The 70779-nt window shown below is 43.6% G+C and overlaps 2 protein-coding genes and 1 non-coding gene across 9 annotated transcripts; 1 reads left to right on the forward strand and 2 right to left on the reverse strand.

The window, feature by feature from the left end:
• Positions 1-4725: 4725 nt before the first annotated feature.
• On the reverse strand, positions 4726-33988 carry Tia1 (TIA1 cytotoxic granule associated RNA binding protein). 7 transcript variants are annotated; one of them, XM_051154851.1, is made up of 13 exons: positions 33699-33987; positions 25224-25320; positions 22293-22391; positions 18927-18981; positions 18726-18758; positions 17405-17492; positions 12955-13030; positions 11944-12052; positions 11477-11572; positions 11278-11362; positions 9789-9912; positions 8723-8868; positions 4726-5245 (listed from the first exon to the last, which is right to left on the reverse strand). In XM_051154851.1, exons 1-13 carry the CDS (start codon positions 33722-33724, stop codon positions 5119-5121), a joined length of 1161 nt encoding a protein of 386 aa, XP_051010808.1. In that variant the 5' UTR covers positions 33725-33987; the 3' UTR covers positions 4726-5118. The 7 variants fall into 7 exon arrangements, 3 of the variants coding, with proteins under 3 accessions (XP_051010808.1, XP_051010809.1, XP_051010807.1); XM_051154852.1 differs by lacking the exon at positions 18726-18758; XR_007831599.1 differs by lacking the exons at positions 4726-5245; positions 8723-8868; positions 9789-9912 and having other exon boundaries at positions 11317-11362; positions 11812-12052; positions 33699-33986.
• A 276-nt stretch (positions 33989-34264) lies between these two features.
• On the reverse strand, positions 34265-34335 carry Trnag-ccc (transfer RNA glycine (anticodon CCC)). Its single transcript has one exon. It is a non-coding gene; the product is annotated as a tRNA-Gly (tRNA).
• Positions 34336-42263: 7928 nt separating this feature from the next.
• On the forward strand, positions 42264-53363 carry Pcyox1 (prenylcysteine oxidase 1). Its single transcript, XM_051154853.1, has 6 exons — positions 42264-42403; positions 43263-43469; positions 44929-45103; positions 49125-49336; positions 49674-49826; positions 52285-53363. The coding sequence occupies exons 1-6, from the start codon at positions 42292-42294 to the stop codon at positions 52941-52943; spliced, it is 1518 nt and encodes a 505-aa protein (XP_051010810.1). The 5' UTR covers positions 42264-42291; the 3' UTR covers positions 52944-53363.
• The last annotated feature ends 17416 nt before the right edge of the window (positions 53364-70779 follow it).

Below are 70779 nucleotides of genomic sequence, written 5' to 3' on the forward strand. Positions count from 1 at the left end.
CGGTTCTACACAGCCCTGGCTATCCTGGACTCACTTTGTAGACTAGCCTCAAACTCACAGAGGTCCACCTGCCTCTAACTCCTGAGTGCTGGGATTAAAGGCCACCACGCCCGGCTGTTAAGTCAACTTTCAAATAGGAATAAATACTCAGTAGTGAAGAGCACTTGTAGAAAGATGCATGAAAGCAAGGCAGCACAGCAAAACCTACCTAGACGGTCCCTGAAGAAAAGCCCCCAACAAACACATGCCACAAAGGCTAGGATGCAGCTCACTTTGTACGGTCTTTGTTTAGCATGCACAGTGTGCCTGCCTTTGATCCATAGGGCAGGGCATGGAGATCTCCGTGAGGGCTGAAGGACATTTCTCTGCTTTTTGAGAAACCCATGGAAAGATGTTTTTCTAGTAACAGTATATACAAAGTATACTGCAAGTATAAGAACAAGGCTGTAATTCCTTCCAAAACAAATTCTTAAAAAAAACAAAACAAAACAAAACAAAAACCAAACCAAACCAAAATAAATAAATAAACCCAAAACCAAGCAACCAAATAAACAAAAAACCCAACCAACAACAAAAGTCTGAACAGAGACTCAAATGCTGATTCTCCTGACTCAGCTTCTTGACTGCTAGGATTACAGGTATGCAACACCATGCCTAGCTTTTAATACCCATTTCTTTTCTCCCTTACCCCCAAATTTTATGTGAATAGGTGTTTTGGCTGCATGCATACCTACACACCATCTGCATGCCCTGCAGAGGTCAAAAAGAGGGCGTTGGATTCCCTGAAAACCACCATATGGATGTTAGTTTGAACCAAGGTCCCTTGGAAGAGCAGCCAGTGCTCTTAACCACTGAGTCATCTCTCCAGCCCCCCCCCAACCCTCCCCTGATAGAAACATAATTTAAAACCTAACAACAACAAAAAAAGAAAAACAGTTTATGTGCATGTATATGTGGCTATGCATACATATGTGCAGGTATATATGTGCCCATGGAGTCCAGATCTAGAATTCATGGCCATTCTCCTGCCTCAAGTTCCTGAGTGCTGTGGTTACAGGCATCTCCTACTACGCCTGGCTAAAAAGCAGATGACCTTTACCATAAAGTCACATGACTAAAGTCTCAAAGCAAAAAAAAAAAAAAAAAAAAAAAAAAAAAAAAGTCCTGCTCAGCTGCAATGCCTTCATTTCATTAAGAAAGAAAGCTTTCCCGCTGTGGTGGTGCACGTCTTTAATCCCAGCACTGGGGAGGCAGAGGCAGGTAGATCTCAGTGAGTTCAAGGCCAGTCTGGTGTACAAAGCCAGTCCAGGACAGCCAAGGCTACCCAGAGAAACCTTGTCTCAAAAAAACCAAAGAAGACCAAACACTCAAGGTCGTAGAGGATGCTTGTCAAACCCTAAAAATACCAGTCAGGCTACATACAGTGACTGGAATAGCTCTCTGCATCAGTCTGAATGAGATTGGTCCCTGTAGGCTCACACATTTGGCTGTTTGGTTTCGTTGATTAACTGCTTAGGAATAGGTGTGGTCTTATTGGAGGCGTGACTTTGGGAATGGGTTGTAAGGTTGAAAAGGCCCTTTACCTGTCACTGTCTGCTCCAGCACCATGCCTGCCTGCCGCCACTCTTAGCTATAATAATAATAAATTTAATCCTCTATAAGCGAGCTCCAATGAAATGTTTTGTGTTATAAGTTGCCTTGGTCATGGTGTCTTTTCACAGCAGTAGAACAGTAATTAAGCCAGGCCTTTAATCCCAGCACTCAAAAGCAGAGGTAGGCAGATCTCTGAGTTCCAACTAAGCCAGAGCTATATACTGAGACCCTGTCTCAAAAACAAAAACAAAAACAAACCAGAAAAGACGCCAGCTGTGGTGGCTGTGGTGGCACATGCCTTTAATCCCAGCACCTGGGAGGCAGAAGCAGGCAGATCTCTGTGAGTTTGAGGCCAGCCTGGTCTACATAGAGAGTCCAGGACAGGCAGAGCAGTTACACAGAAACCCTGTCTCAAAAAATCAAAAACCAGACTAACCAACCAACCAAACAAACAAACAAAAGTGAAGTTAGGAAGAAGGCTCCATGGTTGAGAGCATGTAATGTTCTTAAATAATTCAATTCCTAGCACCAACGTGAAGCAGCTCCCAACCACCTGCATCTCCGCTCCAGGAACTCAACACCCTCTCTTCTGCATCCACCAGCACATGTACCCACAAGCACACACATATATGATACATATGATATTAAGTTGAGAGCTCTCTACTTCCAGCAAGTGCATTCCAGAGATCAAACTCAGGCCATTAGGCTTGGTGGCAGTCACCCTTACCTGCTAAGCCAGGTCACTAGGCCAATAAATAATAGTTTTTAGAAATCATCACTCATTTAAAAGGTTTGCTTTAAAAATTTTCCTATGAACACTTTTTGTTTCTCTAACTGAACTATATAATCTCAGCAGCACGTGGTAGATGGATGGGAACTCCAGCACAAATCTAAAAGGTGAGCACAGGGTTAACAAAAGAGAAGGAAAATCTGGACAGTGAGCCTTATTTTCAACAGGAAGACCAAACTCACACAGACCAAGGTTTCTGGGATAAGGTGCAAGAACTCTTAAGAAACACCTCAGTGAGTGTTAACAACATGAGCACACCAGGAAAAAAATACCTCACACACAATAACCACTACAAAAAAGATCCCACAGGTCATAGAAAACATAAAGGAATTTTAATATCCAAACAGTCAGGATAAAGAATACTGGCTCCATGACCCATTGAGAGTCACTCAGGTTCTTTACAGTACCAGAGAGTAAAACCCAAATGCATATTGCAAAAAATTTCATTTTTAAAAAACCTTCATTTCCTTACCTGATACTTATACCAGGATGAAGTGTTTTAGGTTGAGAAAGGATGTAAATGATTCAACATTGAAATTTAAACCAACACCAGTTACATTCCTAAAATGTCAGTCTTTTATCAGGAACACAGCACTACTAATTGCTCAACAGCAAAATCAACGTGAATTTTAAGATATGTGTAATAAGAACATGCTGTGAATTAAAGTCTTTAGTACTAGAAAGAGGCAAAAGAAGAAACTACACTGTTGCACAAAGTAACTTGTGCCCAAAAGATCCTCCAGCCTAAAGTTGCAAAAGAAGTAAAATTCTTAAACAGAGAAAAATACTGAGGATGCCAGAATAGAAACAAATCCAGAGAAAACTAAAATAGCTCCCTGATGTAGGCTTCTGTTTGTTTGTTTTTCATTTCTAGTATTTCATTTAAGCTGCTTTTATTGCCTGTCCTGATCTGTAGAAGTTTACAAAGAAATAAAATTTCCAAATATTTAAAAAATTTATTCATCTTTCATAAAGCAAATTTCAATGTATTAGTACTTAAAGATACACAGTGACTTACTGAAACATTAGCACAACTGCATAGAACTGAGCTCCAGAGAAGTACACATTTTCAAGTTGTCTTCCTGGGCTGTTTTACAAGGGACTGGCTTAGAAAACAGGTTAGAGTCATGTGCTCCTACCTGGAAGATACAGGCCAGGAAATGCTTCCAATTCCACAGGCCTAAGTAAAATGCTGGGAGCTCTCTGCAGGTCTCAAAACCCACAATTCACAGGGGCTCCTTCCTCTCTGTTGTCAAGGAGGAGGTTATGGTCATCACTGAAACCAAACCAAACCAAGAGACTCTGAAATATACTAGAAACCCCAAGGCTAGAGTAATGCCAGCAAAGAGCAAACCTAAAAACAATAATGTGGGAGCTCCAAGATATCGGGTACCAAAGAACCAAAGCCGTGCCTATGCTGAGGAACCTCTTCCTCAAAGGCTATTTAAGGAGGTAGGATTTTTAAGAGTTTTATTTGTTCATATTTTGGCCTCTGAATATTTAAAAAATGTTTTGCCCACCTGGTCCTTCAGGCTAGTTTTGGAGTTCTTAATGAATCCCAAGCCTGACAGAGGAATATTCTACAGTTTCACAGCTATCGTTTATACATATTAAAGTGGATTTACTTTTTTAAAGCAAATCTAACTAGAAAACATCAAATTAATATATTCCTTTACATACATCTTTGTGTCTCGAAATTCTTGAAAAGCAAGAGCAGATGAGTTTGAATCAAAGACTACCAAAGTATGTATGTGATATTCACATGCAAACGTAAAGCCTTTCTCACGTCTACACTTCATGACACCTTTAAGAATGAAATGACAAAGTTTGCTAACTGCAAAATATTACTTGCTGAAATATCTTAGAAAACAATACATGTAAACGTAGACGTTGACACATGAAACTGATGTTTGTGAGGACTTAATCACATTGCAGATTCTCTTTAGTAACAAGTTTCTTGTCTTTCTAGTTCCTAGTACATGGCAAAGTTTATCACAGAAGATAAAAATTCTTTTAAACAAATTCAACAGGGAATTCTTGAGGCACCTTCTCATATAAAAACAAGATGAATGCAATTATCAGTCCATCTGAGAAAAGTTTTCAATCTAAGTGAACATCATTTTTTTTCATTTAAGAATATTTTACAGAATTTTCATAAGGCAGGACAAATTTATGAAAAATGTAAATACAAAATGATATAAACTAATAATTTACATTTAAAAATTCCAAAGGGATAACAGTGGAGATGGTACAGCTCACACAATGCCTACTTTTAAAACCTAACACAGATTGTGCATAAGCTGAAAGTCATAAAGAACTTCTAGACTTTGCACAAGTTTGGCTTTTCTTTTTACATCTATATTACATGTTTTAAAAATCAGGAATGCAAACTAAAACTGCACGCTACTTTAGTGGAAAAAAGTTCAACATTGTGCAATTTTTCTGCCTCTTATTTTTTTTAAAGTGGCAGCAACCCCTGCATTTGTCTTTGAAACAAGGATCTGAGAAACCTTATCAAAAAGGATAATAAAGGCAAAAATTGGCAGACATCCACTATCTTATTTCTTTTTAAAACTGTGGATGAAAAGTAATTTCATGATTAAAAAATGAATCTTTTAAATAAATACATTGTATCTGGCATTTGTACTGACTGATCTGATAAATCTTTACGTAAACAACAGCTTTCCTACCCTCCCTGTGGCTTCAAGCCACGGCTTCCATTCTGTGGTCTCTTTTCACTGGGTTTCATACCCGGCCACTCGATATCCAGCAGGCTGATTAGGCAGCATATTGCCATTCTGCCCTTGAGGTGGCGGCACACTGTAATTAGGTCCCATCCATGGTGGAGAAGACTGGGTCTGACTGTTAGAAAAAGCAAAAGAAGCAGAGGGGAGGGGAATCCATTGTTAAAACAGTGTCAGGCCAAGAGTGAGTAACACATGCACAAACACATACTTTTTCTATTTCATTTGTTAAGACAGGGTTTCTCTGTGTAGCCTTGGCTGTCCTGGAACTCACTTTGTAGACCAGGCTGTCATTGAACTCAGAGATACACCTGCCTTTGCCTACTGGGATTAAAGGCGTGTACCACCATGGCCAGCCTGGATATTTTTCTAGAAAAGTTTTCTAGAAATCACAGCCAAGAAAATACTTATTATCTATAAACATTCATTCCTTTGAACTTAGAAGCTCACTCCACTTAGGCTAGATGCACATTGAAGAAGCCACTCCCTTTGTTTGCAGTACTCAGGCAGCAGAGGCGGGTAGGTCTTTGTGAGTTTAAGGCCGCCTGGTCTACATACAGAGTTCCAGAACAGCCAGGGCTACACAGAGAAATCCTGTCTCAAAATAACAAAACAAAACACAAAAACTCAAGGAAAACTAGAAAGTAGTTTTTAAAAAGTATTTCTTAGCCAGGTGTGGTGGCGCATACCTTTAATCCCAGCACTCGGGAAGCAGAGGCAGGTGGATCACTGTGAATTCTAGGCTAGCCTGGTCTCCAAAGGGAGTCCCACGGCTACACAGAGAAGCACTGTCTCAACAAAACAAAAACAACAACAAAAAAAGTGTTTCTTTTTTTTTTTTGCTTTTTCAAGATAGTGTAGCCTTGACTCGCTTTGTATAAAAAAAGCATTTCTTAAGGGTTTACTTACTCTTTATTAAGATTTACTTTTATGGGGGCTGGAGAGATGGCTTAGTGGTTAGGAGCACTATCTGCTATTCCAAAGGACCTGGGTTCAATTCCCAGCACCTACATCACAGCTCACAACTGTCTGTACCTCCAGTTCCAAGGCATCTGACACCTACATACCAATAAAACTAAGTAAAAAAAAAAAATGTACTTTTATGTACTTGAGTTTTTGCCTGCATGTTTGTAGGTGCAAAGGGGTACTGGATCTCCTGGAACTAGAGCTACAGATGGCTGAGAGCTTGAGAATTGAAGTCTGGTCCTGTGCAGAAACAGCATGTGATCTTAACTGTTAGCCATCATCCCAGCTCCAGCTCCTTTACACAATATTTTAAATCTGAAACATACACATATCTTTCTTCTTTTCTTTTTTTTAAAAAGGGTCTAGGTAGCCTGAGCTGGCCTGAAATGTAGACCAGGCTTGCCTCCAAATTATATAGCTACACCAGTCTCTGCTTCCCAAGTGGGATTAAAGGTATGTGCCACCTTGATTGCCCTACAGTATATCTTGATATAATATACTTATAATCCTAGTTTATTTTTTAGAAATGTAAATAAAATGGTACCATTTAGGGTATATAAGGCCTATGACATAACAATGTATAAATAAACTTTTTTATAAAGGAAAAAAGAAGCCCAATGAATGTATCAAAGCACTTGTACTGCTCCTTCATTTCATCGACTCACAGGGAAGACCAGGGCCTGAGCAAAGTTCAGGGACATGTAAGCACGGACAGAGCTGCACTGGCAAACACCAGAAAAACAGGAGGAAGAGGATGGGCTAATGCCAGAGTTCTGTGTCATCACAGACAAATGTCATCTGTGAGTCATTGGTTATCTTGGGAATGAGGAACCAAACTTGCTGTTCAAATGCCCTTGATAAATTGGGCAGCTACAAGTAACACTGGCAAATATTGGGAGGCTATCCAATAGCCTATATGGTGCAAGTGAAGGACCACAAAGTTTGGGGAAAGTTAAGTGTAGTGGATGTAAACATGCTTTTGTTTTGATCCCAAGTGTGGGATGGGGAACAGACTTGTGAGAGAGCAGGTGATGGTTATCCACTTAGAAGTCCAACCACTTCATGGAGGAGCGTGGCTTTTGCCAGCTGAAAGACATCCTAATACAGACTCTGAGAAGAGATAAATATATGAACCCAAAACAAGAGGCTGAGGCTTTCTGTGTCTTGGTATTGTTTGGCTGTTCACCGCTCCACTTGGAGAGGCTCCTAGAGAAGGCTCCAGGTTCCAGTTGCTGTTCCAGGTTCCAGCAGCCACTTTGGTGGAATTGCTGGTCTGCTGAAATCCTGCCGATTACGCCAGGGGAATCGCTCCCAGGAACCGAATACAACAAGGTCTACTTCTCCTGTTCCCCTAAATCTCCTTTCTCTCCTATCTAGGGTAGGCAGGTTGGAAGGAAGGTATAAGCATTTGAAGAACCCCAAATAAAGTAGGTTTGGGAAAGGTGAAGCCTGCAGGAAAGCACCTGGGGCAGCCTTTCATCTTAGAGGGCACACTCTTTGGCAGAGGAGCAGATGTACCAAGAGAAAGGGAAGTTTTTAGACAGCTAGTACCTATGTGGCAAGAGTTGCTCTCCATGGGTAAAGAATGTATACCCAGGGACTGCAAAAGTTGACTCAAGGGTTAAGGGCACTTGTTGCTCTTGTAGAGGACCCAGGTTCAATTCCCAATAACCATGTGGTGGCTCACAACTATCTCTTACTCCATACCGTCTCCTGACCACTGTAGGCACCAGGTGATAAACATACAGGCAAGAGACTCACAAATATAAAACACATATGTATATCTGGGATGTAATGAATAAATAAATAAACTAATTTTAAAAACGTGTATTCAAGATAAGGAACTACAGTCATATGAAAGGCTTAGACACTATCAAGTATTTTTCACTAGAAAGTTGACTAAGTTGGGTGTGGTGTTGAACTCCTATAACTGGGAAGCAAAAACAGTAGAATTAAAGTTCAAGGCCAGCATTGGCTTCATCTGTCTCAGAAAACAAAACATAGGAACTGGACAGATGGCTCACTGGGTCAAGGTATTTGCCACTAAGATGGACAACCTGAGTTCGATCCCCAGGACGCATATGGTAGAATAAAGAACTCCCCCCCCAAGTTTTCCCCATGAGTACACAGTGGTACATGTGCCACACAAATAAATAAAATGTAATATTTTCAGGCAAAAGTTTACCTTAGAGCCGGGCGTGGTGGCGCACGCCTTTAATCCCAGCACTCGGGAGGCAGAGGCAGGCGGATCGCTGTGAGTTCGAGGCCAGCCTGGTCTACAAAGTGAGTCCAGGATGGCCAAGGCTACACAGAGAAACCCTGTCTCGAAAAACCAAAAAAAAAAAAAAGTTTACCTTAGTGTGTGTGTGTGTGTTCATCATGCTTAAGTTAAGACTGGGACCACAGGATTTACTCAGTACTTAAAAGTTTCTTTCTGAAGTTTTTCCAAGGTTAAGAAAGGCAAAGAGAACTGGGCTTGGTGGCACACGCCTGTAATCCCAGCACTCAAGAGGAGAGGCAGGCGGATCTCTTTGGGTCCTAGGACAGCCAGGGCTCTGTTACACAGAGAAACCTTGTTTTTTCGGGAAAAAAGAAATAGGGAAAGAAAAGAAGGAGTAAATGTGCTTACTTGAATCCCTGCTGGCTCCACGGCTGGCCATACAGTCCATAGGCAGGTACCTGCCAACCATTAGGCACATACTGGCCAATCTGTTGCGCATTTCCGTACCACTGGCCCCACTGGCCATAAGCTGGTGGATATCCAATTTGATTTTGCTATCAATTAAAATTACAGATAAGTTAGTATTACTTGAAGTTCTTTGTATATACAGTCTTAATACACCACACAGCCAAAGAACAGGGCCATTACCACAACTGGAATAATAGGACAGGCCTGGGAGAATGAGGCTCAGTGGTAGAATAAGTGCTTACTAAATCTATGTGAGGTCTGGATTTCAATCCCCAGCATCTCTCTCTCTCTCTCTCTCTCTCTCTCTCTCTCTCTCTCTCTCTCTCTCTCTCTCACACACACACACACACACACACACTCACAGAAAGACCACTGAAAAAGTACCACCATACTGCTGTAACTATATGGTGCTTTAAATAGCAGTCTTTGTAAGGCTCAGGCAAAAGGCTAACGATAAAGACTGAACTTGGTACTCCTAACTGTAGAGGACTGTTTCCTCTAGAGTAGGAACGTTAGACATCTGTATGTGTGGCTTAGGGTTTTCCTCACTGGCTCCTCTATGCGCCATTTATAACACCCTCATAGAAATCACTGAGTTTGGATGACTAGAGTGGCCTACAGAAAAAAAAAAAAAGCAGCAATACAAAAGCGTACATATATTTCTATATTTATTTTTTGTTCAGTAGGATCAAGCATGCTTTGAGTTCTCCAAATCAATGTGAATATATCGATCAAGTATTAAGAAAAGATTTAATACCCTCTTAGGTTTGGTGGAGCATTTTAAAATCCACTGTGTGAGCATGAGTCAACTGAGGCGGTTACACTCATCATGTCACCACTGCAATCCGTGACACACCACTCCGGAACTATAATACATGTAGGAAGAGCCCTTATATACTATGACGTGAGCTAGGAACTCATTAACAAGCTTCATCAACACGCTTCATTTTAAAGCAACCTCATTACTAGCCCAGCAATTCCATCCCAAGGTCAAGGACCCTCTCACCTGTTGCACAGGATTTATCATATCAAGAGTCTCTTTGCCCCAATAGCACTTCACCACATGCCCTTCAATGGTAGTACCGTTAACAGAAACAATTGCATGTGCTGCACTTTCATGGGCATTGAACCTATTGAAAACAATATTAAGAATCACCAATATAAATTATTTTAAGTATTTATGAACACAAACTATTTTTAAAATGAAAAATAAATAAGCCGGGTGTGGTGGCACACGCCTTTAATCCCAGCACTCGGGAGGCAGAGGCAGGCGGATTGCTGTGAGTTCGAGGCCAGCCTGGTCTACAAAGTGAGTCCAGGATGGCCAAGGCTACACAGAGAAACCCTGTCTCGAAAAAAACAAAAAAGAAAAATAGAAATAGAAATAAAAAAAAATAAATAAATTTGAACATTTGGGGAGGGGTAAGAAAAGCAAAGCAAGTATGAAAAAAAAAAAAAAAAAACCAACAAAAAACAGGATTCTAAGCACATCTTTAATCCCAGCACTCGGGAAACAGAGGCAGGTGAACCCTGTCTGGGGGGGGGGGGGGGGTGGGGGCGGGGGATTCTGAAATAATCCCCACTTACCAACAAAAAAAAAGTGGCATATTTTCTTTGCTATGTTTTTCAAAGATCTTACAGCTGTGGAGATTTTTCTTTTTCATCCTTTTTAAAAATTTTTTAAAAAGACAGGGTCTCAAGCTGGGCATGGTGGTCCCAGCACTCAGTGAGGCAGAGACAGGCAGATCTCTGTGAGTTCAAGGCCAGCTTGGTCTACCAAGCAAGTCCAGGATAGTCAAGACAGAGAAACCCTGTCTTTGAAAACAAAACAAAAGACGGGGCCTCATGCAGTCCAGGCTGACCTTGAACTTCTGATCATCAATGACTCAAATGCTAAGATTATAGATCTGCGCCCCCAAACCTAGTATAGGAAATACATTAATGGAGGGCATGCTTTGTTGGTATTGGTCTGGAAAGAGGGAGTTACAAAATGTATCAGTATGTAGCCCTATCCCAGCACTTGCAAGATAGAGGCAGGTGGTGCTATGTGAGTTCGAGGCCATCCAGGGCAGCACAGTGTGATCTTGTCAATAAAGAGTGAATAATAAAAATGAGCACACAGCTATATATACACTAAAGACATTTCTGTCTCTGGCTTCAGTGTATCCAAGTAAATACATTTGAGCTGGGTCTCAAATGATCAAGCCAAAACAAATTCTTAAGAAAACCACTATACAGAGCTGAAGAGATGGCTCAGAGGTTAAGAGCACTGTCTGTTCTTCTAAAGGTCCTGAGTTCAATTCCCAGCAACCACATGGTAGCTCACAACCATCTAGAATGAGATCTGGTGCCCTCTTCTGCTGTGTAGTTACACATGCTGGCAGAATACTGTACAAACAAATAAACAAATAAATATTTAAAAGAAAGAAAACCACTATACTAAATGTTCAAAATTATTTCTGAAGAAAAAAAGCATTGAAAGAAACTACTCATACCGAACAAATGAATATCCTTTATCTGGGAAGACTCGAATTTCCATTATTTGTCCAAATGGAGAAAAAGTCTGACGCATTAGCTGTTCTGTTAAAAAACAAAAACAAAGAACATAAAGATTTCACACTATTAAAAACCTATAAATATGAAACTTTTCAGATTAAGCTAGATTCAAGGTACCACACAAGTAAACTCCCATACCTGTCAGTCCTGATGTCACCCCTCCACAGTATACAGTGCAGTTGCTAGGGCTAGACTGACTTACAACCTCATCATATGACAGCTGTTTGGTGTTTGCTGGGGAGAGAGAACATTTTCTATCTTCAAATCATTACCCGTATTTAGAAGGTTTAACCCATTACTACACTGCTACAATGGCAGTTTTCCTCAATCAAAATTCCTATAAAACACATTACATTTTAGTTTAGGATTAAGCCTCCCACAAAATACATAAACATTACTCCATATGCTCTACTTAACAGGAGACTTGACATTAGAGATAATTATTGAAAATCACAAAAATGAAAACTAAGTACATTTTCAACAGTAGTCTTGATCTGCTTCTCATCTATTTCTGCATTAAGTCTCCGGGAACAGCTCTAACATTTAAAATCTAGTGTATTTTCTCTCCACAATTCCACATTGCTTCTCTTCTCCAATGCACCTACACTCATATGTACTCTTTGGAGCTGGAGGCTTTCGGGTTGCCCAGTTAGTTCTGATTTGTCTTCCACCAAGCCACTGGCCACCCATCTGCTGAATGGCATTTTCTGCATCCTGTTCCGCATATTAGAGACAACAAAGAAGCTGCAATTAGTTGACATTACAAACAACTCATAGCAATAAGGAAAACGTGATGCTTTTTGCAGATTTTAAAAAATGAAAATGCCTTAGGAAACACAAATCTAACAGCTTTCCAAAATTGTAACATTGCTTTTAAGTTCCATTTCCTGGAGAATAGGTCTGGGGAATGCTAAAAAAGGGTAAGGATACATAGGGGCAGCAGTATACAGCTCTCTCAGTTTTGGTGATAGCAGCAACTACAAATTGTCCAAAGTATCTTGACAAAATGTTTTGGGCTATTTTGGTTGTAAGCATTTTTACTTTGCTTAGTTTGAAACAATATCAGTATTTTGCATGTGTTGGTGCTAAGTGACTAAATAATGAAACAGAATAGAAGAGACTGTTTTCATTTTTCCTTTTTTATTTTTTTGTTTTTTTTGAGACAGGTTTCTCTGTGTAGCCTTAGCTGTCCGAACTTGCTTTGTAGACCAGGCTGGCCTCAAAATCACAGGGATCTACCTGCCTCTGCCTCTCGAGTGCTGGGATCACAGGCATGCGCCACCGCGCCCAGCTTTTTTACAAGACTGTTTTCTAGTGAAGATGTTTATTATCAGTAAACTAAATTCACAGTAAATAAAAAGACTGAAACAAGGCAGTGGTGGCACACGCCTTTAATCCAAGCACTTGGGAGGCAGAGGCAGACAGATCTCTAAGTTTGAGGCCAGCCTGGTCTACAGAGCAAGCTCCAGGACAGCTAGAGCTGTTACATCAAGAAACCCTGTCTTGAAAAACAACAACAAACCCCAAAAAACAACAAACAAAAAACCAAAACAAAACAAGCTGAGCATGGTCCTCCTTCTCTACAGCACTTTATATGCACTTCTGATTGTTCTCACCCATTTGTTGAAAAAGGAGACAAAGCCATATCCCTTAGACTTTCCTGTAGCCATGTCCTTTACCACTCGGGCATCTCTGAAACAGAATCCACCAGAAACTGAGTTTTATAAACTGTCCTCTGGGCATTAAAATGAGAGCCAAATACAATTCATTTTTATATTTCACCTTCACTAACAGTAAACCATTAATATAAATTCACCTTTTATTCTATAAAACTTATTTATTGGCTAATGAGGGTTAATTTTATAGACATGCAAATCAATAATGTCTTAAATATAAGTCTATAATATAAAGAAAGTTTCTCACTTCAAAATGTCTTATGAACATCTAAATATTAAGCATGGTGAAAGCAGATGTTCCCATGAATTGCTTAGTAATTAAAAGGTACTTAGGTACAATACATAGGCTTTCTTTAACCATGCAACTTATAATTTGCTATTTGGTGGCTATGCTACCTAATCATTCAAAAAATTAAAATACAAAACTGAGAACTAAAGGATTAAAAAGCTGTATATTCCCTAAGCTAATTACTTCATTTCTCAGATGAATATATAACCCCATTCTGGGCTAGGGTAAATTTTGAGAATTTGACATTTTCAGAAGTGCTAAATCATTGAAGAATACACAAACACATTTTACTTTTACACTATATAAGAAAAGGTTTTATACTGAATTTCATAACAGCATTCATATTAAGATTGATTGGAAACTACAAGATATGAAACAAAGTTTTAAAAAGTCAAAAAGTAAAAAAGCACGCCAACATTTATCCACTGTGAACCGTAGCTTGTAGTTAGCCAGGGCAATTCTGTCCATTCTTCAGAGACACTCTGCAAAATAACCAGAGCCCTATTATTTGAGATTGAGTAAAAACCCAGCCACGATAGCTAAAACTCCATACCTCAAAAAACTGGACTCAAATTGTGCTTCACAGGCAATCTATTTTTAATTAGCCAGGCATGTCACAATGCTTGTTCTCTCGAGACACATGAACAAAACAGGCATGTTTACAACAAGAACCCACGTCAGAAAGCCATGCAATGTGATTGTAAGTACACACAAGCATATTTTAGATCAGTTTAGAAGTGATTTATTAAGTACAATCAAAACGGCAGATTCTGATGACTAGGGAAAGCTACTGTAAGTCACTTCACAGTAACTATTATCTACATGGCACACATGCATTTAATTTGGCAGTTGATTTATTTCAATATCAAAATTTGCTATATGGCCCTCCTCAAGAAACAGGAGGGGTTTAAGCTATATAAATTAGGAAAAATACTATTTTCACATTAACTATTCAATAGACCACCATTTACCCCACACCTTCTATAAATCAAACATGGTGTAAACCACCTAGAGACATCTACTATAAAAACCCATAAACATAGATATGAGACTATTTCTTTTAAGTCAAGAAACAACATAAACAAAAATAAAAATGTTATGTTTGGTTTTTTGTTTTTGTTTTTGTTTTTTTTTTTCGAGACAGGGTTTCTCTGTGTAGCCTTGGCTGTCCTGGACTCACTTTGTAGACCAGGCTGGCCTCGAACTCACAGCGATCCGCCTGCCTCTGCCTCCCGAGTGCTGGGATTAAAGGCGTGCGCCTGGCTATGTTATGTTTGTTTTGCCAAATAGTTCTTTAAAACTTAGGAAAGCTAACTTCCTGTATAAGCTAACATTCAAACACACATTACCTCAACAAAAGAGCCTGTTCAATAAAAAAAATTAATATGCTAACAATTATGGGCCCATAAGAAAATCCAAATACTGGAACTGGGGAGATCGCTCTGTAGACAACATGCTATCATACAATGAAAGGACCCAGTTCAGATCTCCAGCATCCACATAAATGCCAGGACAGTATGGCAGCTCACTTGTAATTTCAGTGCTTGGGAAGCAGAGACAGGGGACACTCGAGGTAAGGGGGTTGGACTAGTAGAACTGGTGAGCTTTAGGTTCTAGTGGAAAACTGTGCTTCAAAGTATTAGGTGCAAAGTGATGGACGAAGACACTTGATGTTAACCTTTTATCTACATACACAAATACACCCACACACAAATGAAAACACATACACATATACAAACAAAAAAAATCTATACTAAAATATGATGTTGTCATATTTAACAAAAAATAGGCTAGTTTTTAATGACAAAGTGATGAAACTGTTAAATCTCAGGGTTATTTAACTTCACCATTTTTAAACCTGTTGGGATTAAAGGCGTAATCCACCACACCCTATGAACTTTTTGAAGATCTTTTGTTCTAATAATTCTGGTGGAGACTCTTTCTAAAAGTATTTGCTAAGAAATCGTATTCGTTTGTTCATTCATTCATCCATCCTTCCTTCCTTTCTGTTTGTTTTATTTTGTATTTTTGAGACTGGGTTTCTTCTGTGTGGCCTTGGCTGTCCTGGAACTTGCTCTGCACATCACGGTGGCCTCGAACTCAAGAGATCCACCTGCCTCTGCCTCCTGAGTGCTGGGATTAAACGAGTATGCCACCCTCTCTGGCTTTTTCTTTCCTTCCTTCTTTCCTTCTTATTCTTCTTTTTTTTTTTTCCGAGACAGGGTTTCTCTGTACAGCCTTGGCTGTCCTGGACTCACTTTGTAGACCAGGCTGGCCTCCATCTCAAGAGATCCGCCTGCCTCTGCCTCCTGAGTGCTGGGATTAAAGGTGTGTACCACCACCTCTGGCTTTATTTTTTTTTTTTAATTGTGTGTGTGTAGGTCAGAGGACAGTTTTCAGGAGTCAGTTTTCTCCTTCCACCATTTGGAGTTCTGGGACTGACTCAGGTCATCAGGCTTGGCAGCTCCTTTACCTGCTGAGCCATTTGATCAGCCTTCAATAATTATTAACAATCTTTATCTTCTTCTCAAACTAAAATTCTCATCAGAAAAGGTAATTCAATCAAAATTAAAAATCCACCAAAATAGTTACTTCATTTGTTCACAGTATTAGAAAAGGCTATTTTCTTTCTAATGCCTCAGAAGTATCAGCCCTGAAATATACTCGGCCTTTCCTTGCTTCTAAAATGACTCACACAAAAAGCAGCAGCCTGGATCCGAACAGAGCTCTTAAGCCTTCCGGGACTGTGACTACTCTGAGGACAGGACGAAACTTACCAAGATTCTCTACACCAAACTGAAAATGCACGCGATTCTGCAGAGGGGCTTTCAGAGCTACAGGGAACAAGGCCTGCCTACTCTAGACACTTGAAAGCGAACCAACCACTTCTGAAATCCTAACACAGCACATAAAAAACAATCAAGAAATTAAAACTTCACTATTTTCTTAACTAGTTCTCACAAAGAAAAGTGTCATGTAACAGAATTGTCCACTTATAAGCTCCCATCCTGCTGGGCATGGTGGCACACACCTGTAATTCCAGAAATAGGGAGGCAGAGGCAGGCGATTGCTGTGAGTTTGAAGCCAGCCTGGTCTACAAAGCAAGAAGACAGCCAAGGCTACACAGAAAAACCCTATCTCAAACAAAACAAAACGTAAGTTCCAATCCTGTCCTTCCTACCTCAAGATGACTCTCTCACCAACGAACTGCAACTCTCAACTGAAAACTCACCACAATGCTACTATGGGCATCTACTCTCCAATCTCCTCACCTTTTTTTTTTTTTTTTCAGTTTTGGTATTTGGAGACAGGGTTTCTGCGGAGCCCTGGCTGTCTTAGACTCACTTTGTAGATCCACCTGTCTCTGCCTCCCTGAGTGCTAGGCTTACAGGCATGCTACACCGGCAGGGCCCAATCTTCTCACCTTTACCTGCTGTTTTGTTAAAACTAGTCATAGCTTGAAATCCTTTTTTACTTTTGTTCTAGTGATACAATAAGAAAGGAATCAGAAACCCTACAACACTTTTCTTAAACTCAACAATGACTCTTGCATAAGTATTGAAATTGCTTGTTATTCTTATTATGATATGGCATGCTCTTCAGACTTTCAAAGTTCTACTGTGAGTGCTACCCTGAATAAATACTGACAAAGGGCCTAAAAGGTATGGCTACTATCACAAAACAGTACAAAGCACTATTTTTAAGTTTTAAAGGGAGAGCGAGGTTAAATGCTAAGGAAGTAATAGCTACCAACTGTTTTTTTCAATCAAAACTGTTAAGGTTTGTTTTGTTAAATTAACATAAAATACATGGAATCATACAAGCGCCTGAGTAAGTGCTTGAGTCAGGGCACAACACCTTCAGGAGTTTGAATGTACAGACAGCAATCTGGAAAGCACTGCTAACTGAGCAAGGGTCTAAGATGACCCAACATCAGGTAATATTAGTAGGACTACAACTTGCCGTCAGACTCCTGGATGATCTCTAAACAGTGGAATATGCTATAGTTAAAGTGTTAAAATTAAGGTTCACAGCTACAACAAAGTTACAATTATCACATAAAATTACTTCTAATTGTTTTATTTATCTTTTGTTACTTACGAAATTCTTCCAAATGGTGCAAAAGCTGCTTTGATGTCTTCAGTTGTGATTTCTGGACTGAGGTCACCAACAAACACATGGAAATGATCTTACAAAGGAAGGAGGGAAGTGAAAAGAAAAATACAACTTCAGAATTTAAATACTACAGCTGATCCAATAAAGTATTCTTAAAATGATACAGACTATATAATCAAATATAAATAAAATACTATCCTCACTATAAAAATCCTATCAGTCTTAAACATAACAAATCAAAGTTAACAACATAGGAAAGAGTCTTCTAAAAAGACTGAGAGCTACCAGAAGCTGGTAGTCACTGACTATTTACAGTCATTACAATCATTACAAGGGTCTAGGAAACAAACTAGGAACATATAAAAGCTTTCAGTTCTGCAAAAAAAGTAAGACTTAGTTATCATTCTAATAATAATTATTTACTATTACTCATTTTATTACTACATCTAGGCTTTATAAATTATAATTAAGTAGAAGTACTGCAAGTTATGAAGACTAGATTTGCCTTATTGAAGGCAATTTACTGAAGCTAGCTACACGAAATACTTGGTTTAGCCATTATTTTGTGAAGAACAATCAAAGAAATACCTTGCATTGCAACAGTTTGATGTTAAAGTATTTGACAGTTTTCTCAAAAGCCAACAGTTTTGGTTGCCCAGACATTACACCATTCTGTTTATGTGAATCCGTGTGCAAGTGAACTAAGACTGAAGGCAACAGAATGAAAACAGTGATCCCTTCACTTTAGATCAGCACCATTAAAAAAAGCACTGGAGAGAAATAACCATCCCATGTTTGAAACTTTGTTTTCTGTTCTTTACAGACAGTTCTCAAAAGAAACATTGGACAAATCGAATTTGCTGAGTAACACTGTAAACTGGACACACACATCAACGCTGACAAAGTACAGTTGGAAAGAGAAGTTACCCCTATTTGCAGGCCTTAAGCAACACACTGGGTTGCTCTTCTGGAAACACTGTTTCAGGAGCAACTTGAGCACTGGAAGATCTGGGTATGAAGCCCAGGTGACCTCAGGGAAGTAGGGTATCTTGCCCTTTAGGTGGTGAAAGTATTTCTAAGGCATCAGCTGCTACCAAGGGGGACAGAGAGCTTAAACTAGCAACAAAGTGATGGACAAGCCACACTTGGTCAACAATGGGAAGAAGGGAAGAATATTGCCATAAATAAATAAAAATACTATAGCTTTCCTCCCCACTCCCCCCAACCAATATCAAATTAAAAAACTTGAGGTGGTTAGTGAATACCCTTTCAAGAGTTCATTTTATGTTTAAGAAGATACAATTACCTTGTGAACGCTGTGTGCTGACAACGGTACTACCTGATGACAAAGATTAGATTTGTTCTTAAATTTATTAACACAAACACATTAAATCATATCAGGATAACGATCAAAATATTACTGCAAACATGTATGATGTTATATGCTTTACAATAGAACTATGGGGTATACGACAACAAATGCCCATGGGGCATTAAATGTACTTACTACTTGTGTCTTTCTTTTGACTGCTGGGGGTTGTTGCCCAATTCACTTTGACTTCCTAAAAAAATAAAAAATTAAGGGGCTAGAAAGATGACTTAGAGGTTAAGAGGACTGACTGCTCTTCCAAAGGTCCTGAGTTAATTCCCAGCAACCACATGGTGGCTTATAACTGATACCCTCTTCTGGCCTGTAGGTGTACATGCAGACAGAGCACTGTATACATATATAAACAAATAAATTTGTTTGTTTGTTTGTTTTTTGAGACAGGGTTTCTCTGTGTAGCCTTGGCTGTCTTGGACTCACTTTGTAGACCAGGCTGGCCTCGAACTCACAGTGATCTGCCTGCCTGCTTCCCGAGTGCTGGGATTAAAGGCGTGCGCCAACAAGCCTGGCTAAACAAATAAATCTTTAAAAAATTAAATTAAAAAAATTTATTATTCCATAAAAATAAAGCTCAAAATCACATTATCCTGTGACAGTGCAAAAAGAGGCAGTCAGGGGAGGCCTGTGCCAGTCTCAGCATCCATCCTCTGGACTAGTTTAACAAGTTCTAACTGGTAAATACACTTCAGTTCCTTTTTTGCTGTTGTTGTTTTTGTGAGAAAGGTTTCTCTCTGTAGCCTTAGCTGTCTTGCACTCACTTTGTAGACCAGGTTGGCCTCAAACCTGATCCACTCTGCTCTCTGTTCCCAAGGGCTGGGATTAAAAGTGTGTGCCACCAGTGCCCAGATAGCTGTTCTTTTTTAAGATTGATTTTATTTATGTGTATGGCTGTCTTGCTTTTGTACCCACTACTAGATATGCACACCTATAGAGAAGCCAAAGAGGGCAATGGATCGCCAGGAACTGGAGTGACAGAAGGTTGTGAGCTATCATGCTGGTGCTGGGAATCTAATCCAGAGACTCTGGAAGGGCAACAGGTCTTCTTTTTGTTTGTTTTGTTCTACCACTGACTGTATTTTTGGCTCTGCCCTCTCTACATTTTACTCTAAGATGAGTCACTAAGCCAGCCAGACTGAGCTTGAATTCACTCTATAGACTAGGCAAGCCTTGAGCTAGCAATCCTCTTGCCTTAGCATCAAGCCCAGCTAATGTAGATATGTTTAACTGATCCTAATCTTTGCATATTTCTGATGTTCAAATAGCTTTTTTAACCCTTTGGCTCCATTCTGTCTTGTCTTTGTTTTCGAGAAAGGGTCTCCTTATGTAGTTCTTGTTGTCCTGGATCACACTATATTGACCAGGCTGGCCTCTGCCTCCCAAAGCTACAATTAAAGGTGTATATCACTATTCTCAGCTTTCACTTTTTTTTTTGGGGGGGGGTCTGGTTTTGGGTTTGTTTTTGTTGTTTTCTGAGACAGAGTATCTCTCTGCATTGTCCTGGGCTGTCCTCAAATTTGCTCTGTAGACCAGGCTGGCATTGAACTCAGAGATCCACCTGAGTCTGCCTCCTGAGTGGTGGTGGGGTAAAGGTGTGCGCCACTACTGCCAGCCACAATTTCTTTTTTCTTTTTTTAAGTCAAAGTCACCCATACATTTCCCTTGGATGCCTCTCCATTAGTACTCCATTTTACTATTATGTTCCATTCAAATTTGAGTAGTGCCATAACTACCTAGTAATTATCCTTTGCACAGCACTATGGAGAAAAGAAGTTAACACAGGGCTCTGGTCTCTAGAGGCTTTAGCCTATAGTTTTATTCATCCATTCATTCATTCATTCATTTTAGACTATGTAGCTTTGGCTGACCTAGAACCTGCTATATAGACCATGCTGATCTTGAACTCAGAGATATGCCTGCCTCTACCTCATTACTGATAAGATTAAAAGTGTGTGCCACTCTCAGGAGAGTGGGCCCCACACCTTGCCTTACTATCAAGGTAGAGCTGGTCCTGGTGGCATGGGTGTGAGGAGAGCTGGCCAGAGGGTTGAGAGCAGGAGAACCAATCCAACATCTTGATGGCAGCCACAAGCAGGAGAGCTGGGCCTGGTGCCACTGGTGAAGGAGAACTGGCAGGATAAACAACACAGCTGCTACCCAGGCTCAGATCCAGGGCCTTGAGTTGTCCCACCCCAACATCTACCCCATCTATGAGCTACTGGAGTGCATGACGATGCTGGTCCTGCAGAGCGAAGCTGCAGGATCTCCAACAACAGGCCATCCCAAAGAAGGCCCAGTGAGGATCCAGTATTGATAGCGCAGCAGAAGCCAGAGGCCTAAAAGCACCCAACATTGCACTAAACATTTGTTTAGAAAACTGGGCAAAAGCATATACTCTGTGACACACTGTAATTCCCATAGCCAGATATTTTTTTGCTTTGTTTTAATTTATGAGTTTTGTTTTTGTTTTTATTTTTTATTTTCTTTTGGGGGAAGGTTGCAAGTTCCGATATGGAAGGATGGGGAGATGAGTAGTATTGGGGTGCATGATGTGAAATTTCACAAAGAATCAAAAAAAGCTAAAGGATGGTGGCTCACGTCTTTAATCCCAGCATTTACTAGGCAGAGGCAAGTGAATCGCTTTGAGTTTGAGGCCAGCCTGGTCTACAGAGCGAGTTCCAGGACAGCCAGTGCTACACAGAAAAAACCCTGTCTTGAAAAACAAATAAAGAAACAAAAAAAGCCAGGTAGTGGTAGTGGTGTACACACCTTAATCCCAGTACTCAATAAGGCAGAGGCAGGCCGGTCTCTGGGAGTTCAAGGCCAGCCTGGTCTATGACTCCAGTCCAGGACAACCAAGGCTACACAGAGAAACCCTGTCTCGAAAACCAAAAAAGTGTGTGCGCCACTATACCCAGCTCCTTTTACAATTAGCTCCCCTAGGACTAAAGTTACAGATGATTGTGAGCTATCAGGTAGGCACAAGGCTCACACTGAGGTCCTCTGGAAGAATAGAGTCAGCGCTCTTTTTTTTTTTTTAAAAGATTTACTTATTTACAGTGCTCTGCCTGCATGTACACCTACAGGCCAGAAGAGGGCATCAGATCACATTACAGATGGTTGTGAGCCACCATGTGGTTGCTGGAGACTGAATTTATGACCTCAGGAAGAGCAGTCAGTGCTCTTAAGCACTGAGCCACCTCTCTAGTCCTGTCCTACCTTTTTAATACAAATACAAATAGCTGACTCTTTGCCACAAAGAGAATATAATGGTTCTAAAACAGAAACAAGGTAAAATCCAACTTAAAACTTTCTATTCCAAGAGCTAGGTATGTAGCTGTGTTGTAGAGTGCCTATCCACTCCAAGCACTGCCTGAAATTGGGTGTGGTGGCATGCACCGCAGTCCTATCTGGAAGGTGGAAGCAGAAAGATGGGACAGAAAACTGTTACTCCAGGCCAAGTCACCTCCTGTAAGTCTGATAGCTTACCTTACCCATTATCTTCCGCCCATTCATAGCAGCCAGTGCAGCAGCTGCATGACGATGCTCATGGAATTCCACAAAACAGTATGGGTCATTTCCTGCTGTCTGTTGGAGAAGAAATACAGACATCAATTTTAAGCTTTACTCTTGTACCTTAAAAAAATTTCCCCCTCTTCATATTAGAACTTCTACAGTTACCAGGCCATGGAGAATGACGTGCTCATTCCACAAGTAAATTTTCATACAAAAACAAATATCAAGTATGACTTTTCTGTAGCTCCTTTCTTGTCTCTTTTTGCAGTGCAATGGATTAAACCCAAAGCCTCATAGCCACTAAATAAATGCTCTACTATAAAGTAAACTCTCACCCTGTATACTAGGTTATACTGCTACAGACTGACACGTCTTACTGCTTCTAATTTGTGGAATAATAATAGAAAATCTTAAATTGGGCATGGTGGTGCACACCTCTAATCCCAGCATTTGGGAGGCAGAGGCAGGCGGATTGATATGAGTTTGAGGCCAGCCTGGTCGACAAAGTGAATCCAGGACAGCCAAGGCTAAACAGAGAAACCCTATCTTGAAAACCAAAGAGAGAGAGAGAAAATCTTTCTTTTTTTTCAAGGCAGAGTTTCTCTGTGTAGGCTTGGCTGTCCTAGAATTCACTCTGTAAAACAGGCTGGCTTTTGCCTCCCAAGTGTTGGGCTTAAAGCTGTGGGCCACCATCACCCAACAGAAAATCTTAACTAATCTTCTCCAGTCTGTTTTGTTGTTGTTGATTGTTTTGTTTTTCGAGGCAGGGTTTCTCTGTGTAGCCCTAGCTATCCTGGACTGTGTAGACCAGGCTGGCCTTGAACTCACAGGGATCCTCTTGCCTCTCTGCCTTCTTGAATGCTGGGATTAAAGGTGTGTGCTGCCACACTCAGCTTTCAGCCTGTTATTTTTATGTTTTATTTTTTGGTTTTTCTGAAACAGGAGTTCTCCTGTAGTCCTGGCTGTCGTGGCTTTGTAGACTGGGCTGACCTCAGCCTCACAAGAGATCCACCTGCCTCTGTCTCCCATATGCTGGGATTAAAGGTATGCACCACCACACCTGGCCTTCCAGTCTGTTCTTATACTAGGTTTTGTATCCTAAACAGGCTCTGATAATATTTATAATAGGCTTTAGAATGTGGACTTCTAATACAAGTTCTTTGCCTGTAGAGAAGCATTTTAAGATTTCTTCCCTTGGGATCTAGAGAGCTGACTCGGAGCTTAGGAGCACTTGTTACTTTTGCAGAAAACTCATGTTTGTTTCCCAGCACTCATATGGTGGCTCACAACCACCCATAAACTCCAATTCAGGGGATCTGACACCATATTCTCACCTGCATGGTTATGAGGCATGCAAAACAGTCATATAAAATAAAAAATTTAAATCAGAAAAAAAAATCTATCTATCCAGTATCAGGAATGCTTGAGGATATCCTGGGTGAGTCTAAAGCCATCCTGGAATGCTTAGTAAGACACTCTTACTGGGATACAAAAGCAAAACCTGGATTTTTCCTCTCCCTAATGTTAGAGCCCAAAAGCCAGGGTCATGTGCACGCTAAGGAAGCACTCTACCACTGAGCATACCTCTAGCTCAAGGAAGGATGCTGTTTGTTTATTTATTGACAGTCTATCTAAAGAGCCTTGGCTGGTCTGAAACTTACTATTTAGCCTATTGTAGCCTCCAACTTATAGTGATCCTCCTGCCTCTGTCTCCTAAGCATGCACTATCATTACTGCTTCAATATATTTTATGGTAAATTAAAGCAGAAAATAAATCCAATTGTCTGAATTTAGCAAGTGCAGAGTAATAAATTACTTTATAATCCATTTAATTCTAAAGCTTTTAAGGAATTATTAAAGGTTACTAATTCAATAAACACTTTCTTATTCTAGAATAATTGAGATTCTGGGGATTGATAGCACATCTCTACCATTTATTTAATCGCTCAGGAGGCTGAGGCAGAATGTTTGAAGTTACAGGCCAGTCTGAATTACACAGACCCTGCCTCAAAAACAAACAAAACAAACACACAGATGATCGCCAGGCTATGGTGGCATATTGTAATATTAGTACTTGAGAAGTTAAGGCAGGAAAACTGCAGCCATTCTAATTACACAGCAAGTTCCAGATCACCTTGGATTATATGAACATGTCTACTCTGTCTGCACAAGGGACCACCAACGTTGACAGCTGGCCTCCATACACGTCATTCACCTGTATATGTATACAATAAATTTTGTTTTTAAAAACTAGGTATCATAGCTGGGCGTGGTGGCGCACGCCTTTAATCCCAGCACTTGGGAGGCAGAGGCAGGCGGATCGCTGAGTTCAAGGCCAGCCTGGTCTCCAAAGTGAGTCCAGGACAGCCAAGGCTACCCAGAGAAACCCTGTCTTGGAAAACCAAAAACAAACAAAACAAAACAAAAAAAACTAGGTATCATTCATAGTTATAACCAACTATATGAGTAAGTTTTCTATACATTAAGGTCTGGATAGACATTCAAGAAAATCTTTAAAACTGAAGCTAAAAATGCTTTTCATTATACATTATATTTTTCATTATGTCTAGCCCAATTCCCAATCTAATATTTAAACTTGTAGATCATTCAACCAAGTAACAATATAAGAATTCTGATACTTCAATAGATTTATAAGAGGTGTGCACACACGCGAGCGCGCGCGCGCGCGCACACACACACACATACACCATCCTTTCTAAAAATGTTTGTTTAATTTTCTTCCTTAACTTAGAAAAAGAAATAAACTTGGTTGCCTACTAAACAGGTTAATTAGGAATTCACTAAGATCTCTATGAATCTAAACGTTAATAAAGTTCTACAGTAACGAGCTTTCATTAGTACGTTTAAAAGACAAAAGAACAATGGCGAGTGAAATACCCTTACATCCATAATCATTTTGCAGTTTTTACAAGGTCCAATCTGGCTAAAGAGCTGGAGGATGAGAGCTTCTGTCACATCTCGAGAAAGGTTGCCGACGTATCTGAAACACAGAGGGAAACAATTTATCACCTTAGATTTATTTTTTGCCAAGCATGGTGCCTCATACCTGTAATCCCAACATGCATGGGTTCAAGGCCAGTCTAATCTACATGCTAAATTCTAGGGTAGCTATGGTTGCAGAATAAGCTCATGTCTCGGGGGGAAATTACTTTTCATGTTTCTAAAGCTGCTTGTTGAAAAATAAGCTTTGGGAGCACTCATAGATATCTTTGACTTTTCCCCCACTGGGACAGGGTTTCTCTATATAGCCTTGGCTGTCCCCGAACTCAAGAGATCCAATTGCCTCTGCCTCCTGAGTGCTAGAACTAAAGGCATGTGTGACCACACTCAACTTCTTTTGACTCTTTCAAGTCAAAACAAGCATCTCTAGATGTCCACAAAATACAGTTTCTTTTTTCTACTGTTCAGCACAGAGCCACTGTGACTATGAGGATGCTGGAAGAAGCGGGAAAAGGGAGAAGCACTGAGAAACAATACTCAAGGAATGGGTTAGAAAAGGTGTACTTGGAAAGAAAAGACCATGTATCAAAGGGAAATTTGTTTTTAGCCATGGCTGTCCTAGAACTCTGAAACTCTCTGTAGACCAGGCTGTCCTCGAACTCACAGGTGCTGGGATTAAAGGCATGCATCACCACACCACCATTGCCTGGCAAATGGCAATTTCTTTCTTTCTTCCTTTTTTTGGTTTTTCACGACAGGGTTTCTCTGTGTAGCCTTGGCTCTCCTGGACTCGCTTTGTAGACCAGGCTGGCCTCGAACTCACAGTGATCCGCCTGCCTCTGCCTCCTGAGGGCTGGGATTAAAGGCGTGCGCCACCACCACCCAGCTCCTTTTTCAAGACAGGGTTTCTCTGTGTCACCTGGCTGTTCTAGACTCCACCTGTAACCCAGGCTGGCCTGAGACTCAGCAATCTACCTGCCTCTGCCTCCCAAATGCTATGTGCCACCACTCCCAGCTTCGAATGGCAATTTCTTTTTGTTTTCTTTTCTTCTTTTTTTGGGGGGAGGAGGGTTCTTTCTGTGAAGCCTTGGCTGTCCCAGACTCACTCTGTAAACCAGGCTGGCCTCACATTCACGGTGATCTGCCTAGAATGGCAATTTCCTAACACTGCAGCCTACTACTCTGAAAATGAGAATTCCAAAAGGAAAACGAAGCTGCCTTTTGAACAGGAGCTCAGAACAGTCAAGGAAAGTAAGCCTTAGAGATTGAGGGGCTGCTTTTTTTTTTTTTTTAATAGAAGAATGTTTCTTAAATGTACAGAAAGTTTTAACAATGCAGGGTCAAACTCACACAACATTCACAATATGCCAAAAGATCAGAAATTCCTTGTCTATACAATTTAAAGTCAGTCTGGGATACACAAGATCTTGCTTCAGAGAGGAAGGAAGAGGAAAGAGAGAGAAAGGGAGAAGAGGGAGCCAGATAGGCAATGTATTGCACATGCCTGTAATCTCAGCCCTTGTCAGGCTGAGGTGTTCAAGAGTCTGGAACAAATAAGATGGTAGTTCACACCTTTAATCCCAGCACTGGGGAGGTTAAAGGCAGGTGGATCTCTGAGTTCAAGGCCAGCCTGGTCTACAAAGTGAGTTCCAGAGTTCCAGGACACCATGGGTACATAGAGAAACCCTGTTTCAAAAAACCTAAAAACAAAAAAAACCAAAAAACACTGTCTCAGCCGGGCGGTGGTGGTACATGCCTTTAATCCCAGCACTCGGGAGGCAGAGGCAGGTGGATCGTTGTGAGTTCAAGGCCAGCCTGGTCTACAGAGTTCAGGACAGCCAAAGCTACACAGAAAAACCCTGTCTCAAAAACAAAACAAAACAAACAAACAAACATTGTCTCAAATGTAGGGATAGGAAGAGCAATGAAATTAAAAGGGCAAATCTTCCTTATACAAATAACATAAGGACTGAACCTACTATCTCAGTAAGTTAGTTGTTAATGTTACCCTCAAGTTTTTTTTTTTAAATAAACAATGCTGTTTCAAGTCTATCAGTTAAATAAACTTCTGCTTCCAAGTGCTGGGATTAAAAGGGTGTGCTCTGTATATATTAGATATATAATTATAGTCTATAGATATAGATATGTAGACAGGGTCCCTTTACATAACCCTGGCTGGCCTGGAACTCAAGCTGGCCTGAAACTTAGAAGAGATCCATGTGCCTCTGCTAGTGCTGGGATTAAAAGGGTGTGCCATTATACCTGATTTCAATATACTTTAAATACATTCCTCATATGCTTACACTACTCAGTTTTGTTTTGTTTTTGTTTTCTGTTTTTGTTTTTTTAAAGATTTATCTATGTATGATCATGTACACAGTATTCTGCTTGCATGTACACCTGCAGGCCAGAAGAGGCACCAGATCTCATTATAGATGGTTGTGAGCCACCATATGGTTGCTGGGATTGAACTCAGGACCTCAGGATGAGCAGGTAGTGCTCTGAACCTCTGAGCCCTCTCTAGCCCTTGTTTTTGTTTTGTTGTGACTTGTACTTACTATCTTAACACAGAACTTTGTACTGGAGCAGTTAGTTACAAGCCGAGATTCCTTGTCATTATATCTGTGAAAACTGAACCTACGGCCTTTGCCATCCCCAGTCCTTTAAAACTAACCTCCCAATTGTGAGAGGGAGTCTTGTTAGGTTACCATGGCAGGCCTTGGACTTGCAATCCTCCTGAATCACTTTCCAGAGTAGCCAAGATCACAAGCTGAATCACCAGGCCTTACTTAGCTCCAAGCTCATCAAATACCATGCCGGTATTTACTGTAACCCTTTTGGGGTCATGTACCAATGTTGTACAGAACCATAAAGCCAAGTCAGATATAGAAAAAGTTAACTACTAATGTCAGTGAGATGAAAATTATGCTGTTATAACAAAAATATGTGAGACTGGGTAACACCCACAGGTTGGTTTGGCCTGATTCTGATGGCTGGAAAGCCCAGAAATGACACTGGCATTTTTGAGACTCTCCTTAGCTGCATCACATGTTGAAGTGGAAACGTCACATACAGAAATGCCCCAGTACCTGGGCTGGCTCTGCTGTTAACAACTCAGTCTTGGAAGAACTACATTAATCATTTCCCACGGCAGTACTCCTATGACTTTACAGCCTTTCATTAGAACACACTTCTTTTGTTTCCATTTTTGTTTGTTTTTTGAGACAGGGTTTCTCTGTGTAGCCTTAGCTGTCCTGGAGCTCACTCTGTAGATGGGGCTGGCCTCGAACTCACAGAGATCCGCCTGCCTCTGTCTCCTTTGGATGCTGGGATTAAAGGTGTTTGCCACCACACCCAACTCAGGCTTGTTTTGATTTCCTTGAAACAAGGTTTTGCTAGATAGTCCAGACTAGTCTGGAAGTCTTATCTTCCTACTTCCACTTCTGAAATGCTATGGTTATACACACATAATTAGGACTCACCTCCTAAAGGGCCTATCACCTCCTAACATGACCATACAGGGGTCCAAGCTTCCAGGGCATGAACTTTAGTGTTGGTGGTAGAGAGCCCCACAACATACATCCTGTTTTCTTTGGCATTTAACATTGATTGTATCTGGAACCAAGCTGGGAAAGTAGGCACTACTGGAACCCCTCAGTTTATGTCACAAATAAACACACATGCACACCAGCGTATAAATATAATCTTGGTTTTTTTTTTTTTCCCCAAGACAGGGTTTCTCTGTGTAGCCCTGACTGTCCTGGACTCGCTTTGTAGACCAGGGTGGTCTCAAACTCACAGGGATCTGCCTGCCTCTGCCTCCTACGTGAGCAACTTTATCTCTATGGATTTTTAAAGTGGATAACTAAGTTTCCAAATAGTTGTAAAAACCAGGTATGGTGTAGGAACACTCCTGTAACCTCAGCATTTGGGAGACAGAGGTAGAAAGAGCAGGAACGCAAGGACAGCACCAGCCACTAAGGCCCTGTGCGCAAGCTTCCCATTCCCACCTAAAAGCCAAAGTAATAAAAACGAAATCCAAAACTCTGGAAATATTCAGTTTTACTAACACAGCTCGAGACAGTTAACTTACAAAAGAATTTACAAAGCAGAGCACTAGATTGCTTTTTTACCTACATCATATTAAAATGTGTGGTTTTATAATGGAAAAATCGAAAATTTGAGGGAAAAGGTTAAGTAGATTTTTAAACTAATGATAAATTATCTATAAGCAGAGATTTTTAAAAATGTATTAGGAGCCAGGTGGTAGTGATGCATGCCTTTAGTCCCAGCATTTGGGAGGTAGAGGCAAGGTCACTGTGAGTTCCAGGACAGCCTGGTCTATAAGAGCGAGTTCCAGGGCAGCCAAGGCTACACAGTGAAACCTTGTCTCATAAAACCAAAAAGAAAAAAAAAGTATTAAATAACTATTGTCTAGAACAGTGGTTCTCACACAACCTGACGGTCACGACTCTTTTAGGCGTAGAACAACTTTTTCACAATGGTCCCATATCACATACCTTGATTATCAGATATTTATATTATGATTCAAAACAGTAGCAAAATTAAAGTTATGAAGTAGCAATAAAAATAATTTTATGGTTGGTGTCACCACATGAGGAACTGTATTAAACCTTAGGAACCACTGGTGTAGAGCCCTGCCTGGAATATATCAAGTGTCCTATAAATGCCCTAAGGAGAGGCTAGAGAGATGGCTCAGAAGTCTAAAGCAGTAGTTGCTCTTGCAGAGGACACTGGTTCAATTCTCAGCACCCACATGGTGGCTCACAACTATCTGTAGCTCCAGACCCAGGGGATTCAACATCCTCTTCTGAACTCTGCGGACACCAGGCCTGCTGGTGATGCGCATACATGCAGGCAGGCAAAGCATTCACACGTAAGAAGTAAGGAAATAAAGAGAGCAAGGGTTCTAAGACTTGTTTTTTATTAGTTCTTTGTAAATTCTGTAGAATTTACGTGGTAGCTCACAACCATCCCTGACTCCAGTTCCAGAAGATCCAATGCTTTGTTCACATACACACATGCAGGCAAAATACTATTACAACTGAAATAAAGCTTTAAAAAGGTTTTCAAGTATCTTATACAGACACCAATAAAGCATAGCAGTGTGAATCCCAAAATGCTAAGATGAAAAAGGAAAGACTTTCTACAAATACTAATAGATTTTAGGGAGCATTCACCTACAGATACAATCTTTCCAAAAACAAAGGGCCATGCCCTAAGTATGGCATCCTTACTAAGAAGCTACCTCAAGGTCCCACAAATTACCAAGATATTTAATATATCAACAAAAGTGTAAATTAGTGTGGTGGTACCAGCCTATAATCCCAGCACTTGGGAAGCAGAGTCAGAAGGACTGTGACAGGCTTGGAAGCCACGAGTTCCAGGACAGCCAACATGGGAGGGAGGGAGAAGAAATAAAAATGTAAACTAGGCATGAAGACTTTAATCCTAGATTTGGGATTGAAATGGAACTGATAGTTCTGAGCCAGTGTAGTTATGTAGCAAGTTCAAGGACAACCTGGGCTACATATAAGGAGACTCTGATCTTTTTTTTTTTTTTTTCCCGAGACAGGGTTTCTCTGTGTAGCCTTGGCCATCCTGGACTCACTTTGTAGACCAGGCTGGCCTCGAACTCACAGCGATCCGCCTGCCTCTGCCTCCCGAGTGCTGGGATTAAAGGCGTGAGATCTTTTTTTTTTTTTTAAAAGAAGACTTTACATATACATTAAAAATGCCAATCTGTGGTGGCGCACACCTTTAATCCCAGCACTCAGGAGGCAGAGAGAGGTGATTTGCTGTGAGTTCGAGGCTAGCCTGGTCTACAAAGCGAGTCCAGGACAGCCAAGGCTACACAGAGAAACCCTGTCTCGAAAAACTAAAACCAAACCAAACCAAAAATGCCAACTTGAGGGTTAGAGAGATAGATGGCTCAGAGGTTAAGAGCACTGTCTGCTCTTCCAGAGGTCCTGAGTTCAATTCCCAGCAACCACGTGGTGGCTCACAACCATCTGTAATGTGATCTAATGCCCTCTTCTGGTGTGCAGACATACCTGCAGGCAGAGCACTGTATACATAATAAATTTTTTTTTTTAGAAAGTAAGTCTTTTTTAAAAATATTTTATTTTTAATTTTAATTTATGTACATTGGTGTGAGGGTGTCAGATCCTGGAGTTACAGACAGTTGTGAGCTGCCATGTGGGTGCTGGGAATTGAACCCGGGTCCTTTGGAAGAGCAGGCAGTGCTCTTAACCACTGAGCCATCTCTCCGGCCCCCATAATAATTTTTTTTTAAAAGCCAACTTGTGGCCAATTTGAGGCCGGGCGTGGTGGTGCACACCTTTAATCCCAGCACTCGGGAGGCAAAGGCAGGTGGATCTCTGTGAGTTCGAGGCCAGCCTGGTCTACAAAGCAAGTCCAGGACAGCCAAGGCTAACACAGAGATACCCTGTCTCAAAAAACCAAAAAAAAGAAAAAGAAAAGAAAAAAAAAAAAAAAAAAAAAAAAAAAAAAAAAAAAAAAAAAAAAGAAAAAAGAAAAAAAGCCAGCTTGAGGGGCTGGAGAGATAGCCCAGCAGTTAAGAGTACTGTCAGCCCTCCTAGAGGTCGTGAGTTCAATTCCTACCAACCATATGGTGGCTCACAACCATCTATACTGTGATCTGATGCCCTCTTCTGGCCTGCAGGTGTACATGCAGAGAGAGCACTCAAATAAATAAATCTTGGTACTGGTAAGATGGCTCAGCTGTTGAGAGTGCTGTCTGCTTTTCCAAACAACCCAGGGTTCAGTTTCTAACACCCACATGGCAGCTCACAATGTCTGTAACTCCAGTTCCAGGGATTCTGACACCTTCAGACCAATGTACTTAGAATAAAATTAAATAAATCATAAAATAGATAAATCTTAAAAAAATAAATACCCAACTTGAAATTGAAAATTGGGACTAGTGTGGTGACACATGCACACCCTTAACGTCACTGTTTAGGAGGCTGAGGCAGGCAGTTCTCAACCTGGTCAATAATAGTGAGTTCCTAAGTTCCTGGAGAGCCAGAGTTACAATAGTGACATTCTATCCCAATAAATTCAAACAAACAAAAGGAAAAAATTTTGAAAACTGAGGGTGAGGTGGGGTGGAGGATAACAATTTATTTGTACTTCAGAACAATTTAAAAAAGAACCCTAAATGTACATGGCTCTAAAAGTACCAGGATTCTTTTTTTTAAAAAAAAGCTATGTCAGGAACTGGGTGCAAAGCTAAACTCTGTGAGATGATACTTGTTAAATCTACTTCATTTGCTGTGGTGGCGCACGCCTGCAATCCCTGCATTCAGGAGGCAGAGGCAGGCGGCTAGCTGTGAGTTCGAGGCCAGCCTGGTCTACAATCTAGCCCAGGACAGCAAAGGCTACACAGAGAAACCCTGTCTTGAAAAACCAAAATAAATAAATCACTTTATTTATATGAACTGACTATGTGCACGGTGTAACGAGCATCGAATTGCAATCTTCAAATATACGGGGGGAAAAAAAAACCCCAAACAAACAAAACCAACCCACAATTCCTTGAGCTTTTCCTTTTTTGCCCTGTAAAATCCAACAAAGGCAGGATCTGGAGAATCGGAAAACAAAGAATAGAAAAGAAGGGGAAGTTACTCCACAAAGAAAACATCCTAAACTTGAGTACTTAATAGTCACTAAAGATGCTTAGACTTGGCTGCCTACGTTGCTTCATTGGTAAAAATGTCAATCACTATTAGCAAATGGTAATTATGGTGTTACACATGTTTTATACCTAAACCACTTTCCCTCAGTAGATGCATTCCTCCGAGTGTGATTTCCGTTTTTAAGGAACGGTTTTAGCATCCTTGGGTGTCCAGGAAGGTTTTTGGTCGAGGCTCTTGGGATGTGTTACAGAGGGAAAGCCAAAGACTTTCTAGAAAGATGTATGCCTTTTCTCCCCCCAACCCCCCCACTTCTCAACTGCAAGAATAAAGTTGTACCTCAGCCCCAAGAATTAAACATAAAAACAAATCCTATCACAAGAACGAGCAAGATAGGAAATCCAGAAGAGGTTCACCGAAAAAGAGGGGGCAGGGGAAATCAAAGGAAGCAAGCATGGGGCTACAGGAGGATGTGCCGGGTCCTGAGGAGAGCTTTGAATGAAAAGTCCTTCCTGCAGGTCTGGGGGCCGCGAGCGCGGCCAGCCGGGGGGCTGACAGGGCTGAGCCCCTCTCCCGCCACCGTCCTCTCGGCTCTAAGCATCCTGGCGGGCGCACTGGAGGGAGGAACCACCACAGCGCGGCGTCCACGGAGAACAATAGGCTGCAGGGAGGCGCAGGGCCGCGGCCTCCCTACGGGGCGACCACCATCCCGCCTCCCTCAACGCTGCTCCAGACTCACAGAGTCTTGGGCATCTCGTCCTCCATGGCTGCTGCGGTCGCGCCGGCACCTCAGGGTCCAGCTCCCTGCCCTTCGCTACCTCGCAAATTGTTGAGGAGGCTATGGCTGCTGGCTGCGGAAGAGCGGACCTCTTCGCTTGACTGGAGGCTACTTCACTTTCTTCTTTGGCGGCAATTACACAAAAATGCCCGGCCCACCGCGAACAATGAAGCCCCGGTCCAAGATGGCGGCGAGCCGAACGCCTAGAGCCGCTAGCCGAGTAACCCGCGCCGCGCATGCGCACAGCCGGCTAGCATGCTCCGGCTTCAAGCCTTGGACTCACTTGATGCGCAGCCGCGCTTCCACCAGGCAAGGGACGTCTCAGACTGCGCAGACTCAGTGCCAATAGTCAGCATTTGTCGAGTTCCAGAGCGGAGTGTTTTATTCGTGAAGTATACAGTGAAATAAAAAATATTTGGGGAAGAAAGGAATAAAACAGCATGTGTGTAGCAAGAGCAAGTTCTTTTTTTTTTTTTTAATTATCTAGTTTTAAAAGAAAAAAAAAAAAAAAAAAAAAAAAGGGAACTTGCGCCGCCCGGGAATCGAACCCGGGTCGCAAGAATGGGAATCTTGCATGATACCACTACACCAGCGGCGCTGTTGGTGCTTTCGCTCTCCAGAAACTCATAGGAGATGCAGACGCATATTCACTGACGCCAATAGGCTTGTTTTATGCATGTGAAAAGAAAAACGTATCGATACTTGTATCTTCTTCGTTGTTTTATGAAACAATGTATCTTTTCTCATCCCAATACTATTGAGCGGTTTTTTTCTACAGAAAAAAAAATACACTTTTAGAAACTTTTCGATTTTCATTTTTGTTTATTATTTAGAAGTAAGAGTTGCAGTAAGAAAATAATGTCTACTTGACAATAACCAATTTTTTTTGTGAGCAACAATCATATTTTCGCACGCCAATGTATTTATGTCTGGATTTCTTTTGTATACTGTATCTAATTGAGAAGCTTGTAAGAAACAATGTAAACAAACAAACAAAAAAAGAAACAGTTGCTATTACACACGCTAATGTATTTATGTCTGGATTTCTTTTTCTTTTGGATACTCAATGTAATTGAAATGCTTTAAAAAACAATTACTAAACCGGGGACAGTGGTGGCATACGCCTTTAATCCCAGCACTTGGGAGGCAGAGGCAGGGGGATTGCTGTAAGTTCCAGGCCAGCTTGGTCTACAAAGCGAGTCCAGGACAGCCAAGGCTACACAGGGAGACTCTGGCTCAAAAAACAAACAAACAAAGAAATAAACAAACAAAAACAAAAAAACAAAAAAAAAACCCCAACCAAACCAAGAATCAATTACTAATGTCAATTGGCGAGAAGCATCTCAGAGGTCAGTGTTGCTCAGGTCTCGGGGTCAGGGCTCTGGAACGTGGTAGCCCTACACCTTATCCTTTCTTACTACACTTTACACATGATGTGAAGCATTTTTTTTAAAATTGTAATTTAATTCAGATACGTGAAGCATTTGTTAAAAGCGTGTAAGTTTATTTATCCAATGTTATCAGACAATATTTCTCTGTCTAACCTTGGACATCCTGGAAATTGTTGTGTAGACCAGGCTGGCCTCTAACTAGGAGATCCCCCTACCTCTGCCTCTGTGGGTGCTGGGATTACAGGTGTGTGCCACTGTGTCTAACTATTTTTTCAAAGCTACATCTAACATCAAATTTTCGTACAGATAACCATATATATATATATTTGTTGTTGTTGTTGTTGTTGCTTGTTTTTCTGAGACAGGGTTTCTCTGTGTAGCCTTGGCTGTCCTGGATTCGCTTTGTAGACCAGGCTGGCCTCGAACTCACAGCGATCGGCCTGCCTCTGCCTCCTGATGCTGGGATTACAGGCGTGGGCCACAGCCTATATATGTATATATCACACAGTACCTATATATGTAGACTAGGCTTGCCTCAAAGTTTAATCCTCCTGCCTCAGTCTCTTAAATATTGGGATTACACATGTGAAACATCACACCTGGCCAAAGCTAGTTCCTTTCTTTCTCTTTCTTTGTTTCTTTCTTTTTTCTTTCCTTTAACTTTATTTCTGTAGCATAGATTCCTGGACATAGGGTTACTGAATTACATATATGTAAGAAAATCATAGTAGGCAAAAAATTTCGTCCTCTGTGGGGATTCAAACATGTAATCCCATCATCCCAAGGATTGAGGCAGGAGAATTATTTTAAGTTCAGAGCCAGGCTGGGCCACAGTGTAGAATCCTGACAATAAATAACTAAGCAACAATCAACACCAGCAAAGGCAAAGGCTGTAGTCATCATTCGTTCACGTGCTTCAAAGTCCTCTGCTCCCACCGTTTTGTCTTATATACTGCGATGTTGTTAATTTTATTAGTTTTTGCTAATATAAGAGATGAAACGTGGTCTCTCGCCACACAGACACCCATACACTCTCTGTCTTCCTCACCTCTCTGGCCTCCCTTTTGAAACAGGGTCTCATCACCTAGCTTTGGCTAGCCTGGAGCTTGCTCTGTAGATTTACCAGGTAGCCTCGAACTCACAGAGGTCCACCTGCCTCTGCCTCTCAAGGGCTGGGATATCCCCTCTCCTGTCTTGTCTCCAGTCTCCAGTCTCTCCCCTCTCCTCTCCTCTCCCCTCTCCCTCTCGTTTTGTTTTGCTTCGCCTCTGTCTCTCTCTTTCTCTCGGTTTTTTGAGACAGGGTTTCTCTGTGTAGCCTTGGCTGTATTAGACTCACTTTGTAGACCAGGCTGGCCTCTAATTTATCTAATCTAATCCACCTGCCTCTGCCTCCTGAGTGCTGGGGTTAGGCTTGCACCACCATGCCTGGCTTGTTTTGCTTTTCAAGGCAGGGTTTCTCTGTGTAGCCTTGGCTATCCTGGACTCCCTTTGTAAACCAGCTGGCTTCAAACTCACAGCAATCCTCCTGCCTCTGTCTCCTGGCATGCGCCACTACACGCGGCTGGTTGCATTTTCTTCTTATTTTTTTTTATCAGGATAAATACAATCTAGGTGTCCCAATTTTAGCTATTTCCCTTCAACAAAATTTTTAAAAACTGGTGAAAATGACGTTTCAAATATTTCATAGCAGCTGCCATGTAAAGCATCTCTTTTGATCTTTAGGCAGGCCCAATGTTGTGGGGTTCTGGGAGGGTTGCTGCCTCTTGCCCTTGAAGGCGAAGTTGCTCTAGCAACCTTGAGGGGACGCACAATCCACACTATAGTGAAGGATACTCCCAAGGCCCCCGGTCTTCAGAAACAGATGTGAGGATGCAGAGAGCCACAGGCTTTGATAGCTCTCAGCTTCATATTTCCATTTCTGTTCTGGTCCCTAGGCCACGGACCTTCTGCCACAAACTCTCGGCTCAATAACCTATATGTCATTCTTGGAAAGGTCTTAAGAGAAAATGCACAAAGCAAACAGTTCAATCACCTGCTCAAGGACAGAAGACTCCTTCCCAAAATCTAGTGTGGGCTTCTGTTTTTTCAGAAGGATACACTTTCTGTAGGGCTGGTCTCTGCAAGGCAGAGCTCTGTGCACCTGTACAGTGTTGCTCACGTGACAGCAGCCACATTGATATCTAGTTGCAAACGTTTGGGTAAAACTTTGCAAAAGCTATCGGGTAGTGGTGGAGCATGCCTTTAATCCCAGCACTTGGGAGGCAGAGGCAGGAGGACTGCTGTGAGTTCGAGGCCAGCCTGGTCTACAAAGTGAGTCCAGGACAGCCAAGGCTACACTGAGAAACCCTGTCTCAGAAAACAAAACAAAAAACCAACAAAAAAAAAAAAAAAAAAAAAAAAAAAAAAAAAAAAGAAAGAAAAGAAAAGAAAGGAAAAAAAAGAAAATCCCTATTTGTGCCTAGTTATTAATATTTTCAGTTTTAAAATTCTACTCTTTTCTGGGTATGGTGCTTAATCCCAGCATTCCAGAGGCAAAGACAGGAGGATCTCTGTGAGCAGTGGCAGACTTTTAGGTCTCTTGTGTTCTCAAAGACAAACATGGCAGTACAGAAATTAATAGAGACAGATTTTAATCAATAAGATATTGTTGCTATAGGGACAATTCCAGCAACTCAAATTCAACGTGTATAGGGGTGACCGAATATTCTAGGGCAAGAGTGAGATAACTGGGAAGGAGCTGAGCACGGGGATTCAGAGTTATAGAAAGCAGGAAGTCAGTCTATAGGCAACTTAGCTGTGTTTGCTAATGGCCTCTTTGTGGGGTTAACTGTTCTGAAGTGACCCTGCCTAGTCTCCTACAGAGGCTGGGAGGGGAGCCTGAGCTGGAGACATTGGTTAAAATCAACAGTAAGTTCTTTTGGGGGGGGGGTTGTTTGTTCGTTTGTTTGGTTTTTTGAGACAGGGTTTCTTTGTGTAGCCTTGGTGTCCTGGCCTTGTTTTGTAGACCGGGCTAGCCTCGAACTCACAGCGATCCACCTGCCTCTGCCTCCTGAGTGCTGAGATTAAAGGTGTGTGTCACCACACCTGGCAGTAAGTTCTTTTTTAAAAATCTAATTATTTTATTTTATAAGTACCTGGTCTCTGAGAAGGCCAGAAGAGCATGTCAGATCCCATGGAACTTGAGTTACAGACAGTTGTCATGTGGGTGTGGGGAATCAAACCCTGTCTTCTGGAAAAGTAGCCAGTGCTCTTAACCACTGAGCCATCTCTCCAGAAAATTCTGCATAGTCCTGAGTTTTCTGAAAGAGGCTGCTTTTTCTGACAACATTCCTTTGAGGAAACGTGTGCTATATTTCCTTACCATCACTCTTCACAGGCTGGGAGTGCCGAGCCATGGTGTTAGCAAGCCAGGGCTCTCTGAGCTGAGCCAGGAGGATTAAGTTTGAGGATTCCCTGAGTTACATAGTGAGACCAGGTCCCCAAAAGAAACAAAAAGTGGACTTTATGTCTGCGGTAACATTTTCTTTGTTGTTTTTGTTTTATTGTTACTGTGTTTTGTTCTGTTGTTGTTGTTATTGTTTTGGTTTTTTTTCCCAGCAGCCTCTTATGTAAAACAGACTGGCTTGACCTCTTAACCTTCCGGCTTTCACCTTCCAAATGCGGGAGACAGAGGCTCACTGCCTCACCTGGCTTTCTCGGTGTGCTTTTCAGGGGAGTATCTTCTGGATATTGCTCTTCTGAAAGGACCAGGGTGCAGACTGAGAACATCTTGGCTCCCGCTTTATGGAGCACCTCGGCTGCCTCCCACTGAACTTCCTGTCTATTCTGTCACGTGGCTTCAGTTGTGGAAATCCGTTTCCAAATATGACAGACACTAGGCTCAAGGTCAGTAAGAGCACCAGTTCTCACTCAACAGCTAGCATCTCCTGAGGGCTTGTTGCATTTACTGCACTGCACTCCTGTGCCACAATGTAAAGACCACACAGCTTTCAGCTCTGTCTCCTTCTCAGTGCGTAGACGCATGGAAGGAGCACTCTCTGAGTTGTGCAGTCCTACGTGCAGCTCTTGTATTTTGGTCACTGAGCACGTCCACTCCTGCACACTGAAACTGATCCACCCACCTCCCACGCATTGTTTGCTTTTACGATATTACCTACACAGCCCTGCTCCTCACTCCTATCAGTGAGACTTATCCTGACGCAGGCCACAGTGGACAACTTTGTGGTCGGTTCTCTCCAACCTTTATGTGGGTTCAGGTTAGAGTGACTCTGGTCACTAGGCTTGGACCACAAAGCACATTTACTGGCTGAGCTATTTTGCCAGCCCCAAGTTCAACCTTTCTTTGTTTCCAACTCAGTTCCCTTCCAGTATTACTGTTCTTTTAAATTAAAAAAAAAAAAAAAAAAAAAAAAAAAAAAAATATATATATATATATATATATATATATATATATATAGTGTGTATACACTGCTCTGCCTGCACATACACCTGCAGGTCAGAAGAGGGCATCAGATCTCATGATAGATGTTTGTGAGCCACCATGTGGTTGCTGGGAATTGAACTCAAGATCTCGGGAAGAGCAGTCAGTGCTCTTAACCTCTGAGCCATCTCCCCAGCCACACAGTATTACTGTTCTTTACGGCCATGTACTGTTTCGTTTGTGTTTATTGGGGGGGGGGGCGGGCAAGAGAAATGGAATCATGTTAGAGCCCATAGTTTTTCTCACAGAAGCCAACATTGAGTATCTTCCTCAAATGAATCTTTGCCTACTTTCTTGCTTCCTTCCTTCTTTTCTTTCTTCCTTCCTTTCTCTACCTTTTTGTTTTGTTTGTTTTTCTTTTGGGAGACAGGATTTCTCTGTGTAGGCTTAGCTGTTCTGGACTCACTTTGTAGATCAGACTGGCCTTGAACTCACAGAGATCTTGCCTGCCTCTGCCTCTCAGAGTGCCAGGATTACAGGCATGCACCACTGTGCCCAGCTTTTATGGCTTTTTAAGACAGGGTTTTGCCAGCACTCAGGAAGCAGAAGCAGGTGGATCTAAAAAAACATAAATCAATAAATAAACAAATAAATGTAAATTTAAAAAACCCACATGAGTAAAGTTCTCATGAGATCAAGCTGTATAAAATCACAAGGACAAGCCACATGCAGCGACAAAACAAAACAATAAGAAAAATCTGTTTTTCCATAGGGGCATATAGGGCTAGTTTAAAGATTTAATTGAGTAACAACAAGCAAGCAATACTTAGTAACTGAAGTAAACTCATTCCTGTCTGCTACACCTGGAGGAGCTACCATGAAATCACATTCCAATAACAATTCCATGTTCTGAAGAAACTAAGATTATAAGGGCTTGCTTTCCTGGAGTGTGCTCACCTGCTCTCAGAATTCTCCTCACAAGACTCCATTCCTAGGCTATTCTGACAGACCAGGTCAGTCCCAACTCAGAGCTATGCCTGCCTCTGTCTCGAGAGACGGGACTGCAGGTATGTACCACCATGACCACAACTGACCAGCCTTCACCTTAGTTTTTGAGACGGAGCCTCCCACTAAACTGGAAGCTCGCAAGTTAGGTTAGGCTGCCTGACCAGCAAGCCCTGGGGATCATCCTGTCCTCCGGCATTAGGTTTACAGTCACGTGCTTCCAAATCCAGATTTTTGACATGGGGCCCAGGGATCTGAACTCAGGTCCTCATGCTTGCAAGCCTAGCACTTTACAGAGTGAGCCATCTCCTCAGTACCCAGTCTTTTCACCGTGTGGATGTGCTTTATAGTGTGACATCAGTTTAGGGGAGCGGAAAAAAAATTAATTTCCCCCTCATTTTTATGAATTCTTGTTTAGAACAGACCCCTGTAACAAAACCATAGTAATAAGAGCAAAATAGCCCAAGTGGCGGCATATCCCTTTAATGTCAGCACTTTAACGTCAGCAGAGGCAGGCAGATCTCTTTGAATTCAAGGCCAGCCAAGGCTTCATAGTGAGGTCCTGTCTCAATAAATAAAAGATACTCCAGGTAAATGAACGACTCTCTACAAGCTGGCTTGGAATACAAGTTGCCTTCAATGAATAGTCCATTTTTAGAGACATGATGAAACATAAGAAGAAGCCGGGCGTGGTGGCGCACGCCTTTAATCCCAGCACTCGGGAGGCAGAGGCAAGCGGATCTCTGTGAGTTCGAGGGCAGCCTGGTCTACAAAGTGAGTCTAGGACAGCCAAGGCTACACAGAGAAACCCTGTCTTGAAAAACAAAAAACAAAACAAACAAACAAACAAACAAACAAAAAAAGAGTGTGTGTTTGGCTGGGTGGTGGTTGCTCATGCCTTTAATCCCAGCACTGGGGAGGCAGAGGCAGGTGTATCGCTGTGAGTTCAAGGCCAGCCTGGTCTACAAAGCGAGTCCAGGACAGCCAAGGTTACACAGAGAAACCTTGTCTCGAAAAACAAAACAAAACAGAACAAAATTTAAAAACCTGTATGTTTGTGGGTGCCGGCAGTGAACAGAAGTCGGTATCAGATCGCCTAGAGCTGGAGTTACAGCTGATGTGAGCCACCAGGATGTGGACGCTGGAAACCAAACTCTGGTCCTGTGGAAGAGCAAGAAGCGCACTTGACCATGGAGCCATGTCTCCAGCCCCCACCCTGCTTGTGTGTTTTGTTTTTAGGTAATTGGAAGAAGGTGCAGAGCATTTCTAGTGTTCCTGTCTTCTCAACTGTCTTCAACTTGGAAACAGACCTTAACGTGACAAGCCTCTTTTGGTGTCTTAATTTTATTCGCATGGACATGGGTCCCGTCTTCTGTTCTCCTTACTTCACAATACTGCATCTCCCTTCTTTTTCTTACCACGCAGCCAAGGAGTCCCTGGAACAAAATGCTCACTTCAGAAATACTGCTTCGTTTTTTTAGATTGACTGCGTGCATTGTCCGCAAGCACGCGATTTGGAGGACTGCAGAAGGAAGAAAGGTGCATCTTCAGGAGAGGCAGAGAGAAAGGAGAGCTGAGGTGGGCCTCATGGGCATGGGAAGAAAAAAAAAAAACCTGGGTGGGGCGAGTAGGCGTGGCGGTGGGCCTTGGGGCGGGGTCTGGGCGGGGCGAGCTCACGCAGACGCATAGAGCTCAGCGTCTGCTGGCCGACCTGCGGTCAGTGCAGCTGCGGGAGGCCATGCAGCGCGACGCCGCAGCGATGGTGGGCTCGCTGCTGGGGCTGGGGCTGCTGCTGTGTGGTCTGGGCAGCTTGGCGAGCGCCGAGCCTAGGGCCCCGCCAGACAGGATCGGTAGGTGCAGGGGATGCGGAGGCGCGGCGATATCTACGTGGGTCTTCCCTTGGCAGGGTGCCGATCGAGGTCCGGAGGATCGAGCCGTGCGCTCTGGAACGCGGAGCAGTGTCGCTGGAGGCGTGTGCAAGCCGGGGATCCGGTATCCCTACAGCCCCAGCCTGGGAGGCCCTCGGCTCTAGTAATAGGACGCCCTCGGGAGCCCGCCTCTGGCTGTCCCTGGAGCCGCGTCTGCCTGTCCGGCAGATTGAGGCATGTAGACATTGCACAAGGACCAGTTTGTGCCCCCCCCCCCCCGCCCCCGCTTCAATCCCCTCCCCCGAGAAGGGCTAGGACCGCCTCCCCGCACCTGCGCTCTGCTTGCGAGGTTGTAACTTGCAGTAACTAACAGGGAGGATCGGGTCTCTTCCTGGCTTTGCGTCGGGTTTTCACTACTGGGCACTCTATTCCCATCGGAAGCTGTGTCTTTCGGGGTCGTTTACGGTTTTGGGGCCTCAGAGAAACAAAGAACAAAGCTGGGCGAAGATGGCGGCCACTTTATTTAGAATGCGTGCGGGAGTAGCCTATTCATACCTCCTCAAGAATTGGGCCCTGGAGGGTCCGTGGGTCCCGCGGTGCCTCCTTAAGAACCTGTGAGGATCTTTGGGCATCTTTTGACTTACTGTCAGCTTGTAACTTCATTTACAGCGTCTGTTTAGATACAAGGAGGGTGTTTTCAGAGGGAACCCTGCCCTCTGGTTTTCCCAAGTTGTTGCTTATAGTCTTGAGTAATGTCTGTTACTGGTTAATGGTCTTTCAAAAACAAAAGCCACAGTGCTAAGAGGAGAAACAAACCGTTCCTCTTTCCCCCTCCTTCTAGCAATCGTTGGCGCTGGAATTGGTGGCACTTCCTCGGCCTATTATCTTCGGAAGAAATTTGGGAAGGACGTGAAAATTGACGTGTTTGAAAGAGAAGAGGTCGGGGGCCGCTTGGCCACTTTGGAGGTGCAGGGTGATGACTACGAGGCTGGGGGTTCTGTCATCCACCCTCTAAATTTGCACATGAAGCGTTTTGTCAAAGAGCTGGGTATGTGATTTTGGTCTTAGAGCTAAGCAGATTTCTGTGTGACTGGCCCTAGGTGTTTTCATAATACAGAGAACTGAGATATTTTCCCCTTTGTTTGTCTAATACAAGAGAAGTTGGTGGAACAGTTTCTCTTGCTGTGGGGTTCCGCAGTTGGTACCAGCTTAGCTTTGAGCTGCTCTCCTGTAATAAGAGTCTAGTTATCTGGATGTCATCAGTTCTCTGGAATTACAGCCATGGGTGGAGTGAAGATGGCTGTTGCTGTCAGTTCTTTAAAAAAATTTTTTTTTCTTCTTAATTTAAAAAAAAGTTCTATTTTAGCTTTTTATTTTGTGTGACTGTGGGTTAGGGGTCTGAGTGCCACAGAGTGTGTATGTTGGGCAGAGGGCAACTGATCTAGTCAGTTCTTTCCTTCTATCATGTGGGTCCCAGGAATTGAACTCAGGTCATCAGGCTTGGCAGCTGAGCCACTGCACTGGCCTCCGATTGACAGGGTTTGGGGTTGAAGGATCAGAGTGTTTTGAGCTAGCAGCAACCTTAGCTCATTTTGCTGATGAGAAAATGAGACCCAACCTGGCCTTTAATCCCAACACTTGGGAAGGTAGAGGCAGGCAGATCTCTATGAGTTTGAGGCCAGCCTGGTCTACACAGAGAAACCCTGTCTCAAAAAACCAAAAAAAAAAAAAAAAAAAAGGGGGGGGGGGAATAGAACCATGGACTCCCAAACACCCGTAGTCATTCAAATAGGGCACAGAGACCTGTGCTTCCAGAGACACATGGTGGATACACTGCCAGCGGAGGGGCAGGGTGTGCTCTGCGGATGCATGGCAGGCCTCTGCAAGCCTTCCTCTAGGGAGTATTGGGTAACTTTGGCCTTTTTTCATTTCTCTGCATTTCCCAGTTTTGTGAGGTAAGACTTGGGTAGGAATGGGATGTGTCTGCCTCCTAATCCCAGCAGATGCTCCCTTCCCTGTGCCTCAGGAACACAGACCTGAGCTTCTGACCCACCTCCTAGTATGCACGTTTGTGGATGGAGCGTTTGTGTCCACACTGTTCTGTTAATAGAACTGTACTCTATCTCCTGAGACCGGGGGATAGCTCCTAAGTCACTCACTCCAGAAAGTCTTTGACGGGTCCCCAAATTCCCTTTTCATTGGGCCAACATAGAAACCACTAGCGTACCTTTCCCCTAGTTTGTTTGTTTGTTTGTTTTTTTTTTTTTAAGATTTATTTTTTTTTAAATTATGTATGTGTGTGTGTGTGTTAGGTGCATGCGAGTACAGGTGCCCACACAGGCCAGAAGAAGGCATCATCAGGTCATCAGGTCCCCTGGAGCAAGAGTTACAGGTGCTTCTGAGCTATCTGACATGGGTGTCAGGAACCGAACCCAGGTCCTCTACAAGAGCAGCAAGGGCTCTTAACCACCGAGCCATCTCACGAGCCCCTTCCTCTGTTTTGGCAGGTCTCTCCAGTGTCCCGGCTTCAGGTGGCCTGGTGGGAGTGTACAATGGCAAGGCTCTGGTATTTGAGGAGAGCAGCTGGTTTATAATCAACATGCTGAAGCTGGTGTGGCGCTACGGATTTCAGCCCCTGAGAATGCACATGTGGGTAGAAGACTTGCTGGACAAGTTCATGAGGTAACTATCCCGCCTCTGTTGAAATTAAGGCCTATTAGTCTGACGAGCACCGAGTGTTAGTTTTCTGGACTAGTTCTACCCAGTTAAGGCAAACTGTTTGGCAGAAAACACGCAGGTCGTCGCTCCATTCGGGAGCTGAGCATGTCATGGGTTTTCGCTTCTAAGTTGTACTTTGCAATAGTTGAGGTGTGCCTCCATGATAGAACAGTTGCCTGGCACGCCTGACCATCTCATTTAAGGAGCTGACTTTTGTATAGAATCTAACAGTGTCTGGCAACACTAAAGAAACATTTGCAGCCTGGCGTCGTGGCGCATGCCTTTAATCCCAGCACTTGGGAGACAGAAGCAGGTGGATCTGTGAGTTCAAAGGCAGCTTGGTCTACAAAGAGAGTTCCAGGACAGCCAAGAGAAACCCTGGCTCAAAAACTCAAAAAACAAAAACAACAACAACAAAAAAACCAACAACCCCCCCCCCACCCCCACACATTTGCAAAGCACATTTTGGAAGTTGGGTTTAAACAAACAAAAAAAGGAATGAATTCTCATGGCTGGCTCTGTAGCCAGTGCTGCTGGGTGCTTTCTGCACATGTGGACAATGCAGATGTCTAGGTTTTAAGTGTGGAAGGCCACCCACCTAGAAAGTGGTAAAGCGAGAGTCCCTCCAGGTGACTCAGTCTGGAGTCTCACTCTTAATGCCTGCATTGTGCTGGTGTATAGGTGAGTACTGAGCACAAGAGCTTCCAGTGAGTGTGCAAGTGAAGGGAAGTTGAGCTTTGGTGTGCATGTGTTTTTGTGTATGTGGGTACATTTTCCTGTGTGTGTCCTCACACACAGAAGTCAACATATGGTATTTTCCTCAATCACTACCTTTTGTGTGTGTTCAAGCGACTATGTGTGCATGTGTGTGCAACTGCATCATAGGTGGGATTGAACTTGGGTCTCTAGGCTTGCGTATCCAACACCTTTACCCACTAAGCCATCTCCACTGAACTTAGAGTGAGGCCTTTTGTAAGAACTTTTTCAGTCTTGTTTGTTTGTTTTGTTTTGTTTTGTTTTTTGAGACAGGGTTTCTCTGTGTAGCCTTGACTATCCTGGACTTGCTTTGTAGACCAAGCTGGCCTTGAACTCACAGCAATCCGCCTGCCTCTGCCTCCCAAGTGCTGGGATTAAAGGTGTACGCCACCACCACCTGGCTTTTTTGGTTTTTCAAGACAGGGTTTCTGTGTGTTATCTTGGCTGTCCTGGCCTCAGTTTGTAGACCAGGCTGGCCTTGAACTCACAGTGATCCGCCTGCCTCTTCCTCACAGGTGCTGGGATTAATGGGGTGCGTTCACCATGCCCAGCTTAAATATTTTTTTTAATTTCTGTGTTTGTGTGTATATTTGCACAAGTGTGTCATAGCCCCCACAGGCCAGAAGAAGGCATCAGATCACCTAGAACTGGCCAGCCTCCCAAGTGCTAGGATTATAGTCATAAACCACCTGGTAAGGCCAGTTTTGTTTTTATTTTTCTATATATATTTGACTCGCTTTGTAGACCACAAACTCACCTTGATGGCCCGCCTCTGCCTCACGAGTGCTGGGATTAAAGGCATGCGCCTCCACACCCAGGCCCATATTTTCTTTATAATTTTAAAAGATTTAATTATTTTATGTGTATGAGTGTCTTGCCTACATGTATGTATGTACCTCATGTGCATAACACCTCAGAGTTCAGAAGAGGGAGTGTGATCCTGTGGGACTGGAGATATAGATGGCTGTGAACCACCACGTGGGTCCTGGAAAAATAAACCCTGGTCCTCTGCAAGAGCAGCAAGTGCCCTTAACCACTGACCGAGCCATCTTTCCAGCAGTTTGTTGTTATTTTTAAATTATATTTACTTATTTTTGCCAGTTTTGTTATTTATCTGCAATTAGAACAAAGGTTTTATCTGAATTTAAGGCCAGTTTTGTCTGTATAGTATGTTCTAGGCTAGCCAAAGCTACATAGAAAAACCTTGTCTCCAAAAACAAACAAAATAACAGCCCAACAAGCTGGGTGTGGTGGCACACTCTGTTAATTCCAGCACTAAGTCAGAGGCAGGCAAGTCTCTATGAATTCAGGGCTGCATAATGAGACCATGTCTTTAAAAAACGAAAAGAGGGCCTGGAGAGATGGCTCATAGGTTAAGAGCACTGGCTGCTCTTCCAAAAGTTCTGAGTTCAATTCCCAGCAACCACATGGTGGCTCACAACCATCTCTCGTGATCTGGTGCCCTCTTCTGGCATGCAGCTGTACATGCAGGCAGACTGCTGTATATATAATAAATAAATACATTAAAAAGGATTAGAAAGAAAAGAAAATGAAGGTTATCTTTTTAGAGATTTATTTATTTATTATTATGTATACAGTGCTCTGTCTGCATCTACACCTTCTGTCTATATCTTCCCATTAGCCCAGGCTGACCTTGAACTTCTGATTGTCCTGCTTGCGAGGGCTGGGATTCCGGTCGTGTACCACCATGTGCAGTTTTATATGGCCCTAGGGATCAGACCCAGGAGTCTGAGTTAGGTGCATGCTCTGTCAGCTGAGCTACAGCCCCAGAACAAACACATCTCTTTGAAGATGTCCCATTGACCATATTTAAGAGCACAGATGTCCTGGGTTGAAAGGCAGAGGGGAGGACAGAGGGCTGTGAAAGATAAAGTTGAGGTGTGCCTCACCTGACTGGTAGGAACTCAGCAAAAGGAAACATAGAAGTCAATTCATGATCTAAAAAGGACCCCCAAAGCCAAAAACCTCTGTGTGTGTTTAGTCTGTATATGTATCCGTGATCACTTGTGTGCCTGGTGCCTGAGGAGATCAGAAGAGGGCATCAGATCTCTTTGAAAAAGAATTACAGATAATTGTGAGCTGCCACGTGGGTTCCGGGAACAGAACCCAGCCCTAAATCGGGCAGTGGTGGCATATACCTTTAATCCCAGCATTCAGGAAGCAGAGGTAGGCGGATCTCTGTGAGTTTGAGGTCAGCCTTGTCTACAGAGTGAGTTCCAGGATGGCCAGGGCTACACAGAGAAACCCTGTCTCAAAACAAAACAAAACCCAAGTCTTCTGCAAGAGCAGCAAGTGCTCATAACTGCTGAGCCACATTTCTACCCTCATCATCATTTTTTTTTTTTAAGATAGAGTTTCACTGTGTATCTCAGGCTGCCATCAGTTTCATTTTTCTGATGCTCTTTGTAGCCAGTGCTTTCCCCCCTCCCCCAACCTATGTGACATTTAATGACCATTTCTTGTAGGCTCAATTTTCTTTCTTTTTTTTTTTTTTTTTTGGTTTTTCGAGACAGGGTCTCTCTGTGTAGCCTTGGCTGTCCTGGACTCGCTTTGTAGTCCAGGCTGGCCTCGAACTCACAGCGATCCGCCTGCCTCTGCCTCCCGAGTGCTGGGATTAAAGGCGTGCGCCACCACGCCCGGCTTAGGCTCAATTTTCTTAACAACTGTATTTTATTATGAACTTATTAAACGAGCCTACCTCCCTTACAACCAGACTAACCCAAACAATAGGAAAAGGAGATTAAAGAACACAATAATGAAACCTTAAGGATATCAGTTCCGAGGAACGATTCTCCTGGCATAGTCAGCAGAACCTTAGAAAACCAGCAATCCCACCAACGTTGCTGCTGGAACCTGGAGCAACTGGAACCTGAAGCCTCAGCTGGAGTCCAAAGCCTTGAAGCTTTCCCCAGAGCAGTTCTCTGTAGGAGCGTCTCTTGAAGTGTTGCAATCAACAGCCAAAACAATCCCAAGTCCCCTCTCTCTCTCTCCCAAGCCTCTTGTTTTGGGCTCATATATATATATATCGTCTCAGAGTCTCTACTAGGATGGTTTCAGCTGGCAACATCCAAGCTCCCCCACAAAATGATTTGACTTCTAAGGGGATAAACATCCTGCTTTCTCACTAGTCTGTTTCCCATCCCACACTTGGGATCAACACAAAAACATGTTTATCCTACAATTTCTGTTTTGTTTGTTTGTTTTCAAGGATCTATCGTTATCAGTCCCATGACTATGCCTTCAGCAGTGTAGAAAAGTTAATGCATGCCATCGGAGGGGATGACTACCTCAGGCTCCTTAACCAAACTCTCCGTGAAAACCTGGAGAAAGCAGGCTTCTCTGAGACGTTCCTCAATGAGATGATCGCTCCTGTCATGAAGGTCAATTTTGGCCAAGGCACTGAGATCAATGCCTTTGTGGGTAAGTCAGGTTTGGGGGAAACCAGGGATGGCTGTGGCTGAGGGACTTAGCCACTGGGTTCGGAGCTCTGACATCAGGCCCTGGATGGGGGAGGCTGGTTTCTTAGTGGCTTAAGTACTTTACTGACATAGTTTATTTCTGTCTGTGAGTTGCTAGTGGTAGAGTGTCCTGTGCTTCTGGTCAGTCCAGTGTGGCCTTTGCCTGAACAAGACTTTTGCCCCTTAGGGCCATCTGGCAGTGTCTGGAGGTCTTTGGAGCAGAGTGTCTAAGTGGATAGGAGATGGCCACTTACCCAACCAAGAGAGAATTAAGGTGTGTTTTTGTTCCCTCCTGACAGGGGCGGTGTCAATTTCGGCTGCTGATTCCAACCTTTGGTCAGTGGAAGGCGGTAATAAAGTCGTGTGCTCAGGGCTTCTTCAGGCTTCCAGCAGCAATCTTATAACTGGCGCTGTAGTGTCCATAGAGGAGACGACATGGGCCAAGCAGGCAGGTGAGGCTGTGCTTCGATTGTTTCTGGTCATCCCTGCAAAAATGGCAGCTGAAGGGGAAATATCACACAGGCGCCCTCCTCCATTTTTTCCCATGTGTATGGATGTGTTTTGTTGCATGTGTGCCTGTGTACCATAGGCGTGTAGTGTCCTCAGAGGCCAGAAGAGAGTATCGGATACCACCAGGTGAGTCCTGGAAATCAAACTAGGATCTCTGCTAGAACATCTAGGGCTCTTAACCACTGAGCCATCTTCCTGCCTCTATTTTTAATTTTTAGCTGTCTTCCAGCCCCTATTTTTATTTTCTTAAGTTGGGGCTTTTCTATCCCAAATAGCTCTGGTTGTCCTAGAACTCACTATGTAGACCAAGTTGGCCTGGAACTCACAGAAATCCACCTGCCTCTCCCTCCTGGGTGCTGGGATTAAAGCTGTATGGTACCCCATCTCCTCCAGAAAAAAAGGACTGGCTCTTTATATGGGTAAAGGGGATTAAACTCGGGTCCCATAATTCTATAACTTCTAATGGTTTCTCTATGGTTGTAAAAGTTAGGGGAAGATACAAGCGAGGGGATAACAATTGGGATGTAATCTAAATAAATTATAATAAATTAATTTTTTTTAAAGTTAAGGGATGTTTATCCAATTGTATTACATTGAGGACAATTTTATACTCAGTAAGAACAAAATGGAAAATTCCCTTTGAGGATGAGGTTTTTTTCCATGTCCCATGAACGATGGTCATGCCCTTTAGCACAGCTGGGAACATTTCTGCATGAGCAGTGTGAAGTTCTACTCTTCGGGGACTTTGTAAGAGGTACCAGGAGAAAATATTTTTCTGGCCTGGGGAGATGGCACTTGCTGCACAAGCGTGAGGACCTGGGTTCACATCCCCAGGACCCATGGTTAAAAAAACGAGCTAGAGGGTTGGGGATTTAGCTCAGTGGTAGAGTGCTTGCCTAGAATATAGACAGTGCTGGCCCTGGATTCGGTCCTCAGCTCCGGGGGGGGGGGGGGGCGACCAGCTAGCTATCCCTGTGTATGCCTGTAATCCCAGTACTGTGGAGAATATAGACAGTGCTGGCCCTGGATTCGGTCCTCAGCTCTGGGGGGGGGGGGGGGGGGGACACCAGCTAGCTATCCCTTGTGTATGCCTGTAATCCCGGTACTGTGGAGAATATAGACAGTGCTGGCCCTGGATTTGGTCCTCAGCTCTGGGGGGTGGGGGTGGGGGACCAGCTAGCTATCCCTTGTGTATGCCTGTAATCCCGGTACTGTGGAGAATATAGACAGTGCTGGGCCTGGATTCGGTCCTCAGCTCTGGGGGGGGTGGGGGGGTGGGGACCAGCTAGCTATCCCTTGTGTATGCCTGTAATCCCGGTACTGTGGAGAATATAGACAGTGCTGGGACTCGCTGCTAGCTCTGGGTTCAGTGAGGGACCCTGTTTTAAGGGAATAAGGCAAAGAGAAATAGAACAGGAAACCCATGGGCTCCTCTAACTCTTGTGTGCATGCCTAGATGCACACATATACATGCATAGGTGTGTATATATATATACCTGTGCACACACCACACACACACACAGACACACACACCATTGGCTGGGTGTGTATCTTGCTTGGTAGAGCACTTGGCTAGAGTGCATGAAGCCATTGGTTTGATTGCCAGTGCCATAGAAACTAGGTGATGCCATACAGAGACCTCATCAATACTTCAGAAGTGGAGGCAGGAGGACCAGAAGTTCATGGTTGTCGTTTGGCAACGGTGGTAAGTTTAAAGGCTGCCTGAGCTACAGGAGATGTTGTCTCAAAAATACAAACAGAGCTGGGAAGAGAAGAGCCTTTTCAGGCAGGTGTTTGCCAGGCAAGCATGGGAGCTTGACTTTGATCCCGGCGCCCATATATAAAGCTAGGCTTTCTGGCCAGTGCTTGTAGTTGTGGTGCTGGGGGGCGGGGGGTAGATGCTGGGAGTCGCTGGGGCTCACTGGTATGGCCAGCCTAGCTTAACTGGGGAGCGAGAGTGAGGGAAGCACAAGGCGAGAAGCTGGGGAGATGACTCGGCGCTCTTAAGAGCGCCTGTCGCTCCTGCAAAAGAACCTAAGTTCAGTTACCGGCACCCACATGGCAGCTCAGGGTGGCTTGTAACTTCAGTTCCAGAGCATGTTCTTCTGCCTCTTCTAGCCCTCCACAGGCACTAGGCATGTACTTGGTACACAGACAGGGCAGACAGGCAGAGAGGGAGGGAGGGAGGGAGGAAGGGGGGGGGGGGAGAGAAACTCATGGATGGGCTTGGATGGGGGGTGGGGTGGGGAGGTAGGGGGGTGGGGAAGGTTAGCCTCTGGCCTCCACATATAAACATATACTTGTGCATGTACACAAAGGAACGCTACAGAATTCTTTATACACGGCCTGAGGTTGAGTGTTAGAGGAACTAAGAGATGCACGCTTTCCCATGCCCTGTAGGAAACCCCGCGAAGGTGTATGAAGTGGTTTATAAAACAGGGTCTGAGACCCGTTCCGACTTCTACGACATTGTCCTTGTGGCTGCTCCGCTGAACCGGAAGATGTCCAACATAACGTTCCGTAATTTCGACCCTCCCATCGAGGAATTCAATGACCCATATCAGCACTTGGTGACAACGTTGATTAAAGGAGAAGTCAACTCCACTCTCTTCAGCTCCAGACCCAAGGGTCAGTTTGGCCTCTCCGCGATTCTTGTCACCGAGGACTCAGATATGTTTATTAACAGCCTGTCCGTCGTAGCCTCCGTCAGAGAGAAAGAGGGTCCCGCACCGGCAGTGGATGGTAGGCATGTGTGGAAGACCTTCTCCAAGGACATTCTCACCAAAGAACAGATTTCGAAGCTCTTTCTTTCCTATGACTATGCTGTCCGGAAGCCATGGCTGTCCTACCCTTACTATGAGCCGCCTCAGAAGTGTCCCTCCATCATCCTCCACGACCGGCTCTATTACCTCAACGGCATCGAGTTTGCTGCCAGCTGCATGGAGATGAGTGCCATTGCTGGCTACAACGCAGCTCTCCTGGCCTACCACCGCTGGAACGGCAACGAGCACATGATTGACCAGGATGACCTGTATGAAAAACTTAAGACGGAGCTCTGAGCGCTACCCCTCCCCAGAGCATCCTGCGCTAGCTCAGTGGCGGCGGAGGAGAGGATTTTGAATCTTTACCAGCACTCTTCATCTGGGTCATGAGAAAAACGCCGTTCCCATTTCTCAGAGAATCTGTCATTCAGCCAGAGTGTCTTTCACGCTTCCGTTTGGGGGGAGGTGCGGGAGGAGGATTGACCCTAAGGCCCCCGTGCATGCTGGGTAAGCATTGTACTACTGAGCTACAACCCCCAGCCCACTTTGTGGTTTTTCTTTTGAGACTGGGTCTCATTAAGTTGTCCAGGTGGAATCCTCCTGCCTCAGCCTGGCTGTTAACTGTTCTGGGAAACACTGGAGTGTTTTCTGGGCTTGTCTGGTTTTAAGAGTCACCTGGACCCTGATAAACACCTGGATGTGGGTCTGGTGGGCTGGTGTGGGCCTGGATTTGCTTAGACAGGAATCTTTCTCTTCTTCCTTTTGGGGGTATTGAAACTAGGTCTTCCTATGCACCCCAGGCTGGAACTCAAAATGTGTCCCAGGCTGGTCTTTTCATCACAGCAATCCTTCTGTCTCAGCTTCCCATGTACGGGGATACAGGTGTGAGCTCCAATTCTTGGCAGTTTATACTTTCTTCATGTAAATGTGCAAAAGCCTGGAGTCATGACTAAGAATGTAATTTTTTTTGATTGCTTCTGCCTTGGTTTGATCAGGGATAGATTCAGAGATAGAAACAGATATAATCCTGTGCAATGGGAACCAAGCATAGGCTATTAAATCAAGAAATTGGCATTGTAATGTGAGGCCTGCATATGAGGAGGTCTGTGTTTTTCTCTACTGTGCTGGGGCTTGAACCCTGGACCCCGACAAGTGCCCTACCACTGAGCTACATGCCCAGCCCCAAGAGCTTCAGGACCCACATCCAGAGAATAGGCTTTCCTGGGTTGAGGATGAAGTCTTGGCACTTGTAGCCTTTGTCAAGTTCAAGTTTCTAGCATGCAGACAAAGGTGGGCAAGTCCCAAGTATGGGATTAAACCGTCTGTAGAGAGCTTTGAGTGCCTTAAAGTGCTGAGCAGCATAAATTGTAACAGCAGACCTGTGCCAGAGGGGGACTGCCTGGTGTTTCTCAGCGGTGGTCTTCATGGGAACCAGCACTAGAGAAGAGGCAGCTTGGGTGAGCCCAGAACAGTTGGTCTTGGACCCAGGTCTCCATGGCAACCTGAGTTCAGAGCACATCAGATAGATGCTGGGCTTGTGAGGTGTGGGGCGGCCGCTGAAACCTCAAGACAGTGGCTCTGAGCTGTGGTGGCACATGGGCGTCCAGGCTCCTTCTAAGTAGCAAAGCTCAAGGAACCTAGCTTTTATGCTCACTGCTCGAAGGTCACCAGTGACTGCCATAGCCACAAGTATTAGGAGGAAGAAAGTAAATCTGCCTGTGTTGGTGGTGCATGCTTGTAAACTCAGTCCTTGTGCGGCAGAAGCAGGAGGGTTGAGAGTTCAAGGTCAAAGCTGGGTACAGCAGTGCACGCCTGTAATCCCAGCACTTGGGGAGGCAGAGGCAGGGGGATCTGTGAGTTTGAGGTGAACCTGGTCAACAAAGCAAGTCCAGGACAGCCAATGCTGCACAGAGAGACACTGTTGGTGGGGGAGGGAGGGGAGAGTTCAAGGCCAGCCAGCCTGGGTTATTGCAACACCGTGACTCAAGAAATAGAAACCAACCCACTCTGCCAGATTATAGCATTACATCAGGAAAGTGGTCTGAGGAAACACTGATTCTTAAAAATTACTTTTCCCCTGGTATAGCTGTGAAAGTTAACAATGTGTGGAGAAAGCAGCCATGATAGATTCGATAGAGTGACAGGAATTAAATTCATAGTTTATCAAGAGGTCAGCTTTTTTCTAATTTGTTCAGAGACATTTATTATTTTTTTTCCTGCTAAGGTTTTAATGAACATGGTTTGTTAAAAGTATCACACTGTTGTGGATTTGGTACAGTGGTCCCTCATCTGAGGGGTGTGTTTCCTGACCCCCAGTGGGCACCCGGAACTGGGAAGCAGTGAGCCCCAATGTTCTATTCTCCACATGTACAGTGTACCTGTGATAATGTTGTAATTTATGAACTTGGCACAGTAAGAGATTAACAACAATAATTATAAAATAAAACAGAATTGTAACAATTCACTATAATGGAAGTCAATTAAAACTTACAACTTCCAGTCCTCTCTTCCCCGCCCCATGTGGCCTTGGCTGTCCTGAACTCGCTGTGTAGACAAGGCTGGCCTCGAAGTCACAGCGATCTGCCTGCCTGCCTGAACCTGCCCGAGTGCTGGGATTAAAGGCATGCACACAACGCCTAGCATTTCTGGTATTTTCTATGAGTATTTTTGGATCATTAAAAGGCAACACTACCTACGGGAGGGTTGCTGCAAACACAGGAAATACAAGATAATTACATGTCTGCCTTTTGTGGACTTGAGTCGCAATGAGATGTCTAGACTTGTAATTTAAATTTTTGCTGTTGGGCCCGAGAGCTGGCTCAGTGGTTTAGAGCTGCAGGTAAAATATCTATACATGTACATTAAAAAAACTAAGAAAAACCCTTTAGCCAAGTGTGGTGACATAAACCTTTAGTTCCAGTGCTTGGGAAGCAGAGACAGGTGGATCTCTACGAGTGTGAGGCTACATAGTTTGAGGTCAGCCAGGCAACACTGAGCCCTTGTCTAATAATAGTAGTAGTAGTAATAATAAATAAAACACAAACCTCTTTAAGTATGAGCCCCTATTAAAAAAAAAGTTTGATAAAAGTTTAAAATGCGGCTGGAGAGATGGCTCAGTGGTTAAGAGCACCATCTGCTCTTCCAGAGGTCCTGAGTTCAATTCTCAGCAACCACATGGTGGCTCACAACCATCTATAATGTGATCTGATGCCCTCTTCTGGCCTGCAGGTAGAGAACTGTATATATATATATATATGAATAAATCTTTAAAAAAAAAGTTTAAAAGTTTAAAATGAAGCCGGGCGTGGTGGCTCAAGCCCACAATCTGGAGGCAGAGGCAGGTGGATTGCTGTGAGTTCCAGGCCAATTGGTCTATGAAGCCAGTGCAGGACAGCCAATGCTACACAAAGAAACCCTGTCTTGAAAAAAACAAAACAAAAAGTTAAAAATGAAAATGCATGTGACGCCATCTTTGGGTGCTAGAAAGACAGGCTATTTGGAGAAGGTGCATGCATTTCTCTGCAGAGCAATCATTATATAAATCTGTCTTAAGGCTTCTGAGATGATTATACGGTGCCCCAAGGGAGTACAAAGTCAAAGCACAGGCAACAGGACATGGTACAACTTTAGAACTGCACACTTGGTCCAGGACAGCCAGAGCTATCTCAAAAAAAAAAAAAAAAAAAAAAATGTAACCTACTGAGCATGCTCACTAAAGGTCATAGTTCAACAAGGAAAGATGATGAAGACTGACAACCTCCCTTCCAATAAGCACAGCTTGTGTTGTAAAGACAGGGCCAGGAAGACTACCAGAGCGGTCTCAACGTAGATGCTTGGTGGACGATCACCTGTATTGGCTGGTGTCACCACGGTCACAGGGAATGTCAGCAGCTGGTAGGGAGGCAGTTTGGAAAAGGTAGTGAGGGCTCAGAGACTGATCCCCTCTGGGCTGATGTTACATGAAAGCTTCTTGCCCTCAGGTGTCCATGCCCTTCCCATCCCCAAGCTTTACAGGAACTTGGCAATTGGGTCCAGCTCGTCCACTCAGGAACTTGATTTGCACGTTCTGCTAATGGGTAGGAGTGAAAACACTAAGAGGACCAGAGGCAGAGAAGAGTTAAATGTACTTCAAGAGGAGACAGAGATAGAGGGCTACCCAAGTTACCCTCTGAAGCAAGGGGCGTTGTTTCATAACAGTTTGGTGGACTTTGTCTTTTTCATCTTTTTAAAAAATTTATTGTTTTAAAATTTATTATCTAAACAGTATTCTGCCTGCATGAAACACCTGCACACCAGAAGAGGGCACCAGATCTCGTTATAGATGGTTGTGAACCATCATATGGTTGCTAGGAATTGAACTCGGGACCTTTGGAAGAGCAGCCAGTGCTCTTAACCTCTGAGCCATCTCTCAAGGCCCCCCCCCTTTTTAATTAAAAAAATTTTTTTACTATCATTTTAAATTTTATCATCTTAAGTATATATATTTGTCTGCGTATATGCCTCTACCACATGTGTGCCTGCTGCCTGCAGAGACCAGAAAGGAGCATCAGATCCCCTGGAACTTGCGTTACAGAAGGTTGTGAGCTACCACGTGGGTGCTGGGAATCAAACCTGAGTCCTCTGGAAGAGCAGCCAGTGCTCTTTACCACTGAGCCGTCTCTCCAGCTCTTCACCATCTTTTTAAGTAGTACACCTTACAGTGGCAGGTCTCTTTTGAGACTGTTCATGTAGGGAACATGGGCATGGGTCATTCGATGCTAGGCTCTGGATGGATGTGTAAGACATCACAAGTCCCTGGGGTCAGGCTGCAAGCAGGGGTCTGACTGTAACAGTGTGAGAACTTTTGCCCTACTCTCACCCTGCCCCTCCCCATGATAGTCCCTGACAGAGCAGCAATCAAACCATTGGCAAGGGATGAAGCTAATGTGGAGCTTCTGAACAGAGGCATGGAGGGGCCCTCGTCAGCCTTAGTGATCTGTTATGGGAGTTATGGGACTATAAGGCATAGAAGGTTCCACAGGCATTTTGTAGTGGGGAGAGAGAGTTGTTAACTTAAGAGGTTGGAGGCTGGACTGTGATAAAGGCAGACAAATAGGTCCAAGTACCATATGCTCAATATTTTCCTCTTCCCATGTGACAGCAATCCCACATAGCTAGGCAGGCTCCACAGAAAATGTGCTGGTGGCTTCTGCCCCAGTGGCTTCCTCTTTCGTTGTAGCATGGCAAGTAGAAGCTTTAGCTGAGCATACAGCAGCTGCCTTCAATTATGGCTTATCAGAACCGCTATGATGTTCCTAGAAGCTCACATCATGTGCATATCCCATCTCCACAGCTTTGTTTTGTTTTGTAGACAGGGTTTCTTTGTATAACAGCCTTGGCTGTCATAGACTCACTTTATAGACCAGCCTGGCCTCAAACTCACAGAGATCTGCCTGCCTCTGCCTCTCAAGTGTCACCACCTGGCACTTGTCCATAGCCTTTATCTCAAGCCTTTTCCCAGATCACAATCACATATCCCAAGCTTGGGATGATTGAAATATAAAAGGCAGCCACTCAGTACACAGCTCAGCTTTGAGGCATAATTAAGTTCTGAGCTGGGTGAGCATCTGATGGACAGCATCCTCACTACCCTTCTCAGAAGGAACTGACATGCATGGGTGGCTGTTCTGTGAAAGCATTTCTACTCTTCATAATCACTCTTAACTCACTTCAGACACAAGCGGCCACATTGTTGCTTCCTGGGTGTCACTGTTCTTACACTGGAGATTCTGGACTTGCTCAATTTGAGCCAGGGCTTTATTTATTACTATGTATAGTGCTCTGCCTGCATGTACACCTGCAGGCCAGAAGAGGGTACCAGATCTCACTATAGATGGTTATGAGCCACCATGTGGTTTCTGGGAATTGAACTCAGGACCCTTGGAAGAGCGGACAGTGCTCTTAACCTCTGAGCCATCTCTCCAGCCTGGCCCAGGGCTTTATATAGGCTATCCTTCTACTCTGAACTGCAGCCTAGTTCTGGTAGAGAAAAATCAGAACACAGGAACAAATTGGTGGGAGGGGAAAAGGCTATCATGAAGACCTCTTCTAGGACATGAAGCCAGAGGCCTGTTACAAGAGATCCACATCTAGATTGGAGGGCTATAAACTTTATAGGATTCACTGTGATTCAGACACTTGAGTGCTGGGGTTTCCTGCACGTACCACCTTACCAATTCCATTTTAAAATCTTTTTTTTTTTTTCTTTCTAGATAGGGTCTCTCTTTGTGTTAGCCTTGACTGTTCTGGACTAGCTTTGTAGACCAGGCTAGCTGGGATTAAAGGCATGTACCACCATGCCCGGCTCCATTTTAAAATCTTTAAATGGGGACCATAATCCTTATCACAAAGACTAGCTATTGGCTATGGTGCTCAGATTCCAAGGGCTGAGAGTATAGGTGTACACCATTATGCCTGGCTTTGAAAGAATTTAAAATATCACACAAAGATGTTGCCTCTGTCATGTGGTCAGTGATGCAAAAGTAGTTAATACAGAATTCAAAAGTCTGAGTCTGGGGGCTAGAGAGATGGCTCAGCAGTTAAGAGCTGAACTTTTCTAGAGGTCCTGATTTCAATTTCCAGCAACCACATGGTAGCTCACAACCATCAATAATGTGATCTGATGCTCTCTTCTGGTGTGCAGGTGTACAAGCAGGCAGAATACTGTAAACATAATAAATAAATAAATAAAGAAATTGGGCGGGATGTGGTGGCATATGCCTTTAATCCCAGCACTTGGAAGGCAGAGGCAGGTGGATTGCTGTGAGTTTGAGGCCAGCCTGGTCTACAAAGTGAGTCCAGGACAGCCAAGGCTAACACAGAGAGACCCTGTCTCAAAAACAAACAAAAGACAAAACAAATAAACACATCTTAAAAAAAAAAAAATCTAGTCAAGAGTTAGGGGGAGAGGAAGAGAGAGCAGCTAAGCCAGCTGAAATGAAATATCAGTAGTGGCCTCCCCAGTATCTTAACCAATGTTTTTTGTAGATTTTGTGTGTATGCTTTTGCTTGCGTGCATTTCTGTGTAACACATGTAAGCCTGGTGCCTGTGGAGGTCAGATGTTATCAGATTGCCTGGAACTGGAGGTAAAAGGACAATTGTGACCTACCATGTGCATCCTAGGAACTCAACCTGGGTCATCTGAAGAGTAACAAGGGCTCTTACCCACTGAGCCATCTCTCCAGCCCTACAAGACCATTCATATCGAAAGGAAACTCATATAGTTGTCTCACCAAGAAAGCTGGTGTCTGATCCAGCTACCATCCTCACTACGGCTTATAACAGATGAAACCCACTAACAGCGTAAGCACACCTTAGAGGGCCATGATCACACCAGATTAATACAGGAAACAGATACAAGCTGCCCAGGGCTCACAACATGAAAATTACTGAGGCCATGGGAAACTACATGCTGGTTCTGGTCTCAGGCTGGCCTGAGGCACATCCTTCAAGCACAGAAAAATCTCTTAAGTGGCTTGAGTTTACACAAGGACATTATACCCAATTCTGAAGGGGATAATGGTCCTGCCTTCATCTCCACAATAAAGGAGTGGGCAGAGGCTGGAGGGAAACAGAGCTCCAGGTCACTGGAGATACATACTACCCAGAGACCTTGACTGACAGCTAACAGAAAAGATAAAACTTACCTCCACATATGCATGGACATACAAATACACCCGTACTAATAAAACTGTATTTTTACCATAAGGCAACATATCTAAAGTTACAAAGAGGAAATATAACTTCTACATTCAGAATACCTGAAATGCACTTCTGAGTATCACAAAAGTTTATTTAGCAAAAAGTTTCATACGAAAATGTACATGACCCAATTCTACGTCAGTCACATAGGCTCTTTGGGGAGGGATGTGGGCACCTCTGCTGAACATTGTTTATACTCTTTCCAAGGCTTCTAACATAATGATGCTGTTTCCTCGGATGACCTAGAGAAAGAAGTCAGTTGAAAAGAATTAGTTCATTTAAAAGATAAATCCTAATTTTCCAACATCAGTTTGGCTTTTCTCAAGCCACAAGGACCAAGTTAATCTTTAAATAAAGACATGAGTAAGGTATGGTGGCACACATCTTTTTTTTTTTTTTGGTTTTGTAGACAGGGTTTCTCTGTGTAGCCTAGGCTGTTCTGGACTCACTTTGTAGACCAGGATGAACTCAACCCCCACCCCACCCCACGCCCCAAGCGCTAGGATTTCAGGTGCGTGCAACCATGTCTGGCTGGTGACACATCTTTAATCTCAGTAACTCAAAGGCAGAAGGCTCTCTGAGTTCCAAGTCAGCCAGGGGTGCATAGTGAAAGCCCCATTTTAAGGAAAAAGAACAGAGAGAACGAACACACCACAGCATGAGGCCTCCTAAGCTACCACACCAGACCAGTATCAAGACTGAAAAGTAATGATTAACTTTGTAAGATGCCAGGTCACTGTGACTCAGCTTCTGGGAACCAAGGGTTACTGGCATGTGCCAACTGACAGCTGTTTCCTCATCTTCAAACAGGGACTATAATCTCTATCACAGAGAATAGCCATTATTATTATGGCACTCAGATACTGAGAGGTGAGATTACAGGTGTACATCAACACACTTAGCTCTGAACTAAGTACTTCTGTAAGCTTTATATCTGAAATGATGTATGCTTTTAATCCCAACGCTCAGAAGGTAGAGGCAAGAAGATATCTGTGAATTCAGGGCCAGCTGGGGCACAGAGAGAAACCCTGTCTCGAGAAAACATATATATATGCAGGAGTAAAATAGTAAATACCCTTCTGTATCTAACCTTAACAAACCAGAAAGTCCAAATACCAATCCTGCCAATAAATTTGGACTCACAGCCCAACAGGGATGTCCCCTGAAAGTCTTCACTAGCAGGAGATTGGGATAGATGCTGGGACTTCCTAGTGGGATTCCAGGTGAGAGAGGTATGGGAGAAATAGAAAGATTCAGAGGGTCCTAGAAACCTACAAGACCATCAAGGATGGTGGATCTGGACGCGGGGTGGGGGGCTGGGGGGAGGGGCGTCTGCTCAAACTACTGTACCAACCAAGGGACAATACATGCAGTAAACCTAGACCCCTTATTCACATATAGCTAATGGACAGCACATTATCCATGGTTGTGGGAAGCGCGGGAACTGCCTCTGACATGAACTCTGGTGCCCCCTATTTGATCGCTTTCCCTTGGTGGGAGGCTTGGTGGCACTCAGAGGAAGGGGGAGCAGGCTACCAGGATGAGACCTGATAGGCAGAGGCAGGAAGATTGCTGTGAGTTGGAGGCCAGCCTGGTCTAAAAAGCAAGTCTAGGACAGACAAGGCTACATGGAGAAACTCTGTCTCAGAAATCAAAACCAAAATAAAATAAAATAAAATAAGCGTAGGAAAGAAAATCTATGTCTAATATGACAGCTCAGCTGCACAGGGTGGCTGCTCAAGACTGTAACCCTAATACTTGCAAAGCCTGAAGCAGGAGTGCCGAGTTCCAGGCCATATAATTTGACTCTATCACAAAGCTTCTCTTTTCCCTTCGTCATGAATGGCTTTTATGTTTAGCACACATGGCAAGAATATAAAGAAGTGCCTTCTGTGTGGTAGGCAAGCATAACACCAAGCCACATTCCTAGGCCCAAAACCTTTTTTTTTTTCTCTTTCTGATTTAGTTTATATATATATGAGACTTTTGCCTGCATGTGTGTGCATGCACCACGTATGTGCCTGGTGCCCAAGGAGGTCAGAGGACGGCACTGGATCCCCTGGAACTGGGGTTAAGGATGGTTGTAAGCTGCAGTGTGGGTACTGTGAACCAAACCCAGACCACTGCAAGTGCAATAAGTACTCTTAAAAGCTGAGCAAGGGGCCTGAAGAGATGGCTCAGTGGCTAACAGCACTGCCTTTATCTGTACCTCCAGTTCCAGGGGATCCAACACTTTTTTGGATTCCACAGGCATCAAGCACACATGGCATAGGCATACTCACAGGCAAAACATACACAGAAAATAAGAACAATCAATAAAGAGCTGAGCCATTTTCTTCAGCTCCTGAAATCTGTATCTTAAGATATACTGGGGTACCATATGCATGTTAGAAAATTTTATAGTCTGGCTATGTATGTCCATCTCTTATAGGATAAAGCTCAAAAATGATCACTGTGAGTTTGAGGCCAGCCTGGGCTACAAGTTAGTTCAGGACAGCTAAGGCTACACAGAGAAACTCTGTCTCAAAAAAAAAAAAAAAAAAAAAAAAGCTCAAACATGATTTCTAACAGCTGTTTCAGGACCTGTGCTGAGAAGGTCTGCAGAGGCGAGACCTGATCTCTAGGCACCTGGAATAATATCACAGCGGAATGTGTCCAAAACGTCTTTCCTTTCTTTGCCTTTCATAGGGTAAGTAACTTTGATTTAATCTGAGAATTTGATACAAAGGAAGTGAGACATATTCACGAAGGAAGAAGAGGAGGAGGAGGAGGCTGCAGATAGCCGTCTGACTCACCACCATGCCGATGTTGTTCTGCTGCCCGCTGGTTGCCATCTCCACACACTCATCAATCACAAGGTTCATGAAGGGGTCGAAGCCCCGCAGTATTCCTTGCACATGTCTGCCACCATTTAACTTCACTATAAGGAGGGAAAAAGGAGTTCCAACTATCCATCACAGTCAGGTGGGGCGTGTGACCACTACCCATCTGTCTACTAGCTGCCTAACCCTGGGCTAAATGTTTCAGTTCTTTTCCTACATGTTAGCCCTTAGGACCTATGAAGACATTACATGTGAGTTTCCTGACTGCAGTCCCAGCACCTGGCATCAGTGAAGGAGAACTGCTTCAAAAGGAGTTTGAAACCAGATTGGTCCACACAATGAGATCCTGTCTCAACGGCCCCCAACCCATCTATCAGTAAAGTAGTATTACCTTTACACAAGTGAACCAAAGTTCCAAATAACAAGGCTCAAGGTCAAGAGCTGTTGTATGGTAGAGAGAGAATCAAAACAAGGCTAAAACCCCTAAAGCTCAGATTTTAAATTTTTAATAAACTCTAATTGCACGGATCAGGTTTTCCCCTACACATTCAAAATAAACAGCAAGTGCTGCTTGCCCAACTCCTGTAACTTGTTTAAAAGGGGGTTGATAAAGTTTCAAATATTTGTAATGTAGAAAACTAATTCAGTGAATGTCAGGGAGGCACAGATGACACAATTTAAAGTGTTATGTTAGGTACTGGCAATTAGAAATGAGGGAAAGAAAAAAGTCTACTTACAACTCTGACAAAGACTGATTAGTGAAGATGAATTAGATTTTTTTGTATGTTTTAAATTTCTACACTGTGTTTCCAAAGATTATATATTAAGACAACAAAAAGAAACTAAACTTACATGATAACTTCTTGTCCATAAATCTGAAAAAGCAAGAGTAAAAATTATGACTTACTAAAAAAAAATTCTAAGCATAAACAAGTACAGAATCAGTTAAATTAAAATACTTTGCTGAAACTGGGAGACAATGGCTCAGTTGTTAAGAGTGCTTGATGCTCCTCCAGAGGACCTGAGATCAGTTCCCAGCATCCATGTCAGGCGATTCACCATAACTTGTAACTTCAGCTCTAGGGTATCCCAGGGCACCTATGCTCAAATGCACACACCCTCAACAAAGGCACACAATAAACTAAGTCTTGCTGGGTATGGTGGCACACGCCTTTAATCCCAGCACTCAGGAAGCTGAGGCAGGCAGATTGCTGTGAGTCTGAGGCCAGCCTAATCTACAAAGAGAGTCCAGGACAGCCAAGGCTAACACAGACAGACTCTGTCTCGAAAAACCAAAACCAAACCAAAGCAACCCAAAAAACGTAAGTCTTAATTTTGTTTTTTTGAGACAGGGTTTTTCTGTGTAGCTCTGAGTGTCTGGAACTCAATGTGTAGACCAAGCTGGCCTCAAACTCACATGCTGGAAGCAAAGAATGAATTTCTTAAGATGTCTTGACCTGCACACCTGGCATATGTATACAAACACACACAAACTAATGTTTAAAAAGTAACTCTTTAAAATTGTACAAAGCCAGGTGCAGTGGCCCACACCTTTAATCCTAGCACTCAGGGAGGCAGAGGCAGGTGAATCACTGTAAGGTCCAGGCTGTGAGTTCCAGGACAGCCTGGACTACAGAGCAAGTTCCAGGACAGGCAGGACTATACAGAGAAACCCCGTCTTGAAAAACCAAAACCAAATAAAATTAAATTCGTAGAACAGAAACATAACATTTAAAACAGTAAAAGTCCTGTATTGTTTGTGTATGAATGAATGGGTACCAGGGCAGTTGTCATCAGCAGCCAGAAGAGCATCATTAGACATCCTAAGGTTGTCATAGGTAGTTGCGACTTGCCCAGTGTGGATGCTGGGAACTAAACTCAGGTTGTTCTTAACTGCTGAGTCATCACTATCCAGCCCCCAAATCTTGTATTGTTGTCATGGATTAGCATATTTATATTAGTGTAATCATAAAGATTTGGTTACATTTTGGTTATTCCTAAAAAATAACAAAGCTGCCATGTGGTGGTGGAGGCCAGCCTGGTCTTCAGAGTGAGTTCCCGGACAGCCAAGGCTACACAAAGAAACCCTTAGGGGTGGGAGGTGGGGAGAGGGAAGTGCTGCCGTAAAAAGAAAAACAAGTAACAAAGCTGTACCCAATTCAACAGGTACAGCTATTGCTGGCCTGAAGCTCTGTAGCCCAAGCTAACCTCCAGTTTTAGCCTTGTGTGTGGTGTATTACAGGGGTATGCCAATCTACCTGACAATAGTGTTTTATCTAATACTGAAGTATTAAGCTTAAGTGTTCAGCATAGACCTCAAAATTTGTTGGTGAAATAAGTGCGTACTTTGAAACTTTATTTTGGACTAAATATTAAAATCTTATTCCAGATAGACATAGGTCATTAAAACATGTAGTCATTTATAACATTTTATTAATTGTATATCTGCTTGTGGCTGTGTAATGTATGCTGTGTGTGGCAGGTAGTCAAAGAGGACGGAGGAGGGTGTTAGATCCCCTTAAAAAGCAGGAAACATTCACAAACCACTGGGCCATCTCTTCAGTGCCCAAATCAGCTAAAACTTTTTAAAAATTAATTTTGTTTGTATGGTCCACCATGATTCCAGTTTGGAAGTCAGAGGAAAACTTCAAGGAGTTGGCTCTCTCCTTTGACCACCTGGTCCCAAAAGGTTTGGCTCAGGTCATCAAACATGGTGGCAAGCACCTTTACCTTTGGAGCCACCTCACCAGCCTGTCAAATCAGTTGCCTTCCAGAAATACGCTAGAAAATATGAAAAAAATTGCTTTTCTTTATCCCTTCCCTTTTTTCCTCACTATGCTGAAAATAGAACCAAGAGCGTTAAGTATTCTAGAAAATGTTCTACCACCCAGCTACATCTCTCCTCTATTTTTTATTTTAAAACAGTGTCACTTAGCTATCCAGGCTGGTCTTGAACCTGCAGCTCTTTGCCTCAGCTTCTCCAGTAGCAGATATTACTGACCACCAAGCCTGGCGTCACTGAGTTTTCATGAATAGAGCACCATAAAAGAATTCAAATGTAAATTCAGACCATAGACTTTTCCCCGCCTCCCCCAAGACAGGGTTTCCCTGTGTAGCCTTGGCTGCCCTATACTCACTTTGTAGACCAGGCTGGCCTCAAACTCAGAGATTTGCCTGCCTCTGCCTCCCAAGTGTTGGGATTAAAGGTGTGTGCCACACCCCACCGTGTGGAAACAGATTTTATAAAACATACTACAGTATATAGATGGAAAATTAAGAGGTTTGAATGGGAATGGCCCCCATTGGGTCATATTTGTATGTTTAGTCCCCAGCTGATGAACTGTTTTGGAAAGATTAGGAGGTGTGACCTTGTTGGTGGGGTGTGTCACTGGGGGTGGGCTTTGAGGTTTCAAAAGCCAACGCCAGGTCTAGTGTCTCTCTGTCCTGCCTGCTGCCTGAGTTCAGGATGTAAAGCTTTCAGCTACAGCCGCTCTGCTTCTTTCATGATGATCATGGATTAACTCTAAAACTGTAAGCAAGCCCTCAATTAAATGCTTTTTTAAAGTAAGAGTTGCCTTTGTCACGATGTGTCTTCATAGCAATAGGACAGTAACTACAATACAAAGGTGTAGAAGTTTCTTAGATATATACCATGTAAAAATATGGATGCAGGACTGCAGATGGAGAATGATTCAAAGTTGGGCTCAGAATCTAGATTTGTCTTTGCAGTGATAAATTATAGCAGAATCAATCAGCGGTTAAGACTTACTGTGGCAGCCGGGCATGGTGGTGCAATCCTTTAATCTCAGCACTTGGGAGGCAGAAGCAGGCGGATCACTGTGAGTTCAAGGCCAGTCTGGTCTACAAAGCAAGTCTGGGATGGCCAAGGCTAGCACAGAGAGACCCTATCTGGGGGGGGGGGGGGGGGAGGGAGAGAATAAAAAGAAAAAGACTGTGGCAACAAAATTTAAGGAGGTAGGAGGAGTTCAACTTTGAAACAACTGAGACATGGGGTTAGATGTGATTAACCACTGAGCAATGCTAAACTAGGAGTGAAAACAAGGAAGTATTTAAGAGAAAATAAAGGAGGCACATTTAGTAGTATTTCAAGATTCATGACATCTAGGGATGAGAAGAGAAAAATGCATCATCCTCAGGGAACAGCATGCACCAAGGCTCTGCTTCAATCAAAACACCACCAACAAGCCAACAAAAATGTCAAAACACAACAAATATGGACACAATTACTAGTTCCAGTCTCAGAAAGGCTCAAGTAAGCTAGGCATGGTGGTGCATGCTTTTAAGCCCAGCACTTGGGAGGCAGAGGCAGGTGGATCACTGTGAGTTCGAGGGCAGCATGGTCTACAATGCGAGTCCAGGACAACGGAGGCTACACAGAGAAACCCTGTCTTGAAAAAACCAACAAAAGAGGACCCTGAAGATTACAGGTAAAGAACAGTCCTTCTGTTTAAACCAATGCCAATTTGGCCAACTCCTGCTGAATCCAGACAATAAAAGACTTCATTCACTAGCTCATCAATAAACCAACCCTGCAGGATAATTTATACTTTTAAAATGTCAGGCTTATCCCAACACTATGGAGGCAGAGGCAGGTGGATTTCTGTGAGTTGAGGCCAGCCTGGGCTACAAAGCGAATCCAGGACAGCCAGGACTACACGAGAAACCCTGTCTCAAAAAAGACAGACGTATAGCTCAACACACCTTTCACAGAGCCAACTAAAAGTGCAGGGGTTTCACACAGAGGCTGCTTCTATAAAAATGTGCACTCAAATACAGAATTAGTAAATGTCACCTCTTCCCTGCATTAAGAGGCTTTACAGGACTTCACAGTAACAGATCATTTGGATACACCAGAAAAACTCTGGGCAATCCAAAGACTATGTGCAGACTCTCAGCATTATATACAGGCCAGGTTCAGGCCAGCCAGGAGTGTCTAAGACCAAAGGGTCCCACTGAAAAGGCATCTTCAAAACTAGCTTTCTCCAATCGGAAAACGGGTGTTCCTCCACGGATTTATTACTAGGGTACGATACTAAATAACATTCAAATTAAACTTGAACACAAGGAGGATAGTGAATCAGAAACCTAGTTCTTGAGGCTAGAGAGATGGCTCAGCGCTTACAGCATGTGCAGAGGACCCTAGTTTCGCTCTTAGTATCCACAACCTCCTCCAAGTCCTGCTCTGTTGGACTCGGCGCCCCGTCTGGCCTCCGCAGGCGTCGCACCGGCGTGCACAGACACATCAAAGGGGGCGGGGGGAGATAGACCTAGCTCTCTCGATAAACGCAATGGACAGTACGTATTTATAGAACTGTAACGTGCTACCTCACTATAAACTTAAACTTAAAAAAAAAAAAAAAAAAGAAGAAGAGGAGCAAGAAAGAGGAATGGCTCTTGCCAAAGCCCAAAACCAACACACACCAATGCATAACTTTTTGTTTTGCGACAGTCTTACTTTTAACCTAGACTGGCCTGGAACTTGCGGGAATCCTGCCTATCTCCTGAGTATTGGCCCCACAGACGAGAGCCAACCACTCCAGGCTCCAAGCGCACATTCTGAGCCTGCGAGTTTCCAGGTCCTCACATACAACCACGCGCCTCGAAGGCTGGCCTGGTCCCTACGGGGTAGCCCTTCGGCCGCCCGCTGAGGAGAGCCCAGCGTAGGGAAGGCAGGGGTACCGATTCTGCGGTAACCATGCCTACCGGACCTGAGTGCCACTTCCGGCTCCCACGAGCGCCGGGACCGGCGGCCGCAGCCGGGGCGAGGTTGGAGGAGGGTTCGCGCGGCCGGCGAGCCTCCACCGGGCCGGCTGTACTCACTTCTTCAGTTCGGGAGGGTGGGCCTTGCTCATGGCGACTCCTCAGTGGGCTCCGCACGACGGCAAAAGGGATGAGCGGCTTCACAAACGCGCGCAGCAGGCTTGGCGCTGATGCTTGACGTCACCGCCCCACGAGCCAATCGCTTTCCCGTATCAATACCCTTCATCTCGCGATACTAAGAAGGACGGCTGAACGTGCGGGTCCGAGCCACGCTTCCGGTTGCGTAGTCAGTGACTGGCTAGGACCGAGAGGCGGGACTCGGCTAAACTCCGTGTAAGATTGAAGTGACAGGAACCACGGTCCTTTGCGTGTTAGCTTTTTTCCTCTTCTGTTTTTTCATTTATCTCTTTTCTCTTTATATTTTTGTCGTTTCTCCTTCCCTTTCCTCTTTTCCCCTGCCATCTCTCTTTTTTTTTTTGACGTAATTCACGCTGGTTTCGAGCTCATTGTGTAGTCAAAGCTGACTTTGATCCTCTGCCTCCTGAAGCACCCTAGTTAACGTATAGCTTGTCTGTGCTCGTGGCGGGAAGTTGCTAAGCTGATTGTTCAGGGTGTGTATCCACAGCCTGCAGCATTTCTGACCCATAATTCTGCAGTTCTAACACTACCTTTAGAACCCACTTAGCACGTCACGGGCCCGCCAGAGGAAAGGTGCGCGCCTTCCTTGGGGTGGCGGTCCCGTTCTCAGTGCACTGGGCTCTCTATTAGTTATTAAGCAAATGTCCCCACAGGCATGTTGGAGGCAATTCTTCAACTGGGTTTTCTCTACATGTGACTAGTTTGTGTCGTTAACTAAAACTTAACACAAGGAGTCTTAATTTATACTCTTCCCACCACTTGTTGTGTTAATTGAAACTAAAACAACACCCCCCCCCCCAATATTAATAGCCTCTTCTGGGGGTTTCAAGATGTACTACAGGCTGGCCTCAAATCAAGAGGGCAGTCCCCCCTCAGCCTTACAGTACTGCGATTACAAGTACGCACCCTTAATCCTGGGTGTCTTTTCAACATTAACAGACTTCAGGTTAGGATGCTCTGGCTTTCCCATAGTGTTTCCCATGTACTGATATGCACTCTCAGGATGTGGTACATTTTAGAGGCAGACTGATACCACTACCCAGTAGGAAGAGGTTGGAGACAATGAAACTTTATTTAAAAACCAAACCACTTGGAAAATATATTGCAGGCTTGACACAGCAAACAGACACTGTTTCAAGTAATTGGTATAAATACAACATAGTACTTATCCAAAAGATAAGGTGACATGTTGGGCCAGCAACACCACACTGCAAAGTCCCAGGCAAAACTGGCATTTGGTAAGAGGGCGTGTGCCTATCTTGCTCTGTCGTGGTCCTAGCTTTCCGTGGCCCACACTGCTTACTTTTAGGCCTCCTTGTTGCTAGGGCATTAACCGTGCTAAGGCTCTGTGAACTCAGGGGCTGAGTAATACTGGGTTTGGACTTTTATTCTCATGTGCAGTACTTCTCAACAGTTCCTATTTTACTGTTGAGTCTCAGCTACTGGTACGTGAGTGACAGAACCGCTTGCTCTTCATGAGGATGCCACTTTGCTGCAGAAGTCAGTGGCGAAAGCTGTTTCCCCACATAAATAGCGTGACATCGACTTCTTCAGGGGCTTCCAGAATGACAGAATGTGAAGAAACGGACAGTCCTATCTTGATGGCCAGAAAGTAACGAGAAACCTTTACAAGTTATTCAGACTACTCTCC

Source organism: Acomys russatus, chromosome 13 (assembly GCF_903995435.1).
Source record: "Acomys russatus chromosome 13, mAcoRus1.1, whole genome shotgun sequence".
In the NCBI taxonomy this organism is placed as follows: Eukaryota; Metazoa; Chordata; class Mammalia; order Rodentia; family Muridae; genus Acomys; species Acomys russatus.

What these genes read in the sequence shown, in the direction of transcription:
- Tia1 (XM_051154851.1), bottom strand. Translation starts at nt 33,724, where the DNA reads ATGGAGGACGAGATGCCCAAGACTCT. An exon ending in GGCGGAAGATAATGGGTAAG is followed by an intron (nt 18,982 to 22,292) that starts GTAAGCTATCAG and finishes TTATTTTTTTAG; the next exon opens with GAAGTCAAAGTGAATTGGGC. An exon ending in TCTCCTTTTTCAACAAATGG is followed by an intron (nt 12,053 to 12,954) that starts GTGAGAACAATC and finishes TATGCGGAACAG; the next exon opens with GATGCAGAAAATGCCATTCA.
- Pcyox1 (XM_051154853.1), top strand. Translation starts at nt 42,292, where the DNA reads ATGCAGCGCGACGCCGCAGCGATGGTGGGCTCGCTGCTGGGGCTGGGG. An exon ending in GGCCCCGCCAGACAGGATCG is followed by an intron (nt 42,404 to 43,262) that starts GTAGGTGCAGGG and finishes CCCTCCTTCTAG; the next exon opens with CAATCGTTGGCGCTGGAATT. An exon ending in TTGCTGGACAAGTTCATGAG is followed by an intron (nt 45,104 to 49,124) that starts GTAACTATCCCG and finishes TTTGTTTTCAAG; the next exon opens with GATCTATCGTTATCAGTCCC.